The sequence below is a fragment of the Schistocerca nitens genome, chromosome 1 (genome assembly GCF_023898315.1).
Source record: "Schistocerca nitens isolate TAMUIC-IGC-003100 chromosome 1, iqSchNite1.1, whole genome shotgun sequence".
NCBI lineage: Eukaryota > Metazoa > Arthropoda > Insecta > Orthoptera > Acrididae > Schistocerca > Schistocerca nitens.
In genome coordinates this window covers 946,486,667-946,558,755 of record NC_064614.1, presented here as the reverse complement: position 1 = coordinate 946,558,755, position 72,089 = coordinate 946,486,667, and the positions used below count along the sequence as shown (strand labels likewise).

Here is a 72,089-nt window from a genome sequence, read left to right as displayed (position 1 = left end):
CTTCTAAAAGGCACAGAGTACTGAACGACGATGACCATATTTACGTTAGGAACTGTGTCTTACTCTGTGTCGCCGGCCGCGGTGGCCGTGCGGTTCTAGGCGCTTCAGTTCGGAACCGCGGGCATAAATGTGTGTGATGCCCTTAGGTTAGTTAGGTTTAAGTAGTTCTAAGTTCTAGGGGACTGATGACCTAAGATGTTAAGTCCCATAGTGCTCAGAGCCATTTGAACCATTTACTCTGTGTCATTCTCGCACGTTTATCAGCCTGCATTGCTGGAACACGTTGTCTAATTTGGATAATGCCACTCTCTCAGAACTTACTATGGATAGCACAAGTTCCACTTAGGCTACCACACGGACAGGCATATGGTAGAGCACCAGTAGTTTGCTAAACTTAAGGGTTTTGGAGGCAACGAGGTATTGTGTAAGGTAATAAGTAACGAGTTTGTCTCTGTCAGGATTTGTACTTAACTTCTGCATCGGAAAACATGTTTTGATTTGCTCTGGTTTTTTAGTAAGTAAACTGAACTGAGACATCAAACCAAAGTACTTTTACGTTTAATTTTACATGGTTCTGTAAGATTCAATCATTGTAATACGTCAGTACAGGATTGTCATGAGCTAGAGTAATGCTGCGCACAGTTGTAGACTTTGCTAATTGGGCCATATAACTGTTTCAGGTGCAGACTCGCAGCAGTAAATCGCGAGCAGTCGCCCGGACAGCAGGTATAGCGGAGGGCCGCCCTCCTCACCTTGGAAACCGCTGAGGTCGGTGTCAAGCCTCAGAGGGACCGCCTGCACGCACTTATTGTTAACGACATATCAGCCAGCGCATTACAGTTGCTGGCAGACACCAAGGCTTGGAAAACACTTAAGCGCGCATCCAAAGCCGACCAGCCCGCCTCAACCTCCGCCCCCCGCCTCCCTGCGACTGTGTGGCAGACCCTACTAGCGCCCAGTCACGTGGCAGTTTTCACCCTGCCAAAACAGATGGGAAAAGGGGGGAGTGTGAGTTGTGGTTAGCGGTCGGATCTAGCACGTAGCAGTGTGCTGATCGAGCCAATGCACCCGAACCGTGGACCCGACTGTTGTAAAATCGCCGACAGCAAAGGTGAGCAAGTCAGGGCAGACTCATTGTGTGGGGAGGGGAAATATTAGCGGACTGGTCGTCCTGCGAATGGACGGCTTCAGCCACAGAAACAGCTGTCCCCTCAAAGAAGTGCAGCTACACACAACAGCACTATGAAACTTAGTTGCATCTCAGATAAAAACTTTTACTGTTTATCGACTTTTTGTGAAGGACAGTTTTACGTAAAACCACAAATAACTAAGTAATTTTTCACACTCATTTACTTCGCCTTGCATGCACTGGGTACACGCCCTCTTTCTTCAAAGCAACATATTTTAACTTAATACTTCATAATCAACAGATCTCATTTTAAAAATATTTAATTCATTTTCTGTCATTTTTCAGTCAGATCAAAACACTACATACCTGTAAAAGGTAAAATTAAATCAACAGATTTTCTCTACTGTAGGGCACATTGGATGTTATATTAGTTAATCTTACTTTTTGGATTCTCATGAACCGTCATGTCCGTAAAAACTGCTTCTGACAAAAATTTGCTAGACACAAGCCTTCCCACTGTCGCTTTACACAAACAATCTATTTTACTGCTGTAATTTTCAGATTCCATTTTGGGATAACATAATTGTGTGATATCTGACGGTCATTTCGTTGTGGTAATCATGTAGCGTAGGTCTGAGAATTGTGGGGCACTGGTCAACGGAATATGCAAGTCACAAACAGATCTTACATTATGTAAGACAAAAATTTTTTGATTAATCAAGACAATTCGGACTATCCTTCTAGTATCAAGTCTCGACTGTGAAACCGAGTTAAAAGACAATTTTATGCTTAATTTTATATGAAACAAAGATTCCTAGTATTGTTCAAGGCAACCCAAAAATCTGTTAACATTTGAAACTGATCTGATTCACGGAATAACATAGACAGAGAGGTAAAAATTCATATACATGCCTGAAATGGCATGGGGTTTTATTGAAACATAAAACGAGTGCAAAAACTGGCCAACAGATGGCGCTGGACAGCAAAATATTAGTGGCGCCACATGAAAATCGTGTATAAAAGAGCTGTAGTGAGAAGGGGAGTCAGATCATCCCTAATAAACAACTGCTACTATGTACAATTGTTATGTAGGATGATGCTCCACCCATATTGCTACACATGTGAAAGATACCTTGTGCACATCGTTTCGTGAGGGTCATGTGATGAGCCGCCACATCCATCAAGTTTGACTGCCAGGTGCCCAGACCTCATCTATGTGGTTATTGGTCGTGGGGTTTCCTGAAGCTGTAAGTCTACCGCGATCTTTCAATCTCATTATGGATGCTAAAAGACAACATCCGACAGCAATTTCTCACCATACCCACATATTTGCTGTGCAGAGTTCCTCACACCGTCGTCCCTCGACTACAAGCACTGAGGATAAATCACAGCCGAAATGTTGAGCATTTGTTTTAAAGAACATCGTTTTTGCTAAAAATCAATTGTTATGCTAATTATTGCTTTCGTATCACATCAAGCGCCATCTGTTGGTCATTTTGTGCACTTATTTTTAGTTTCAATAAAACCACATTTCATTTCAAGCATGCGTGACAATTTTTATCTCTCTGCCTGCATTGTTCCAAGATGTATTGCATTTTTAAATGCTAACGGATTATGAGTCACCCTGTATGTTGTTTCTGTTAATACGTTCTGCCCATGCACAAGTCTGAGGTACCACATTTTTTCTCACTTGATAATGTTACAAGTAATAAAACAGGCCATATAATGCCTTGCCACATTCTGTATCATGATGGAAGACGGTACAGTGTCATTTTCTAATTCCAGACGGTGTGTAAATTAATTTATTTGTGGGATGGCTAAACCACGTGGCAAACGAGTATTGCGATCTGGGGAGTCCTTTGTTCTTTTTGAAAGAGGTATGAAGGGGTGTATGACATTACCATTACATATCACTAGGTGATATTGTTTCATTCTCAGCTAGCGTTTCACGGCCATTACTTTATCTGTATTGGATCTGTGTGCTTGGGAGATACGCTTTGCTTCTTCGCGCTGAGACAGTGCACTACTGGTGTGGTCTCAGGTTCCTTTTGTTGTCAGAAGGTAGTCAGTAAATCTCATTAGGAGAGGCGAGAATTTCCATAGAAGTGAATTTGCTGACTGCTTCGTACTATCGTGACCTATTGGGTCGAATGGGATACCATGCTGTCACAGCCATCCCTAGAGAATAACTTAGTTCCACATTTTTGCCTTTCCTGAATGAACATCAAAAGCAAGGTGCCCTGGCAGCACCTGCCCAGTGTGAGAACGATCGTTGTTTTCCCTCCAAAATTTTGGCTATCCAATCAAATTGAGTCGCCTCACAATTTTGCATGGCGCGAAAGCCTAACCAATCGAGGAAATAATGCTCCAGGTTGGTACCAACCTTGTGTTTGTTACTGTGAGTATTGTACACCAAGAGTGGGAAGCTTCTGCTGTGTTACCCGGTTTTTCCGTGCAATAAGTGATATTCCCATCTGTCACACTGACAACAGCTTTGAGTCTTCCTCTCCATGTAGAGTGTCTTGAAAGTAGACGTTACAGCGCTGTGAATTGAGATTCTGGACATTCTTCTCTGGGTCGTCCTCGAGAGGTGCTGACTGGTGCACACTGGCTGATTTGCAGCGATGTAAGTGTTGAAAACTGCGGTAGTGTGGTCTATATTCTGAGCTGAGTACTCGTTACTTATTTACTTCTCCACGCATCTAGTGTTTCTTGATCTCGTTATAATCTGTATCATTATGTTTTATTTCACTATCTGCTCACATGAGCTTTCTTCGTACAGTCTACCACGTCTTTTGGCATTTCCCCACGGAGTTAGAGTCATTTTGTAATCTGATTACCTCGAAGAGAACGGTCTATTAATACAGTCAGTGAGGATTTAGAAAATATCATTTTTGTGAAACACAACTACCTCTTTACTCACACGAAGTGTTGAGTCATATCGACAAGAAATTTCAAATTGATCCCGTATTTCTAGATTTCCAGAAGGCTTTTCATACCGTACCTCACAAGCGGCTTGTAATCAGATTAAGTGGTTACCAGTAATCCTACTGGATTCGGCATTTCCTGCCAGAGATGTCACAGTTCTTAGTATCTGAAGGCAAGTCATCGAGCAAAACAGAAGTGATTTCTGGCGTTTCCAAAGGTAGTGTTATAGGCCCTCCACTGTTCCTTATCTATAGAAACGTTTTTGGAGACACTTAGAGCAGCCGTCTGATTGTTTGGAAATGACGCTATCGTTTATCGTATAGTAAGCTATCAGAAGAGCAAAGAAAACTGCAAAACGAAATAGAAAAGATATCTGTATGGTGCGAAAATTGGAATTGAACCTAAATAATGAAAAGCATGAGGTCATCTTTATGACTGCTAAACGGATCGGTTTAACTTTGGTTAAGCGATAAATCAATCAAATCTAAAGACCATAAATTCAACTAAATACCTAGGAATTACAATTATGAACAGCTTAAACTGGAAAGAACACATTTCCGAACGCCAAAATATTTTGTTGACGCCGACCTACATAGCGAGAAACGACCATCATAATAAAATAAGGGAAATCAAAGCTCACACAGAAAGATATAGGTGTTCGTTTTTTCCGCCCGCTGTTCGAGAGTGGAATAATAGAGAATTATAGTTTAGGTGATTCGATGAACCCTCTGCCAGGCACTTAAGTGTGATTTGCAGAGTATCATTGTAGATGTAGATCATTTGAGTTTTAGACTACTTTGCTCTCTCTTGACGTTATTGTGGTTGGTGTCAATCTTTAGAGCAAATAAATAACTATTAATCTCAGCTTTGAGTTACATTTCAGAGTCCCTCACTGTCCTATGACTGTTCCATGGTTGGGTGACCTACCAGTAACAAATATAACTTATTGTGCAACCATTTTCTTGTTTGCGTAGTATACAACGGCAAAACTCCAAGATCAATTGAAGCGTTGAGAACCAAAGGGTCCAAAGCACACAGTCATCAATTTTGAGTTTGTAGCATATATGATTGCATGCTCCTGAAATCTGTCGATCTTTCTTGTGAACAAGATTTATCTATGTCTGTAGTTGCACAGTAGATACATGAAGAATCACGAAAAGCTGTCTCACCGATTTCTCGTATATTCATTTCCATATGGGTCCAAAGCACAAATAATTACTTTGCTGCTCATTTGTTTTGAATGGTTGACAACGTAATTTAGTGTCTAGATTGTGAACATAGTAGTAATACTTCATTAGCGGACGTATTTCAGCAGTTTTATCTGAATCTGAACTCACGGCATGTACTTAACTCTGTGGTGCGGTTGTCCACTGCAGTGGACAGCTGTTAATGTGGCTTGTTGGTTATTTTTAGTCGGTTCTGAGGCTGCAGATGCACGTAGTCCAATCCCGTGGATAGTCCCTACTGGTTTTGTGTTCTGCATGCATTTGCAGCCTCGGGACTAATTAAAAACTCAGAAGCGTCATTAACAGCCCACTGCAGTGTACAACTGCGCCACACGGTAAATGAAAATTATGATAACGAGGACCATGAGATGTTGGAATAAGTCATAACTGTGTGTGTGTGTTGCATTTTGTATCTCTTCTTAATGCTCTGATTCTAGTTTCACATTGATTACGAACTTTACAGCAGTCAAAACACGCTATTGTCACTAGCCTATATATGGACATTTAATGAATTAACTTTAATAATAAATATAATAATATATACGAAGACAGTAACTTGTTCTCAAAAGAACAGTTACTGTTGATGACCGTGCAGCTTTTCCCTGGAAAATATAATAATAAATATAAAGAACTCAGCTAGCTGCAGCAAATTTTGGTGGAGCAGATACTCGCAAATTCTTTTACAGCCACTCCAGCAAATAACTTAGAAACGAGATGAGTATCTGTTGTTATCTGTTGTGGTGGACGCTCCTGGGATTCAAGTTGTCCTGCTAATGAGGTTTTTCTAAAAGAATTTTGAGTTTCAGGTTTGATTTATGTAATAATGGACTCTGACGCAATGGAAAATTTAAAACAAAGCACCGGCATGTAAACCTGAGATGCACCATAGGTAATGGCGCAAAAGGAGGTTACAGAAACAATAACTAGAAAATGGACGCAGAAAAAGAAAAAAAATTGATGTTTGTGATATGGAAATACGTCGTTGCTGACAACTGAGACATGTACTTTGACTATTTATTTCTTTTTTCTGTGTGGTAGAAATTTCGTGTGATGGCTTGAATTTTATCGTGAAGAGTGAAATGTTCATTCAGAGTGTTTAGAATTGTTTTTGTTTATGAATACCGCGAGCAATGATAACAAAGACAATGTACCAGTAGATAATCAGGATTAGGGAGCAGGAAATTTAAACAGCTGCACTACAGGTAATGAAAATGAAACCAAAGTAAACAGTTAAGTAGTACAGGACCAGATTTATGACAATGAAGCATTAGGAAGTGTTAATGTGAGTGCTTGGTTTTGGCGAAACTGAAGCTGTAGGCTATAACAGTGGAACTGTAGGATTATTATCAAGCATACTGTCTGTAACAGCTAATACTTTAACTAATACTTGTGGTGGCAGAATTACCGAAACAGCTAATACTTTAACTAGTATCCTGTACGGAAAAATTACTGAAACAAACAGTACTTTGAAGGACCTTAAAACACAACTGTAACATAGTAATAGAAGAATAACGAAAAACGAAGAGGAGATATCAAAGCTTAGAAATGTAGAAACAGGTGGAAAACTGGTTGATGCTCAATCTGGGTCTGTGGCAACGTAAATTGGTACTCTCGAAACAAAAATCAATCAGAAACCGCTCGTACCAAACAAAATTTCAAGGTTGATCGCAAAAATGTACCAGATGGTTATGATGTATTGAAAAAAGTGATAAATAACAAGTAAGATTTTGGATTTAAATTTAAAAAATCAGAAAATCATTTTAATAACAGAGTATCGGAGACAGACTCGAATTTCACTCATTTTAACTACCAGCACAGATGAGTGTAGTAGCGAAATGAATAATATGAACAAAAAACGTACTCAGTTTCAGGAAAATTTTGTAGCTAAAAACTTTAGCAATAACTGTGTTGGCTTGTGGGGTAACGTTTCAGTTAACCAAATTTCCAGGCGACTCTAAAATTCACCCTGTTGATTTTTTGCATCAATTCAGGGACGTCTTTGTAAGTGGTATGACTGAAAAAATAAAAATCACATTTGTAAAGAAGCTTTCCTTGGGAGGCACTATCACGGGCAAACCAAAATATTAATACTGAAATGTCTTATGATGAATTTGAGAGGAGTTTTTTAAATAATTTTTTGTCATAAACAGAGCAAGTGAGTGTGGTGTCACCGCCAGACACCACACTTGCCAGGTGGTAGTTTTAAATCGGCCGCGGTCCATTAGTACATGTCGGACCCGCGTGTCGCCACTGTCAGTGATCGTAGACCGAGCGTCACCACACGGCAGGTCTAGAGAGACTTACTAGCACTCGCCCCAGTTGTACGGACGACTTAGCTAGCGATGCACACTGACGAAGCCTCGCTCATTTGCAGAGCAGATAGTTAGAATAGCCTTCAGCTAAGTCAATGGCTACGACCTAGCAAGGCGCCATAGCAATTGATAGTTATCGTATGAAGCATGTCTCATCAAGAACGATGTATACAAATGATGGATTAAAGTTAAGTATTCCAGAAGCTACGTACTTTTCTTTATAGCATTCATTACGTATCCTGTTTGAGACCTCACGCCATCCTGCGTGAGCTTATAGCGTGCATATCGGTCTCCTCAAACCACACTGTGTCGGCACTTCTGTCGACACATCAGTGAGAATAAAGAGCCAATTTTTGTTGGACTCATTCATAGAGAAAGGCAAATAAACATGAAAGCATTTGCGAAAAACAACTCAAGAGACTAAAAATTCATCTGAACAAAGCACTTGAAAAAACTCAGTGTGACTGAAGCTCGTAAAAGAGACTAGAGTGCAAGGGGGCTTATATTTGGACCGGATGAATCTGTAGAGGAAGTCGTAAAATACGTGGACAGACTAGACAGAGCCTTAGAACAAAACGGAAATGAAGACAGTACCTTCAGGAAGAATAACAGATATCAACCAAATGGATGGAATCAGATTAATAATTGGGATAACTACATGAGAAGAGACGGGAATAACTTCATACATGATTATCATGGGAGACAAAAAAGAAGAGATAACAATGTAGTAATAGGAGCAGGAATAGAAAAAGAGAAATAGAGAACAGGAATAGACGATGGAAGAGAGAGAGAGAGAGAGTAGGGAATATTATAACTTGAGATAAAGCAATAGAGATAATGGTCACGAAAACTGAAGGTCGCCTTAACAGGTGCCTGTCACTTTGGGGTGAGAGCAAATCATTGGAATCACCCAAAACACCATAGGACTGGATAAGGTAATGTGAAATCCCACAGATTCAGTAGTACATGGACTTGCCAGGTGGGCAGATTATGTTTCAATAGAAAATTTTGGAGAGCAGCGAAGTTCGATGAACCCAATAGGAGAGAATTAGAAATTGAGGAAAGATACAAATGTAGACCGGATACAGGAACTTTTCATAATCTATATAGTCAAGAGAATAGTAAGAACGTGAGGGTGAATGCGCTAATTATGACAACAAATTTGACCTTTATGGTATAAATGATCTGATAAGCAAGGATGGTACTGGATGTACGAGTGAATGTTTGTTCTGATGCTGAAACTAGTGAGTCTGGTGATCTTGTACCAAAGGGGGAAACAGAAAGTGTTAATTGTAGTACTGAGGCTGAGAATAATGAGCCTATGATTTCTTGTTTTTGTTAATCTGGTAACAGGTGCGGCATGTGATAGTAAACGGTGTGAGATGGGGATTAAAATTTCGACACTCAACAGCTATATAGGAGATGTTTTGGTGGATAATGTGGTTTTCGGTATCTGCACCATAAAGGTCTTTGTCCTGCCCTTCGAGGCACCAGAAACGATGGTGACAGACGCGTCATAACAATGTGGTACAGTGATCAGTCACACCGCAAAAAATAGGAAAATTTCACAACTTGTCCAGTACTTAATGGTGTGCAACATGTTCATATTTCTCGTGGTCGTGCGGTAGCGTTCTCGCTTCCCACGCTCGGGTTCCCGGGTTCGATTCCCGGCGGGGTCAGAGATTTTCTCTGCCTCGTGATGGCTGGGTGTTGTGTGCTGTCCTTAGGTTAGTTAGGTTTAAGTAGTTCTAAGTTCTAGGGGACTGATGACCATGGATGTTAAGTCCCATAGTGCTCAGAGCCATTTTTTGCCATGTTCATATTGAGTTGCAAAACATGTGCCCTCACAGCCGGCCGCTGTGGCCGAGCGGTTTTAGACGCTTCAGTCCGGAACCGCGCTGCTGCTACCGTCGCAGGTTCGAATCCTGCCTCGGGCATGGATGTGTGTGATGTCCTTCGGTTAGTTAGGTAAGTAGTTCTAAGTCTAGGGGACTGATGACATCAGAAGTCCCATAGTGCTCAGAGCCATTTGAACCATTTTTGTGCCCTCACATATATGCATTGAGGACTGCAGAGAAGCCATAACGATATGTGACGGACAGCCAAGGATCTGTCCCAGAGGCGGCTGAGAGAATCATGTTCGATCGGAATGCCTCCAGAGGAGATTGACGCAATTGACTTCAAGCGATCAGTTTACAGATGTGACTACTTCTCATCTGCTGTCATATGTGGCGGCACTTCAGTACACACTGACGCCGACGCCAAAGCCTTTTATAGATCCACCGACGCAGGAGTTGTTGACAATGCCACGGCATACATTCAAGGAGACACCGATCACAACTACGCCCGACACAACACGGCCTGTGTCAGTAGCGACCGAAGGAAGACTGGAACAGGATATGGACGCAGGAACGCATGAAGTGATACGCGACGAAGTGGAGGATGCACACCGTCGTGAACCTCACACTAAAAGGACGGCAATACACATACGTGTAAGCAGCGTTGGCCAAAGCCGACTTAATCAAGACGATGTCCATTCTCTGCCATCTGGTATCAGTGATAATTATAACACCTCGGAACATTCGTCACGAGATCTGCAACGCTATAATGACGCCGACCATGCGCTCTCAGATGATGAGAGGCTTCATGCTTTTATGATTACTCTTCCCCTAACGATCCCGTACATTTTTTTTAGATACCAAAAGGATGTGACAGAGGCGTTGCGGTCACTACCCAGCAAAATGGATCACGGAAGGTTTGTGGCTCCTGGTACCTTCTATTGGGGTGACCAAGAAGACGACACCGAAGAGGCTAACACACAGAGTGTCAGGGACGAGATGGTGCACCCACCCATTCAGCCGAATGATTGTGTTGGAATACTATAGGAAAGTAGGTCCGCCATGGAAACCGTGTGAGTTCACACTGTGAGAGCACCACATACTACACCTGTAAATCCTATGATGGACACATGCCGCAAGCCTATAAAATAGGGATTGTCAACATCAAAAACACTAGTACGACAGTGCAGTTGCAACTCTTTCGTGGTATGTTATACGTCATTGACATTGATATCCTTTGGAGCAAGAAGTACAGCTTCCATCTCTCTTTTATACCATCAGCATGTGGTATGGCAGCTACAGTTTATGGGACCTGCTTCATCAGCATCTACATTTCGCCCGGCACAGATCAGTGAAAGGAAAGGACAAAGTTTACTCTGCAGATATTTGCCCGAAGGTATGACCACTTTCTCCTCAGCGGCGGCATAACTAAATTCTGGCTCTAAAGCTGAAACTTCCAATTTCAGTACCTGCAAGAAATTGCAAGTGATATGTTGGAACACGAACCTGTGTGACACATGGGAACGGATCCATGTGAACAGGGAAGGTTACACATATTTCACCGGACACTCGGCGAACCGTATTGACTGTTTTTCTGTATCCGGAGCACTACAGGAAGGGACGATTGCAGCTGAAACATGGCGCACGGCTTTTGCTGATCACTTAGCATACATTGGCGCCATCAACATAACACGACAGTGTGTAGCTCAGTCTAAGAAATAAAACGTCTCGCTATTGTTGGAACGAGGGTGTTATGAGCGAACTGAGAATCCGAGGGCCACACGTGGGTGGTGACTCGCAGCGTATGCAGTGGTAGTACAGTGGTAACTGGAATGTACGAACTCAGCTTTACATCGCGCCCTTATTACTTACAGCTGAGACAAAATGCAGTGGTACCAGGACACCATGAATTATTATTACAAGCTGCTTCGTGAGTTGTCATTGCAAGCGCCTTCTTCTTCCCGTCAGGCTGAAGTCAACCGTGTTAAGACTCGTATTATTACGCTCATGCGACGCAGCGTGAAAGGCCTAGTTATAACGACCAGGTGTCTGGATGGTGTTGGCGGATACCTCCCATCAGTGCATCATGTGATACGCGAATAACGACGATTTCGCCGAACGTTGATCGAAACACTCCACTATGGACAGATTTCATCGAGTGTCCATTGGTGCTTAGACAGAACCCTTGCTTGGGGAGCAGATCTTGCGTCCAACGCAAGCGAGACAGATGGGTGAGGAACTATCCCGGGAAGCAATCATGGAAAATGAAATAATGGGGGCACTCAAAAAAGGGGTAGTAAATAAATTGAGCCATCATTTTATAGGACTCTTACAGACTTTATAATACCCCGATGGATAATAATGTACAGTGAGCTCATGTAGCCTGATACGTAAGTGCCGCCAGTCTTCGTTGAAGGCTACCTTGTACCAATACCGGAAAAGGCTGGAGGTCACAGTGTGGACCAATACTCACCGTTTATCATGTTTGATAGTGACTGCTCAAGACAGTGTTGTCACACAATATTTCCCAGCATCAGAAATGTCTTGGAATAAATAGCAACACACAGTCGGGGCTCAGAGTCTATAAAGTTGTGTTTGCACTGGCCACTACCTGTCAACTTAGAGCGGCCCTGGTCTATGTCGACTTTGATCAAACTTTGGACCTGATTAATCATAACTTCCTAACACCGTTCTTACACCGAATGGCATTTTGTAAGTAGGCTGTTTATGTTTTCTTATTGGCAACGTTACATAGCGCTCTATATGAAAATCACTGGGTGTGCTGTGTGCAGTCTGTGGCTAGTTTGCATTGTTGTCTGCCATTGTAGTGTTGGGCAGCGGCAGCTGGATGTGAACAGCGCGTAGCGTTGCGCAGTTGGAGGTGAGCCGCCAGCAGTGGTGGATGTGGGGAGAGAAATGGCGGAGTTTTGATATTTGTAAGAATGGATGTTATGAACTCCTATATATATTATGATTTTTGATGACTATTAAGGTAAATACATTGTTTGTTCTCTATCAAAATCTTTCATTTGCTAACTATGCCTATCAGTAGTTAGTGCCTTCCGTAGTTTGAATCTTTTATTTAGCTGGCAGTAGTGGCGCTCGCTGTATTGCAGTAGTTCGAGTAACGAAGATTTTTGGTGAGGTAAGTGATTTGTGAAAGGTATAGGTTAATGTTAGTCAGGGGTTTGTGAAAGTCAGATTGCGTTGCGCTAAAAATATTGTGTGTCAGTTTAAGCACAGTCTTGTATAATTTTTCTAAGGGAACGTTTCAGTTTCCACCCATTTTTATTCAGATCAACTTGCGGCTGCTACAGGGAGCGGTTTCCAGAGACGTACTGAAAGGCTGAGATGCTACGCCGATAATGAGCACCGAAAGGCAAGGTGGCCCTCTATCAATGGTGGTCTTCGCAGTAGCACTTTGAACTGTTCATGAATCGACTGTGATTGACGGTCACTGGCATGAACTTGAGGGGTAATACCTTCATTTGTCGCCCACATGCATAGAAAATGCTGTTCCCTGTGCAGAGAGGAGGTGCGAATGTCCCTCGATTGGATTACATAGTATTTAGTAGAGGAGGGCAGTGTTCTGAATACGGCGAAATCGGGGATAATCCCCATTGGATGAGACCTGGATTGGATCACGCAGTATTTAGTCGAGGAGGGCAGTGTTCTGAATACAGCGAAATCGGCGATAATCCCCATTGGATGAGACCTGAATGGGGATCTTGGCCTAGTACAAGTGGTGGAAATGTTGAGATGCCCGGGGATCCCTTTCACAAGTGACCTATGAAGGACGGTGATGGCGGCTCCAGATGATTCGCGGTTGGGTACGAGATAATTCCTTAACAGTTCTGGACATGACACAACACGTGCAATATATCACGTATATCTTGCATTGCGCATGCCACATATTGCACAGACATTTGTACTGGTGCCGGGAATTGCAGATCTCCTGTTGGCGGCCTACGAATATTTCGTCAGAAACCGGATGATGCTCAAGATTCGGCATGTGCAGCTGTGGACTCGGCCTTACGAATGTCAACATTAGAGCTTTGGCCCTGTTCATGTGGGCAATGCTTAGAAAATGCATCGTCGGACGCATACAATAGCGTTGGCACTGACTGACAAGGTAATGCCACTGTTCCAGTTGGCAACATTTCGCCGATACTTGCTCACATTGCAACGTTTCTTGTAGACTACAGCTACGTCATGGTATGTTCTAGTCAATCACAAGTACATGAGACAGGCCAGACTGCACGTGCTAAACATGGCTGATTCGCCTGTGTTGATTCACAGGTATTGTGGTCTGATGGACAGGGATGAACACCGTTTAGTGTGGAAAGGCGATGGAGATGTGGACTCTGACATGTCATATCATAGCCTTCCTCAACCATACCACTTACACAAAGATCAAACTGCAGATAACTTTTTAACCGGATGTGACACTTGGTCAGCTGGATTGCAGGGATGGCAGTCAGTTGCACATATGATGACAACAGAATGAAAATGCTGTGATTTTCGATGCACTGTTACGATCAAGACGAGAAGATACAGCGGCAGTACGGGAAACAGTGTGCCAGTTTCTTAGGCAGAATATTCACGAATCCTCCCAACGGTCGTGGGTCGCAGTTCTGAGAAGTTTTACTGCATAGTTAGTTTCGGACTGTAGATTCTGAGAAGCTGACTGGTCCTCGTCTGTTCGAGGGTTGGAGACTCGCTTGTTCAAATGGTTCAAATGGCTCTCAGCACTATGGGACTTAACTGCTGTGGTCATCAGTCCCCTAGAACAGAACTACTTAAACCTAACTAACCTAAGGACATCACACACAGCCATGCACGAGGCAGGACTCGAACCTGCGACCGTAGCGGTCGCGCGGTTCCAGACTGTAGGGCCGAGAACCGCTCGGCCACTCCGGTCGGCGAGACTCTCTTGTAGTTTCTGTTCACCCCATAATGTAGAAAGTCAATTAATTTGATTTATTGCGTAAATGCATACCTGATCATTTTGCTACAATTTTCTGATTTTATGGCATTTTATGATGTTTTTTATGTGGTTCATTGTGAAATGTGTGGGATACACTTCAAATATGTTCTGTTTACTTCTATACCCAAAATAATTTAATGTTTACGGGCGCTGCATCAAGCAACAATGCGGTGTCTGCCCCGTCTGATATGTCCGACAAGACAGACACCACACACTTATATACACTGTTCAAAAGAATTAGGGGAACACGGATATCTATTTTAATACCGGCGGTACCCGTGGTCTTATTGTATCGCTTGAGATCTTCCCTGTCAGTGTAGGAAACAAATCATTCGCCATCTATTGGCTGCGTTGTGCATTACACTGTCAGCTGTCGCTTTAGTGTTCCCTGGTGAAGTATGCAGATGCAGTCATCCTTTGTGGAGGTTGTATACAGTCAAGCACGTACAATGCGACATCTTAATGCAGTGAAAGATGCAAGGGAGGTCCATTCGATCCAAAACTAATGCAATTTTGGTCGTGTTGCTGTATATGCTAATGGCTCTCCACGTGTCTTTGTGTACACTCTACAGGAAGACAGTTCACTACACGAGGCGAGTTGGACAAGATAGCCGACGCAGGAGAAGACCGATATCTGGCCATCTCTGCGTTGTGGCGTCTTATAGATACCTGAGAACACTGCAAGACTATCTCATAAAGTTCTCTGGAGGCGCGGTGTGTGATCAGACTATAATGAACATGTTACGAGGAAGGATCTTACAAGGCGGAGGTTCTGTTCCAGTGCTCCGCTTGACACGACAACATCTTGCAGGTTACAATTGAAAGAAAACAGCCCTCGGTCACTAATTTTAACGAATTAACTGGGTTTCAACACTGCTAGGACTGTCTTCCTTAGAATTTAAATCAAAGAATGGTCTATAACATGATCACAGGCAATGATGTTTTGCTTTGTATTTAATTTGTGGTAGATGAAGATATAATGTGGTAATACACCCAGTCCTCAACTATTGCTCAGTCACGTATGAGTGACACCCAGAGTCGTGTTCACGTAATACACAACTGTCCATTAAAATTGCTACACCACGGAGATGACGTGCTACAGACGCGAAATTTAACCGATAGGAAGTAAATGCTGTGATATGCAAATGATTAGCTTTTCATAACATTCACACAACGTGGTGACATGAGAAAAGTTTCCAACCTATTTCTCATACGCAAACGGCAGCTGACCGGCGTTGCCTGGTGAAACGTTGTTGTGATGCCTCGTGTGAGGAGGAGAAATGCGTACCATCACGTTTCCCACTCTGATAAAGGTCGGGTTGTAGCCTATCGCGATTGCAGTTTATCGTATCGCGACATTGCTGAAAACGTTGGTCGAGATACAATGACTGTTAGCAGAATATGGAATCGGTGGATACAGGAGGGTAATACGGAACGCCGTGCTGGATCCCAACGGCCTCGTATCACTAGCAGTCGAGATGACAGCCATCTTATCCACATGGCTGTAACGCATCGTGCAGCCACGTCTCGATCGCTGAGTCAACAGATGGGGACGTTTGCAAGACAACAACTATCTGCACGAACAGTTCGACGACGTTTGCAGCAGCATGGACTATCAGCTCGGAGACCATGGCTGCGGTTACCCTTGACGCTGCATCACAGACAGGAGCGCCTGCGAGGTGTACTCACCGACGAACGTGGGTGCACGAATGGCAAAACGTCGCTTTTTCGGATGAATCGAGGTTCTGTTTACAGCATCATGGTGGTCGCATCCGTGTTTGGCGACATCGCGGTGAACGCACATTGGAAGCGTGTATTCGTCATCGCCATACTGGCGTATCACCCAGCGTGATGGTATGGGGTGCCATTCGTCACATGTCTCGGTCACCTCTTGTTCGCACTGACGACGCTTTGAACAGTGGACTTTACATTTCAGATGTGTTACGACCCGTGGCTCTACCCTTCATTCCATCCCTGGGAAACCCTAATTTCAGCAGGATAATGCGCGACCGCATGTTGCAGGTCCTGTACGGGCCTTTCTAGATACAGAAAATGTTCGACTGTTTCCCTGGCCAGCACATTCTCCAGATCTCTCACCAACTGAAAATGTCTGGTCAATGGTGGCCGAGCAACTCGCTCGTCACAATACACCAATCACTACTCTTGATGAACTGTGGTATCGTATTGAAGCTGCATGGGCAGCTGTACCTGTACACGCCATCCAAGCTCTGTTTGACTCAATGCCCAGGCATATCAAGGCCGTTATTACGGCCAGAGGTGGTTGTTCTGGGTACTGATTTCTCAGGATCTATGCACCGAAATTGCGTGAAAACGTAATCACGTGTCAGTTCTAGTATAATATATTTGTCCAATGAATACCCGTTTATCATCTGCATTTCTTATTGGTGTAGCAATTTTAATGGTCAGTAGTGTACTTTTGAGCCCGCATCTCGTGGTCGTGCGGTAGCGTTCTCGCTTCCCACGCCCGGGTTCCCGGGTTCGATTCCCGGCGGGGTCGGGGGTTTTCTCTGCCTCGTGATGGCTGGGTGTTGTGTGATGTCCTTAGGTTAGTTAGGTTTAAGTAGTTCTAAGTTCTAGGGGACTGATGACCACAGATGTTAAGTCCCATAGTGCTCAGAGCCGTGTACTTTTGAGCGGTGTTCTGTATAGGGACAAACGACCCTCGTAATAAAATGAGAGAAATCAGAGCTCACAAGGAAAGATTTAGGTGCTACTAGAGACTGGAGTGCTCGAGAAATAGTTTGAAAGTAGTTTTACGAACCATTTGCCAAACACCAAAGTGTGATTCGCAGAATAATCATGTGGGTGCAGTTAATGTAAAGAAAAGTTCAAGTCTGAGAAAAGTTGTGTGTGTTTGCAGCCGAATGACGTGTATGGTGCAGGCCCTCTGGCTCCTTAACCTTGGGCTGAGGACAGCCCGGTGGGAGGGAGCGGCCAGTGATCTGAGCGAGGCGTCAGCGTGCTGAGTGTTGACTGTGGTGGCCGGTATATAGGAGAGGCGGAGGAAGCGGCCGCCAGTCCACCGGCGAAAGCGCGCCATGGCGTTCACCGGCCACAGGCTGCTGGAGGCAGCCTCACCAGTACTGCTGCTGCTGCTGCTCGCTGCCGCCACGGCGCGCCCACAGGGTGAGTCGGACGAACGCAGCGTTTCTCATCCGTAGCATTATCGCAGTTCCATACTGCGTGATGTCAGGATTACGTTCCGCTCTTGTTCGAAGTGTTACGAACATCGGAGATGGATGTAACTGTCTTCACAAGACCTCAGTTCGAAAGAAACGTAGATAAAGAAAGACACGGTGTCTCTTTCCTAGTAGGCACAGATGAAAGCCTGGAAGCCATCACTGTTACAATGGCTCCAATGCATAACACGTTCTCAAAATTCAAATGGCCCTGAGCACAATGGGACTTAACTTCTGAGGTCATTAGTCCCCTAGAACTTAGAACTACTGAAACCGAAAAAACCTAAGGACATCACAGACACCCATGCCCGAGACAGGATTCGAACCTGCGACCGTAGCGGTCGCGCGGTTCCAGACTGTAGCGCTTGTTAGAACCGCTCGGCCACCCCGGATGGCTAACACGTTCTCAGTAGTTCGTTTATTTATTGATATATTTTAAACTTCCTTCAAGAAAAATAATATACCTTATAATTATAATTATATAATTATAACAGGCAGACAAACGAGACTGATGGAAAAAAGTAAGTAAACTGTTTTACTATCTCAAAAGTCATCTCCATCAACTCAGGCGTCGCTTGTTTCGCTCGTGGGTTCTCCTAGCGAGGCACTTTGCAGTTTTCCCAACACAGGCAATCCGCACTCAACACGGAGTGACTGGCGGGTAGTAAAGCGTTAGTGTCGCTCAGCGCACAGAGTCAACGTCAGGACTGGCCGTCTGACCCCACCGTTTCACTCTCTATGTGGACAACTGCCTGACTGTCGGCGTCCGAGTAGGCACACGAGGAAAGAGGCTTGCTAATTAACGTGATCTCCAATCTTAGGAGCTTTATAGAGCCCCCTAAGGAAATAGCATCCTGGGCTGGATAGAAGTCCAATCTATACGTGGTACATCAGCCAGAGGAGGGCGACAGTCTCATCTAATACATTTATCCCACTGTGAGACAAGACAGTTAATGGCTTCAAGGAAAAGTGTTTGTGTTTGCCTCTGCAATCATGATTGTACTCAGTCGTGTACCCCTTCGTCCGAAGGAAATCGACGGCCACTGATGTCTTCAAAAATGGTTCAAATGGCTGTGAGCACTATGGGACTTAACATCTGAGGTCATCAGTCCCCTAGAACTTAGAACGACTTAAACCTATCTAACCTAAGGACATCAAACACATCCATGCCCGACGCAGGTTCAAATCAAATGGCTCTGAGCACTATGGGACTTAACATCTTAGGTCACCAGTCCCCTAGAACTTAGAACTACTTAAACCTAACTAACCTAAGGACATCACACACATCCATTCCCGAGGCAGGATTCGAACCTGCGACCGTAGCAGTCCCGCGGTTCCGGACTGCAGCGCCTAGAACCGCAAGACCACCGCGGCCGGCCCCGACGCAGGATTCGAACCTGCGACTGTAGCTTTTACGCAGTTCCAGACTGAAGCGCCTAGAACCGCACGGCCACTCCGGCCGGCTCACTAATGTCTTCCTTCGGGGTTCCAAAAACATAAAAATTGCATGGGAAGAGATCGGGACTGTACGGAGGATATGTAGGTCTTTAAATGCGAACATTTTACGTTAGGCTTTACCGTGACTGTTATTGACAGTAAATGAAACAACAAGTTTACTGTTACCAGTCACCGTTATGAGGAAAGGTGTGTAGAATGTGTGTTTCTTTCGGCTGTTTTGGTTCAGTTTACGAGGTAATTGTTGATTTATAAGATTGGCTAGTTTTTTTTTTTTTCTGTGTAGATTTCGTTTTCTATACGATGAACTCCGTGCACTCTTTGACTTTTTTGGTTATAGAATCATATTCTAATCTATGCAGCAACCTTCCCAACTGTAATTCTGCATTATAAAGCTGTGTGTTGAACATTTGTTTTTTAATATAAAGTTCTTTCAGTTCATTTTTCACCCAGAGTTTTCGTGCGTTTTCCAGTGTTTTCTTTGCAGATGTCGTGTTTGTTTTGATGTCAATCTTGGTTATGGAATCATATTCTAATCTATGAAGCAACTTTCCACTAACGGATATGTAGGTGCTTTCCATCGAAACTTCTGCAGTATTATCGAAACAATCTAAGATCAAAATGATCGCCCATATGTTGCCAAAGTCGTTTAGAGTAGGAGTGCGCTGAAGGAAGACATCCGCCGTCGCCGATTTGCTTCAGACGAAGAGGTGCACGCTTGATTCCTTAGGCAACCGCAAATATCTTTCCATGAAGGCACTGATTGTCTTATTATACAGTGGGATAATTGTATTAACAATTATAGCGATTATTTCTTAGATGATAAACAGTTTACTTACTTTTTCCCATCCATTTCGTTTTCATTTGAGTGACCCTTACAGATGGCTCTGAGCACTATGGGACTCAACTGCTGTGGTCATAAGTCCCCTAGAACTTAGAACTACTTAAACCTAACTAACCTAAGGACATCACACACATCCATGCCCGAGGCAGGATTCGAACCTGCGACCGTAGTGGTCGTGCGGTTCCAAACTGTAGCGCCTTTAACCGCTCGGCCACTCCGGCCGGCTAGTGACCCTTACACAAAGCCGTGCGAAACGTAGTAGAGAAACAGCACGGAAAAGATGTAAACACAAAGTTTGAATCTATCAAGACTAATAATCAATGATATTGATTCTCACCAAAGTACTTACAGTATATATGCTTACTACTAATCCATGTAACGAAGAAACTGAAAGAAAGGCACGATGGAATTAAAAATATAAATGTAACTCTGGTTGCGGACTGGAATGTGATAAAAGCAAACGAAAGAAAACGAAAAATACCAAGAGAACACGGCTTGACGGAAAGGAAAATTATGGGAAGTTAGGCTCAAAGCAGAATGTAACTTATAAAACTTAACATATCATGCAAGTCGTCTTTGTACGTGGAAGATAGCGAAGGGTTTCGAATTGCTTACATAGTGGTAAGACAGAGACTGGAAAAACAGATCAAAAACAGATCAAAAGTGTGGTGTCACCGCCAGACACCACACTTGCTAGGTGGTAGCTTTTAAAATCGGCCGCGGTCCATTAGTATACGTCGGACCCGCGTGTCGCCACTGTCAGTAATTGCAGACCGAGCGCCGCCACACGGCAGGTCTCGAGAGACTTACTAGTACTCGCCCCAGTTGTACAGCCGACGTTGCTAGGAAAGGTTCACTGAGAATTACGCTCTCATTAGCTGAGACGATAGTTAGCATAGCCTTCAGCTTAGTCAATTGCTACGACCTAGCAAGGCGCCATTTATCCTTTGCTATGTATCTAATGAAGCATGTACAGTAACAAGATCAATGTTCACCAATTGTGGATTAAAGTTAAGTATTCCAGCAGCTACGTACTTTTCTTTATAGCATTCATTAAGTATCCTGTTTCAGACCTCACGCCATCCTGCGTGAGCTTATAGCGTGCATTTCGGCTTCCTCAAACAACACGGTGTTGGCACTTCTGCCGACACATCAAAAAGATTTCCAGGAGCAAATGAGTCAGTTATGAACCACCTCACAACTTCCCTAACAACGCCTTGTGCCCTGTAATAATATTAAAAACTACCAGTCGTTAATCAGCACAGTTTCTAACATATACACTACTGGCCATTAAAATTGCTACACGAAGAATAAATGCTGATGATAAACGGGTATTCATTAGACAAATATATTATACTAGAACTGACATGTGATTGCATTTTCACGCAATTTGGGTGCATAGATCCTGAGAAATCAGTACCCAGAACAACCAACTACGGCCGTAATAACGGCCTTGATACGCCTGGGCATTGAATCAAACAGAGCTTGGATGGCGTGTACAGGTACAGCTGGCCATGCAGCTTCAACACGATACCACAATTCATCAAGAACAGTGATTGGCGTATTGTGACAAGCCAGTTGCTCGGCCACCATTGGCCACACGTTTTCAATTGGTGGGAGATCTGGAGACCTTGCTGGGCAGGGCAGCAGTCGGACATTTTCTGTATCCAGAAAGGCCCGTACACGACCTGCAACATGCGGTCGTGCATTGTCCTGCTGAAATGTAGGGTTTCGCAGGGATCGAATGAATGGTTGAGCCACGGGTCGTAACACATCTGAAATGTAACATCCACTGTTCAAAGTGCCGTTAATGCCAACAAGAGGTGACCGCGACGTTTAACCAATGGCACCCCATACCATCACGCCGGGTGATACGCCAGTATGGCGATGACGAATACACGCCTCCAATGTGCGTTCACCGCGAAGTCGCCAAACACGGATGTGACCATCATGATGCTGTAAAAGAACCTGGATTCATACGAAAAAATGACGTTTTACCATTCGTGCACCGAGGTTCGTCGTCGAGTACACCATCGCAGGCGCTCCTGTCTGTGATGCAGCGTCAAGGGTAACCGCAGCCATGGTGTCCGAGCTGATAGTCCATGCTGCTGCAAACGTCGTCGATGTGTTCGTGCAGATGATTGTTGTCTTGCAAACGTCCCCATCTGCTGACTCAGGAATCGAGACGTGGCTGCACGATCCGTTACAGCCATGCGGATAAGATGCCTGTCATCTCGACTGCTAGTGATACGAGGCCGTTGGGATGCAGCACGGCGTTCCGTATTACCTTCCTGAACCCACCGATTCCATATTCTGCTAACAGTCATTGGATCTCGACCAACGCGAGCAGAAATGTCGCGATACGATAAACCGCAATCGCGATAGGCTACAATCTGATCTTTATCAAAGTCGGAAACGTGATGGTACGCATTTGTCCTCCTTACACGAGGCATCACAAGAACGTTTCACCAGGCAGCGCTGGTCAACTGCTGTTTGTGTGTGAAATATCGGTTGGAAACTTTCCTCATGTCACCACGTTGTAGGTGTCGCCACCGGCGCCAACCTTGTGTGAATGCTCTGAAAAGCTAATCATTTGCATATCACAGCATCTTCTTCCTGTCGGTTAAAATTTGCGTCTGTAGAACGTCATCTTCGTGGTGTATCAATTTTAATGGCCAGTAGTGTATTTAGTGCCAGTGCAATGTCGTGGAAATGAATATTCAGATACCTGTCTCCAATACGATCCACCAAAAGAAGCCCGTCTTGAATCGCACGATATTTTAACCAGTTATTCTAGTTTTCCACCAGCTTTGTTCGTCGCAGTAATTGACATGTTCCGCCGAAGCGACTAAAATGTTATATAAACCACTGTTATTTGGAAAACTTCTGTCGTTTATATTAGAGCTCCTTTTAGGCGATCGTTTAATATGATTATATGAGATGTCTCTACATATCTCACTCTGAAACTATGGCTACTGGCCCATTTTCGTTATGTTTTGGTTCGAGTCATCGAACTATCGATTATTCAGACAGACACGTCTCCAGTCGGACATTACTTACAGACAGCTCCTGTACTTCAGTAAATTCTACTTCTGAAGTTACCCTAAGAGATGTAGCATATTCCATGTGTTATATGTTATCGAAAAAGTTCTACCAGAGTATCTGAGCGATTGCATGAGGTGCAGCATCACCTACCAGATGAATTCAAAGTGTTGCGTGTGGTCGAATATCAGTTTCAATTATTGCGTTTCTGTAAGTTTATTATTAAGTACTGGTAAATTCACATTACGGGAATGACTGCGGTGAACGTCATAGTTTCAAGGAAATACCATGACTTACGAAATATTTTTCGAGAGTTAGATACTCAAGTTTTTTATGTGCGTTCTTCACAAGTCACGCCTCTTTCATGCGGCTCGATTTGTGGGAGGCATTATTAGCATTTTAAAGAGCCTGATGACATCAGCTCATCTTCAGACTTGTCGCAAACAAAGTTCTGCGAGTCATACGGAATGATAGAGCAATTCGGTTGCGAGAAGGCAGCCCACATCAGTATCACTGGCAAAAGGAAGACATGTGGCGTAGACGAAAAGTGTTCTTCACTGTACACACCAGTTACGAAGAAGACGTACCAACCACTCAAAACCAACAACACACAGTTTTTCTTCTCTGCCAGCAACTTCTTTCATTGGAAGATTAATTAAACGCGGCTTGTGACTGCAAATGAGATTTACAGCACTGCAATCTGTATTACTTGCATTTCTCAAAACTTTCGATGGTTTCCCATTCATTGACTGCCCCACCTATACTCGTTTGTGATTTATACAAGGGGTACAGATCCTCCACGGAAAGATGCAAGCCTAGTTTACGACAGCGCCTCCATGTAAATTTACAGCACCGTATTAGTGTTTAACACTACTGTCAGATGCTGCTTCTTCCTTTCAGAGACGTAATTTATACACTGTTTGGAGCACCACGTATGTTGTTACATAGTATCTTTCGGAAAGAAATGTAAATCAGTACTTCATTAGACTCCGTGGTGGAAGGTCCATTCCGGAATTAGAGGTTGCAAAATACTATTAGGTTAATTACATTCCGGTCTTATCTCAGAATTAAAAACTAATTATTAATTAAGGCGGTGACATCCAATGATCCCTTCAATGCAGATGCACACCAAGGTCGAAATCTGACAGGAATCAGTGAGATGCTGCGAGTAAGGAGGATAATGAGCGGTGGCACTACAACACTAGTGTGTGCTGTAAGTTGAGAATTGTATCTGACGGGAGGCGTACTGGGGTTGTTCGTGTGGTTGTGGTGACCACTGCGTCGGGATGGCCTAGTTTCGAATATCGCTCTGGAACAAATTTTCAACTCACCCCATTGATAGAAATCAATGCCCACTGGCAGCTAACGTCTTTAATTTCTTTGTGTCAGAACTGAAAACAGTTTTTCAGTGCAGAAAATTTTTCTCATTGTCTTAACTGATGTCCTATCATCCTATCCCTTCTCCTTTCAGTGTTTTCCACACATCCCTTTCCTCTCCGATTCTGAGCAGAACTTGCTCAGTCCTTACCTTATCAGTCCACCTAATTTTCAACATTTGTCTGTAGCACCACATCTCAAATGCTTCGATTCTCTTGTGTTTCGGTTTTCCCACAGTCCATGCTTCACTACCATACAATGCTGTGCTCCGAACGTACATTCTCAGAAATTTCTTCCTCAAATTAAAGCAAGAATTTGATACCAGTAGACTTCTCTTGGCCAGCAATGCCCTTTTCCCCATTGCTATTCTGCTTTTGATGTCGTCCTTGCTCCGCCTGTCATTGGTTATTTTCCTGCATAGGTAGTAGACTTCCTTAACTTCATCTACTTCGTGGACATCAATCCTGATGTTAAGTTTCTCACTGTTCTATTTCTGCTACTTCTCATTACTTTCGTCTTTATTTGATTTTCTCTCAGTCCATATTCTGCACTCATTAGACCTGTTTATCCCATTTAGTAGATCATGCAATTCTTCATCACTTTCACTCAGGATAGCAATGTCATCAGCGAATCATATCATTGTCATCTTTTTGCCTTGAATTTTTCATGCACCCATTTCACTCCTGAATCTTTCTTTTATTTCCATCATTGCTTCTTCGATATACAGATTGACCAGTAGGGGCGAAAGAATACTTCCATGTCTTACACTCTTTTTAATCCGAACACATATTTTGTAGTTGTTCACTCTTATTATTCCCTATTGGCTCTTGTGCATATTATATATTACCAGTCTCTCCCTATAGCTTACCCCTATTTTTCTCTGAATTTTGAACATATTACGCCATGTAACGTTGTCGAACGCTTTTTCCAGGTCGATAAATCCTATGAATGTGTCTTAATTTTTCTATAGTCTTCCTTCCATTATCAACCGCGTCAGAATTGCCTTTCTGGTGCCTTTACCTTTCGTAAAGCCAAACTGATCGTCATCAAACACATCCTCAGTTTCCTTTTCCATTCTTCTGTATATTATTCTTGTCATCAACGTAGATGCATGAACTGTTAAACTGATTGTGCGATAATTCTCGCACTTTTCAGTTCTTGCAGTCTTCGGAATTGTGTAGATGATATTTTTTCGAAAAAAATGGTATATCGCCAGATTTATACATTCTACACACCAATATGAATAGTCAGTTTGTTGCCAATTCTCCCAATGAATTTAGAAATTCCGATGGAATGTTATCTGTCCCTTGTGCCTTATTTGATTTTAAGTCCTCCAAAGCTCTCTTAAATACCAATTCTAATACTGGAACCCCTATCTCTTCTAAATCGACTCCTGTTTCTTCTTCTATCACATCAGACAAATGTTCCCCCCATAGAGGCTTCCAATATACTGTTTCCACCTACCCGATCTCTCCTCTGCATTTAACAAAATGGTTCAAATGGCTCTGAGCACTATGGGACTTAACATCTGTGGTCATCAGTCCCCTAGAACTTAGAAGTACTTAAACCTAACTAACCTAAGGACATCACACACATCCATGCCCGAGGTAGGATTCGAACCTGCGACCGTAGCAGTCGCGCGGTTCCGGATTGAGCGCCTAGAACCGCTAGACCACCGCGGCCGGCTGCATTTAATAGCGGAATTCATGTTGCTCTCTTAATGTTACCACCCTTGCTTTTAATTTCATCTAAGGTTGTTTTGACTTTCTTGTATGCTGAGTCGGTCCTTTCGACAGTCATTTATTTCTCGATTTCTTCACATTTTTCATTCAGCCTTTCGTCTTAGCCTCTGATTCCTCAGCGACTTGTATTTCTGTATTCCTGAATTTCCCTGAACATTTTTGCACTTCTTTCTTTCATCGATCAACTGAAGTATTTCTTCTGTTACCCATGGTTTCTTCGCAGTTATCTTCTTTGTACCTATGTTTTTCTTCTCACCTTCTGTGATTGCTCTTTTTAGAGATGTTCCTTCCTCTTCAACTGAACTGCCATCTGAGATATTCCTTATTGCTGTGTTTATAGCCTTAGAGAACTTCAAGCGTATCTCGTCATTTCTTAGCACTTCTGTATCTCAATTCTTCACGTATTGATTCTTGCTGACTTATATCTTAAACTTCAGCCTACTCTTCATTACCAGTACATTGTGATCTCAGTCTATATCCGCTCCTGGGTAAATCTTACAATCCAGTATCTGATTTCGGAATCTCTGTCTGACCATGATGTAATCTAACCGAAATCTTCCCATATCACCCGGCCTTTTCCAAGTATACCTCCTCTTCCTGTGATTCTTAAACAGAGTATTCGCTATTACACGCTGAAATTTGTTTCACAACTCAATTAGTCTTTCTTCTCCCTCATTCCTTGTCCTAAGGTCATATTCCTCTATCACTTTTTCTTCTACTTCTTCCCCTACAACTGCATTCTAGTCCTCCGTGAATATTAGATTTTCACCTCTCTTTATGTACTGTATTACCCATTCAATATCCCATCCAATATACTTTCTCTGTCTCCTATTTTCAGCTTGCGACGTCGGCATATATACCTGAACTAGCTCTTTCGGTGTTGGTTTTCTGTTGATTCTGATAAGGACAGCCCTGTCACTGAACTGTTCACAGAAATACGCTCTCCGCCCTATCTCCCTATTCATAACAAATCCTACTCCCGTTGCACAATTTTCTGCAGCTGTTGATATTACCCTACATTTATCTGACCAGAAATCCATGCCTTCTTTCCATTTCACTTCAGTGACCCCTACTGTATCTAGGTTGAGCCTTTGCATTTCCCTTTTCAGATCTTCTAGCTCCCCTACCACGTTCAAGCTTCTGACATTCCACGCCCGACTCGTAGAACGTTATCCTTTCATTGGTTATTAACTCTTTTTCTCTTGGTCACCTCCATCTTGGCAGTCTCCTCCCAGAGATCCGAACGGGTAACGACACCGTAATCTTTTGCCAATGGAGAGATCATCATAACACTTTTTCAGTTACAAGCCACGTGTCCTGTGGATACACGTTATGTGTCTTTAATGCAGTGGTTTTCATTGCCTTCTATATCCTCATGCTGTTGATCATTGCTAAGTTTCCCACCCCAAGGACAAGAGAGTGCCCTGAAGCTCTGTTCACTCCTCCACCCTCTGCAAAGGCCGTCGGCAGAATGAGGGATACTTCTTACGCTGGAAGCCTTCGGCCGCGAATGCTGATTATTAATCAATATTTAAGCGAGTGCGGGTTTCGAACCCAGGACCGATACCGTTCTGGTTACTAATCAAACACGCTACCTCTTTTTTTGTGGATCTCATTTTGTTCTACATTGTTCGTTGAATTTGTTCGTGGCGAACGTCCGATGACACCCGTTCAGGTTGTTCGTTGATCCGTTCACTCGGTTTTTTTACTACAGAAGGTAGCTAAACCCTCTGACCGACCACGCTGATCTACCGTGCCGACTCTCTAGACGAGGGTGTCACCCAGAGCAGCACAATATGTCCATATCAGAGGCAGAGAACAAAGAGTTTGTCCACACAGGCGATGACAGTTGAATGGCTGCACAGCCCCAGTCTCAAATTAAGGAGCTCCAGGTGTCCCGCCGATTGGACAGCACTACGTCGACAGCATCGAACTTAGCGCCAGCAGCAAAGCCGCAGCTAGCAGTGGCAGAGTTCAGAGAGGGCGACTGTTTGTGCCATATAGAGTTGTAGATTCATAGACTGATGCATAGGTGCCTCCTCAGGACTAATGACCGGGAGACTGTGATACCTTTGGCTAAAAATGATATTTATACAGTCTTGGCACGTCCTTGCTTTGCTACAGCATTTGTGTTTACCATGTAAGTCACAAGTACGTGTCTCTGATGTGAAGTAACCACGACATCCTGACTGTGGGGTCTTTCCGTTTCTGCTGTATCGATGTTGTTTACGCTTGTGGTCCCTCTGCTTGAAGACAACATGAGGTAACCGCCCCGACGCTTCATAAGCCTACTCACACTGTCAGCAAGTAGCCCTGGTTTAACTCTGCTCTGCCATCTGGTTTGGCCAACTTCCCTGCCTTCTTGCATTAACCCGGAAAGGCGTCTTAGTTCTAACCAGGAGCAACAAGTAAATTATTAGCAGCAAACATGCCTCTCTCTTTCAGAAAATTCGGCCTCCGGATTCTGCTCATGGGTCCTCAGCAAAATCTTGACATATATTTACAAGTTGGCAATATATACAGTGACATATTTTTCCACTCAAACTACCTCATCTTAAACCACAAGGTTCACTGTCTGTACTCCTGATTCTAAACATTATTTTCCAGATTTAGTTCACTGGACTGCCTTGCTACACTACAGGAACATGATCCCACTGAATCATTAGTTGCAGAATAGTACAGTGCATTCTCAAATGCTATCATCTTTACAAATTCCTCAGCCAACGTTTGACAGTAAACAATCTGTCTCAACTCCTCATTATGCTTTGCACTACTTTTTGTTTACCAAGTAATTCTCTAGTTACTTCTTCCATAACTAATCTGCAACTTCATACAATTTACCAGGAAGTCATCAGGGTGTGAGGTTTTCTGCTTCAGGCAGATGTAGGTTACACAAAGCAAAATCAGAACCACTACAGTACTAGAAACTGGGATATGCTTATCGCAATACCCTCTTATATATTGGAATATTCGCTTAGCGGTGATTCGACCCATTAGTGAGCTGATAAACTCATTCAATAAGTGAATGAGTTCTCTGTTTATGGTGTGATTTAAACTAGTTAGCTTCTTGGTTAGTAGCATACCTAGTAGCTTCTCCAGCTAATACAACAAAGGCCGTGTCAGATTCGTTATGGCTGTTTCAGTGGCAGTAGCAGGGATAGAGAACATCGGACCAGCTTTGTTATAAGTCGTACGATCAATTAACATCCCACTATCTCTTCATTAGAATCTCATCATTGCCTTGGGCTTTCCGCATTTGTAGCAGTTTACTATCACTACCTCTGGAGTAAACATAGAGTAAAATCAAATGCATACCCACCTTCTAACACTTCCCCATGACGTCCTGCTGCTTTCGCCTTATCTAAGAATAACAGAATTTCACAGGCTCGTGTGTCAGTCTGAACCAACCTAGTCAGACATATAGTAATTCCCTCTGTCTCTCTCTGGCACATGTGTAGCTCATCCATTGACATTACAATGAGTAACATTTGTCCTTGGAGACTGACAACACTGCTTGTGTTTTCACTTGTACATATTGTAAGTAGGCTGTTTAGGTTTTTTTATTGGTAACGCCACCTCTGTATGAAAATCACTGGCTGTGCTGTGTGCAGTCTGTGGCTGCTTTGCATTGTTGTAATACTCGCGATTGTAGTGTTAGGCAGCTGGCTGTGAACAGCGCGTAGCGTTGCGCAGTTGGAGGTGAGCCGCCAGCAGTGGTGGATGTGGGGAGAGAGATGGCGGAGTTTTAAAATTTGTCATGAACTGCTATATATATTATGACTATTGAGGTAAATACATTGTTTGTTCTCTATCAAAATCTTTCATTTGCTAACTATGCCTATCAGTAGTTAGTTCCTTCAGTACTTTGAATCTTTTATTTAGCTGGCAGTAGTGGCGCTCGCTGTATTGCAGTAGCTTGAGTAGCGAAGATTTTTGTGAGGTAAGTGATTTGTGAAAGGTATAGTTTAATGTTAGTCAGGGCCCATTCTTTTGTAGGGATTATTGAAAGTCAGATTGCGTTGTGCTAACAAAATATTGTGTGTCAGTTTAAGCACAGTCACGTATAAATTGTTCAAAGGGGACGTTTCATATGGCGACCCTGCCAGGATATCTCACTGGAATCTTCTGATTTTTTTTCTTGTAGTTTGTGTATTTAGTGTAGCTTTTGTTTATTGCTAGCACGTAATTGTAGAGAAAATCTCCTTTGTAGTTGCAGTCTTTCATTGTTGTACAGTAAAACAGTTGTGGCATGCATGTAGATTTGCACCAAGTATTTCGGAGCTGCAATTAACTAGATATTATTTTTAGTGTTATGTTAATGTGTTCTCTTATTTTTGCTCTTCAAATTGTGTTTTTCTGTGTTGTCGTGTGAAATACTGTGACAATAATGGCGTGTGAAAAACGTAATACTAGGCTCCAAAGTAAACTGAGAAATGACAGTGAAAACGAAAGCAGTGTGTTAGCGCCACCGAGTAATGAATTAACTGATGTTCAAAGTAGTAATTTGGTAATTGTGCATAGGGAAATGGAGCGGGCGGCAAACAATGGCGTGGACAGTGAAACAATTAGTGAAGAGGGAAGCATTATCGATCGATCGGTCGGCAACAGCTCGCCTCAGGAATCGGGAATGACAGGACACAATTTTGCAAATATTGTAGACTCAGGTTTTGGGTTCTCACCGTTTTCTCAAATGAGTCAAGACACATTTTCCACTTGTCAAAATGCGAATGTTGCCGGTGCAAATTCACTGCCGAAAAGCACTGAGGAACATGTTTCAGACACCAGTGCATTGTTATTACAATTAATGCAACAAATGGGACAAAAGCTTGAAAAATTAGACACAATGGAACAAAATCTTAAAAAGTTAGACACAATGGAACAACACCAGAGACAAACACAGCAACAGTTAGACGCAATGGAACAAAATCTTCAAAAGTTAGACACCACGCTTGAACAAACACGTGAAGATTTAACTACTGAGCTACATAACATTGAATCGAAATGTCAAAAGGTCTGTAATGACGTAAAAACACAACTTTGTGAGCATTTTCAGCCTATTTTTTCGCGGCATGAAAATGCATTACAGAATCACGAAGCAGCCATAAAAGAACTGCAAATTATTGTTCATGAAAATCATGAGACCTTGCAAGCTAAATTTGACTCAGTTGCAACTACCGATTCGGTTACGGAACTTGCAAAAACTCAGAAAAACTTAAAGGACACAGTAGATACTCTGAAACTTGGTTCAGAAAAACTCACTGAGGAAATAAGTACACTATCGGAGAAAGTAGCCGAACTTTCGGATCAGTTCACTAACTTATCTACGAAGGTAGATGATAATCTGAATGACACAAAACCGGTAGTCTTTAATGAGACAGAAGAGTGCGAACAAATTAGGAAACTGAAACAAAATCTGAATCAAATTAATACGCAACACAAAAGAGAAATTTGGGAAGTACAAGATCAGTTGGCACAAGTAATACAAAAATTACAAATTTCAGAGGACACTCGCGCTCCAACACGGGAAGAGGAACTTAGAAATACGGAAAAGCCGCAAAATAATAACACAGGGCATTTCGGAAGTTATGAAAGAAATTGGCAATGTGCACCGAATTTTGAGATGGAACGGCCGACACGACCTAACAATGACCGATATGCGACTCGCCGACATGATGATTTTGACTATAAGCTGTTCATTACTACACGTAAATTCAAAACATTTAAGAATTCTGGCAACGACATTCATCCACAAGCGTGGCTCCATCAATTCTCTCATTGTTTTCCTCCCAACTGGTCATTGGAGCACAGGTTAGAATTTATGTGTGGCTACTTGGAGAATGAACCAGCTGTAAGAATGCGATCAGTCATTCACGATTGTCACAGTGAAGGAGATTTTTATCATGCCTTCCTCTCAGCATATTGGTCTCAAGCTACACAAGACCGAGTAAAACATAGCATCATAATTAGGAAACATTTCGAACAATCTGAATTCTCCAGTCTTGTCAAATATTTTGAAGACATGTTGCACAAGAATCAGTACCTGTCAAACCCATACAGCCCCTCAGAACTCATCCGCATTTGCTTACTCAAATTACCTGAACATTTACGACACATTATTTTGGCAGGACGTTGCAAAGACGACATTGAAGCTTTTCAGGGACTGTTACAAGAACTAGAAATTGACACTGACAATAGCGGAACGCGGAAACAGGAACACAACAATTACAGGTCATATCCGTCGCAATTCCACGATGAAAGAAATAATAACTGGACGCGACAAGGCTATTCACACAACACAAATCGTGACCAAAAAAGACACCACCCATATTGGCAGAATAATAGGTACAAAGAAAGATCGCACTTCCATAGTAATGAATATGACAGAGATTACCATAGAAACAGAAAATATGGGAACAAAAACAATTATTATCAAGTGAGACAGAATAACTTCAGACGCAACAGTTCGGCGCGCAGTTACGATTCAGGGAGAAATTCTCCGCCATGTGACGGACAAGGAAGAAACTACAGAATCTACCGACATGACGACAGACGATATATTCGTAACGACAGGCCTGAATTGCATCAGAACTGGCGGGATTCTAACAGAGCTGGGCCCACTCGGCAAGGCGAATTTGTAGAAGTAAGGTCTCCTAATCCCAATAACGGCGCGCGCCAACAGAGAGACAGACAATGACTCGCACAGCAGGCAGCCGTGTGCGCCGGCTGGCTCAGAGAAAAATAACATTGACGCTAACCTTGAGAAAAATTTTAGCATTCCTCACCGACGTATACCGCATGATAATTCCGTTCAAGTTGAACCTCTGCGTACTAGGAAGAGTAAAGGTTTACACCACATTTCACATGTAAAACCGTTTATTGAAAGATAATCTGCTTTTTAACTTTGCCTTTGCCATAAAACTTTTCACTTTCACATTTCTAGTATGCTTTGTCAGACTTAAGAAACTGTTAACATGCAACAATGTTTGAAGTTAAATATCCAGTCTAGAACCTAGGGAACATTTTTAAACAGAAATTACGAATGCATTGTTATAGTGAACAGACGACACAGTGTTGTTATTTGTACATTCTTGCTTGTTAGTTGCACGATTACGTAACGACTATAAGGCTCACATACTTAGAACATTTACCAGTACTGCTAATGAGATTTTGATGCAACATTTTGGTTTACTTAAAAATACATTCTGGATTTAAAGTACTTTCTGTGAGATACCAGAGGACACAGTGGTTAGTTTATGTGACAGCTACACGATTTTATCACGACGCTACTAATGAGTGTCAATTTACAATGTTGCTTTTGCGGTGTATCTGTTTTATATCTGTACAGTTTTTCTGAATTCTTCTGGAAAGTAAAACATGTTTTAGTAGCAACTTTTGTGGTATCGCTACAATGAGACAGCCTTTTCCGTAGCACAACAATACGTTACAGCACAGTAGTTTCTTCTTCACGGCAATAAGCGTAATAACTAAAGATATCTATACGCAAAGCATTTCACTTTTGTTTATCATGAGGTAAGTACATTGACTTCTACAGAACTTGGCTTTCGGAGGACGATAACTACGTCACTTCCACAGAGATTATGTTGCAACAAGACGCACAGTTTGGCGCTACGGTACACGTATTTGAGTGATTAATTTTGTACTTAAAACATTTATTTTTTAAAGATATTTGGAGTACAATGATACAAAGGTTTTCCGTGATACATTTCATTCCATTGCTGTAATCTGTAACACCTGAGGGTATAATTACATTAATCCTCAGGGGGGTACACGCTTACTTTGTGTACCATGTGTGTGCCAAGCACAAGAAGCCCTAGCTAATATGGTATTTGCTTATACAACTTTACACATGGGTACCATATTTCTCTAACACAGAATTACACAGCTATCTGATCATTTAACTGAGAGAGACAAACATTTTTTTTTCTACGTCAGTGACAGATGTTTACGCAATTACACAGCTGGATAACTTCACACTTATGAAATTTTATTTTGTGTGTACTGTGTGAACCCTTCATAATTTTCAGAACCATTGTGATACTATGAGAGCTTTGAATGATGTATTTGATATGGGATCATGATTTTTAAGGTACGTTTCAGGCAGATGACACTATTGACATGAGCAGAGAATTTTTTTTTAGGTTTTGAAATTATTGGAGGAAGCTACGACGATTTTGAGAGTTGACTGAGGTGTTATGATATTATTACGATGACTATATGTATTATGCTGTTGTGGTATGTTTATGAGCAATAAGCTGATGCTATATGAGTTATTTGAGTATGCTACATATCTGTTATCATAAAATATTGAAGAAGTGTCGACGAATAAGGTAAGGAATAATGAGTAGTGGTTAGGGACCTACTCTGATTTGTGAAACAGGTTGTTGGAAACCAAGAATCGTACTTTAAGAGTTATGAAATGTATGTAAATGCGTGAATGTATTACAATGCCGACGAAAACTTTTTGGACACTGTTATATCAATAGGATTTTGTTTCTACAGATTTGTAACGCAGATTCTTGACCTGTGAAATATTTTTATACGAGACTGCCACTGTAGCGGAAACTGTTGTCGTAAATATTTCGGTAAGAAAGGTAAGTGACCTTGACGTAATGCGTGTTGAGCGGCCACCTGTGCCTGGAGAAACAGCCACTAGGTGAAAAAAAAGAGGCCATTAACCTCGCTATTGACGTTCCTTTGTAGAAAGCATCGCAAAAACGACATGGTCGAACTTGAAAACATATGATTATACTGTGGAGCTCTTAATTTATGATATTTACTAAAATGCCTAATGAAACGATGAGAAACATTTCACGGCTATTGTCGTGCTAGTTGAGAGAAATGCCATATGGCTGGCTTTATGTATTTATTAACTCATTTTGTTTAATATCTAGTTTCTAGCTGCACTTCAGCGTTGGTTAAAATAAAATTTTATAGATGCACTAATACAAATATTTTCTGTCTAAAGATCGAGTAAATAATAATTTTTTTCAAAAAATGAGGGAGCACAAAAAGACATTTACCTTCACAGGAACTGCATACATAATTTTCTTTTCAACTACTTGGTAATTTTTTTTGGTAGAGTAAGTTATCGTGATGCATCACTCTGGTGTTAAGATGTGACATAGGTATTAGACATGGCCATTTTTAGTGTAATATTTTTTTTCTGCTTGAGCTATGTCATGTTTAGATATCTGCTGTTTGCCAGGCATAGTGTTACTGAATTTGACTTTGTATTATTCTGTTAAGCCAGTTTTACTAATGATTTATTTTTATTGTTTGCTGCACATTGCCTTATATTAGTTGTAATATTGCTGCTTGCTTTGCGAATTTGAATATTTTGTCATTGCTGTTTGTGTTAATTGTTTTGTGCTGCTGCATTGCCTCGTCCCTTAGTTTAGCATCTGAGCTCAGTACATTTAAGTTAGCTTAAGAGAGGGTAGACTATATAAGAAACTGATTATGGACAATAGGGAAAATATGCATTGAGAAGTTATATGAAAAAGATTTGGGCCAAAATGAGTATTGTACACTGAGAAATAATTATTTTGTAAGAAATATGAATAGAATACAGAAAGCAGGTATAGATAGGACTTTTTGGGAATAATGACGAATGAAGGGAGATCTCCGAGAAGTAAAGAAAGTTTTGTTTGCAAAATACTGCAGTAAAAGAAACCCTGTCCTTTCCTCGTGTTATCCCACTATGTGTTTGTGTTCCCTTGTGTATTTGTCATTTTCCTGTCTTTATGTGTTTAGCTAATAAGATTTATGTTGTAGAATTTTTCAAATACTATGTTATTTTCTTCATAAAGGTGTTTAGACATTATTTATTCTGTTTTGTTTTAATGCTCATGTGTGAAGTTGATGTTTCAAAAGTTATTCTGATCTTTTATGTATTTACTTATGTCATAATTCCTGTAACACTAATGTATATGTTAGTTCGATTCTTTTGTAAAGCCTGTACTACAAATGTTATCTGTATTGTTATGTTCTTTAATGATGTATTTTGTACCTTTGTTATTGTATTCTTATGTTATAAAATTGAAATTGACACCAGTTCATCAAATTAAGTAACTTGTAAGTTGCATTTCATTGCACACGTTTCTGTTGGTAATAATATATGCACAGTATGTGAGAAATTGGGACTGTTAGTGTTTGCACGTGTGTTGATAATTCAGCAAGGGACTGGATAGCAGCATTGCTGGTTCTAAGGACAGTTCCAAAAACTTTGTGAGTGCACAAGTGGTGGTTTATGGACTTGCTATATTATCCGCAAGACTCTTCGATGGTGATTGTGCACCTGCACAGTCACAACAGATGGCTGCTGGCCATCTCTACAAGGACTACAGTGGGTCTGCGTCTTTGATGACCCACCAGTACCATTATATCTACAAGGACTACAGTGGGTCTGCTCTGTGATGACCTACCTACCAATATTCTTCAACACTTCGACTGATTCTGCTGTGGGTTTGCTCTGTTGTGGCCCATTATCTGTCTGCATGTTGAGAGTCAGCACTGTCTTTCCGTTGGAAGTACAACACTACTTCTTCAAGACTGCATGTAAATCCACTACTTTCGTGTGCATTTTCTTCTACTGCTCAGACTTTGAGAAAAACACTACTATTTTACTGTGATGAACGATTAGGACTGTCTTTATGGACTGTGAGAAAGTTTAGCTTTTGACCAACATTGTATCAATAAGTGTGTGCATTTGATTTCTTTGTTATTGTAATTACGATTATGAAAAATTTTAACAAATATGTATTGGCCAGTGCACAAAAAGATTTGTAAAATTTTTTGTGGGTAGCATGGGGGCTATGTAAGTAGGCTGTTTAGATTTTTTTATTGGTAACGCCACCTCTGTATGAAAATCACTGGCTGTGCTGTGTGCAGTCTGTGGCTGCTTTGCATTGTTGTAATACTCGCGATTGTAGTGTTAGGCAGCTGGCTGTGAACAGCGCGTAGCGTTGCGCAGTTGGAGGTGAGCCGCCAGCAGTGGTGGATGTGGGGAGAGAGATGGCGGAGTTTTAAAATTTGTCATGAACTGCTATATATATTATGACTATTGAGGTAAATACATTGTTTGTTCTCTATCAAAATCTTTCATTTGCTAACTATGCCTATCAGTAGTTAGTTCCTTCAGTACTTTGAATCTTTTATTTAGCTGGCAGTAGTGGCGCTCGCTGTATTGCAGTAGCTTGAGTAGCGATGATTTTTGTGAGGTAAGTGATTTGTGAAAGGTATAGTTTAATGTTAGTCAGGGCCCATTCTTTTGTAGGGATTATTGAAAGTCAGATTGCGTTGCGCTAACAAAATATTGTGTGTCAGTTTAAGCACAGTCACGTATAAATTGTTCAAAGGGGACGTTTCAATATTTGCTGATCGTTTACGATTTCTAGACTTCCTTGATGGTAACGCAACCTGAGGGAATGGAATTTGCACCATTCTCATTAACACAAAGAGGCATAACAACTACATTAAGATATTAACATAATCTCCCTGTTTTCCCCAATTTAACGAAAATCCAACACTGGTATGTACATTAAAATCATATGTAGCTATGATGTGAATGGGTAAATGTCCCATTTATTGTGACAACTGTTTAGATAATAACTTAAAATCTTGCCAAACATACAATGTACGCATTTCGTACTCCCCTTTGCCTGAGGATGGAAGGGCTCTGGGCTTCCAGATCCGCAATAGATAGCATATCTGCATAACAACATTGGACATAATGTTAGTAATCTGATTTGTAATTATAGCCGGCCGGAGTGGCCGTGCAGTTCTAGGCGCTACAGTCTGGAGCCGAGCGACCGCTACGGTCGCAGGTTCGAATCCTGCCTCGGGCATGGATGTGTGTGATGTCCTTAGGTTAGTTAGGTTTAATTAGTTCTAAGTTCTAGGCGAATGATGACCTCAGAAGTTAAGTCGCATAGTGCTCAGAGTCATTTGAACCATTTTTTTTTTGTTTTGTAATTTTAGTGCTGCAAATGCCAGACTTTAATGACCAGCTGTTTACCATGGCATGTGCCACTGTACTCGCTTGTGAGTCTGTATTGCAACCATCGTGACGTAATGTGTAGAGTGTTCTGTGATGTTTAGCATGTAGAGCTACCTACCAATGCTAAACTGAATGGACACAAAATGTCCATTCCCACCACTTCAAATGGCTTGAATGCCTCCATAATCTTTGCAGCAGACTCATTGATGACTGAGATCAGCATGTTGTATGCACGGCATACAGTTCCTCACATTCTGGTTGACGTGTTACCTCCTTGTCCTCCATCAGTACTGCTCAGCTATTAGACAATCAGTTGTTCGTTTGCCTCTGTGACCTGCTGATACATGGTCATGCATTTCCCTCATCAGTTCATCCTTTAAAGTTGTAGATACCACAATACATGTTGCGTACTTCATCATCCTATAAATGAGTCCCTCATGTAGTGAAAACTGCGACTGTGTCCGAAATAAATGGCAGTCATTGTCAGCAGTCTGTGTTTCTTGACAGGGAGCAAGGTTTCTGCCAAGCAATCGCATGACCCTAATCTTACTGCTGTAGCCATCGGCAATGCTATGTTTCTTGCTGTGTTCACGTACTGTCTCATAGTCGAATTCACTGAACTTTAATGCCTGATGGGTTAACCTACTCAAACAATCTTCCAGTCCTAGTAAACATTTTGACACCATGTCAATAGCAACTGATCTTCCTACCATATACCGAGCGAGGTGGCGCAGTGGTTAGACACTGGACTCGCATTCGGGAGGACGACGGTTCAATCCCGCGTCCGGCCATCCTGATTGAGGTTTTCCGTGATTTCCCTAAATCACTCCAGGCAAATGCCGGGATGGTTCCTCTGAAAGGGCACGGCCGACTTCCTTCCCTAATCCGATGAGACCGATGACCACGCTGTCTGGTTTCCTTCCCCAAACAACCAACCAACCAACCATCCTACCATATATTTAATATATGTAATACCATATATCACACTTCACCTCTTTCTCCATGGTTGAGTATTTCCCTGCTTTATTCAACTGTCTTAGTCCGTACACTATTGGGTGTTTCTTGCTCTCTATATCCTGACTTAAAATTATTCAGTCACCTGATTGCCTCCACCACAGAATAGGATAAATTATTTTTGTAATTAGGTAATATGATATCAGACTTGAAATTACAATGAAATGAATAGCCCTAGCTGAATAAAGGCGTTGATATAAGTCAACAGGGACAGTTGGAAATGTGTGCCCCGACCGGGACTCCAACCTGGGATCTCCTGCTTACATGGCAGACGCTCTATCCATCTGACCCGCTGAGGACACAGAGGATAGTGCGACTGCAGGGAATTATCTCTGGCACGCCTCCTGTGAGACCCACATTCGCAACTTATTGTCCCGCACTATTTTCATAGTGCCTCTGCCCATTATTACTCGCGGCTTTACTGCTTGTTCCCGTAAGAGCTCGGGCACTCTTTGTGCATCCGCACAGAAGAAGATGGTTAAATGACAGGTGAGACCTAACTATTTATACATGAAGATGGTATCTGTTCTTTTGGACATGTCCGAAAGAACAGATACCATCTTGATATAAATATTACACTTGTTGTTAACACCTCTTTCAATTTCTCAGACGTGGTCTGACAGTCGGTTGACTACTGGAATATCATAGCTTTTTTCAACAAATGAGTTAATGGTCTAGCAATTTCAGCGAGTTTTCGATAAGAATTACACATAACTAAAAATGATGAAATTAATTTGGTTGTTTGTGGCAGTAAGAAATCTGAGACAACATATTTCAACCCTGGACCAGTCTTCACGCCATTCTGGCTGATCACAAGACCTGTATAGTTTACCTTTGCACATGTACAGTAACATTTTTCAATAAATGTCTTGAATATCACAGCTATGTCCTCCTTCCCTAGCTGTGTAACAACTTTAATGGTAGCAGAGAAATCCTTTGTATTTTCCGTCCATACTCTCGTCGACAAATCGACTGGAAGCCCCCTTAAAAATGTCTCTAGTAGCCTGTGCCCCTCCTCCTGCAGGATAATTTTATCAGCCTCTTCGTTTTGTGTCAGCTCATAGGTTGATTTTTCTGATCCTACACAAAAAGTAGACACTCATTTTCCTGGCGCAATAGGACTCAGACCACAGTCGTCGTGTTAGATGGCCTATGCATGGGGTGGGTGGCGTCTGGGGGAGACCCATTAACTGAAGAATTGGAGTAGGTGGTATCGGGATGGACGTTTCGTTCATGAAACTTATTTAATTACTTCAAAATAATGGGCATTTTGTTCAGCTGTGTCGTCAGACAGGTATTTCACTGCGGGCAGTTGTAACAATACAGCTTTCTCTAATGCGGCTACCGCATGGGAAGAGGAACAATCCAGAAATCGGGGAGCGAAACAATTTATCCAACAGTGTGTACTCGATATGTTGGGGATATTGTTACTGTGACAAAACCATTATTTTCTGTGGAACATGTTGAAGATAAATTTCGAGAAGTTGACTCATTGGGAAAAATCCACAACGGACTGCTACTGGTTAAAGCCGTCACTGATGCATAGTTTGCAGCTCTGCTGGTACGTGAATCTCTGGGTTACATACTAGTGTCCACTGCCCCACATAACAGTTTGAATATGGCTAAAGGAATCATCTTCCACCAAGACGTTACGCTTCAAACAGACGAGGAGCTACAGGCTAATCTTGAGTGACGAGGCGTACATTTTGCGTGATGCATTCAAAATTGTCCCAAATATAACAGAATAGATACAGAATGTCCGAAAGAACAGAGACAGGCCAGCCGGTGTTGTCGAGAGGTTCTAGGCGCTTCAGTCTGGAACCGCGCTGCTGCCACTGTCGCAGGTTCGAATCCTGCCTCGGGCATGGAAGTGTGCAATGTCCTTAGGTTAGTTAGATTGGATTGGATTGTTTGGGGAAGAAGACCAGACAGCGAGGTCATCGGTCTCATCGGATTAGGAAAGGACGGGGATGGGTCTCTCGTAAGAATCGGAGAGATGTCGCGAGTAAAGTGGCTAATGAGGAGGGACACAATACCAGCAGTGTGTGGTATAAGTTGAGAATTTGGGTCTGGCGGGTTTAGTGGTCAGTGCATCTGCCTAGTAAGCAGGAGGCCATGGTTCGAATCCCAGCCCGCCACATATCTTCAAATTTGCCCATTTATATGAATCAGTGCCCACTGGCAGCTGATGTCTTTAATTCCTTTGTGTCTTACGGAAGAAAGTTAAAAATCCTCTGAGCGGCCTAAAGTCGTGGGAGCAAATTGGGACATGAATCGATGGTTCGGTTGCTGAAGCTATGCGTTATATTTACCTCCGTACAATTCTGGTGGAGACGGTTCCTTGACGCCTTACATTCAAGTCGGCGGCAGCCTAACGCACACTACACCGCAGGCGACGTGACGTTGCGCCGGTTTTCGCGTGTGTAAACACTGTCTCTGCGATGTTCAAGACACACCCGAGACGCCGTTGATATTGGAATCGGGAATTCTTGTGCAATATCCAATGTGCTGCGACACATCCGCCTTGCACCCATTACATCTACATCTACATCTACATACATACTCCGCAATCCACCATACGGTGCGCGGCGGAGAGTACGTCGTACCACAACTAGCATCTTCTCTCCCTGTTCCACTCCCAAACAGAACGAGGGAAAAATCACTGCCTATATGCCTCTGTACGAGCCCTAATCTCTCTTATCTTATCTTTGTGGTCTTTCCGCGAAATTTAAGTTGGCGGCAGTAAAACTGTACTGCAGTCAGCCTCAAATGCTGGTTCTCTAAATTTCCTCAGTAGCGATTCACGAAAAGAACGCCTCCTTTCCTCTAGAGACTCCCACCCGAGTTCCTGAAGCATTTCCGTAACACTCGCGTGATGATCAAACCTACCAGTAACAAATCTAGCAGCCCGCCTCTGAATTGCTTCTATGTCCTCCCTCAATCCGACCTGATAGGGATCCCAAACGCTCCAGCAGTACTCAAGAATAGGTCGTATTAGTGTTTTATAAGCGGTCTCCTTTACAGATGAACCACATCTTCCCAAAATTCTACCAATGAACCGAAGACGACTATCCGCCTTCTCCACAACTGCCATTACATGCTTGTCCCACTTTATATCGGTCTGCAATGTTACACCCAAATATTTAATCGACGTGACTGTGTCAAGCGCTATACTACTAATGGAGTATTCAAACATTACAGGATTCTTTTTCCTATTCATCTGCATTAATTTACATTCATCTATATTTAGAGTTAGCTGCCATTCTTTACACCAATCAGAAATCCTGTCCAAGTCATCTTGTATCCTCCTACAGTCACTCAACGACGACACCTTCCCGTACACTACAGCATCATCAGCAAACAGCCGCACATTGCTATCCACCCTATCTAAAAGATCATTTATGTAGATAGAAAACAACAGCGGACCTACCACACTTCCCTGGGGCACACCAGATGATACCCCCACCTCCGATGAACACTCACCATAGAGGACAACATACTGGGTTCTATTACTTAATAAATACCGCCACGTTCACTACACAGCTGCCTGTAACGGACTGATCAGCCATCATGTCTACACTCAAGCCATACGCAGCATGTAGTCGCAACGTTTGGGCCTAACTCATGGCACATCTCCAAGTCGGACAATCCTCTCTGTGACTTTTGGCTATTCGGTTTATATAACTCGAGACGAGAGTTGCAGACACGCATCGAAGATGCCGCACTGCATATACGAGGTATGTTCAATAAGTAATGCAACACTTTATTTCTTAAAGCAATTTTGTTTTTATTCGCGTTCCAATACATCATATATTTCTCACTTTTCTGGCTACAAAATCCTATTTTTCAACATAATCTACATTCATTGCGACGGCATTACTGCACCTGACTGGGAACGCCTGTAGGCCAGCATGCTACCCCTCTACTGGTCGACGTCGGAGCCAACATCTTGCTGCAGCAGTAAGCCCCCCATCATCCACATACTGCTTTCCACGGAGAGCCTCCTCCATTGGCCAAACATATGTAAGTCGGAACGTGCGAGATGTGGGCTGTAAGGTGGATGAGGAAGAATAGTCCAATGAAGTTTTGTGAGCTCCTCTCAGGTGTGCAGAACTGTGCTGTGTACATAGTTCCACGTTCAGCACGTACACAACTTTCCCACTAGAGCGCGCCCCGCTAAGCACAACAGCGCACGCGCAGCGCTCGTCCGTCTCCGCACTACGAGATGGCGCTGCCTTAGAGATGGACCAAATTCTGCTTCCGCCGATCCGCATGTTAATATGTAATGCAGCCAATGAGATTGCTGCTAACGTAGAACCTTTTCTCCTCGCGGATCACACTCGCGCAGTGATACCTGAACGCGCGAGGTATTATAACGAGTGTACAGACCTCCGATTACTCAGTCTGCATTTGTCTGCACTAGTCTGCACCAGTCTGCATTTGTATGTACCAGTCTACATTAGTCTGTACCAGTCTATAGTCAAGTTTCAGTCTGCGCCTAATAAGATTACCATATTCCTGTACATAGCCATGAAGAGAAATGTATAGACACTTTGTCAAGTATCAGAGATATGTGAGAATAAGATTAACGTACCAAGAACAAAGGAACTTCAGATTGTCAATTGTAAATAGCATCCAGAATCAAGTTACGTAAGGTTTATGCTTGTTACTATTTTAATAAACGTGTGTGAAAATTAATCAGGTTCTGTTTAAAATTGGTCACCGTCAATCTGCTACTCTAAGCATGCAAGTGGCATTTCTATCGTCTGACCTAACAGCAGAAGATAAACACGCCACGATAAGACCACAAGGCATGTTGCTGACACTCGCCTACTTCGTTAGAGCCACAAGTCAAATAATCTGATGGTGTGTGTACCGAAGGTCTTACAGTACGCACCCAACAAATTGTGTGCGGCCTTGCGTTTTCATGGACAAGGAGAAGTTAGTTTGTATTTTTGTGACAAATTATTGTTCAAGTCGATTTTCAATTTCCTGAGGGTAGCGCAATACACTTTAGAGTTGATCATCGCACTACGAGGGGGACGAGTGTGTCACCACTGCCAACGGAGACGTCCAGTCGTGCAGCGAGCTGTTTGATTGAGATACGTCGGTCACATCGAATGAGACTGACCGCATGTTACAACACTGCAGGAGTCGCAACTGTGTGCAGCTGGTCGGCACGCGGGAGATCGGACAGGTTTGCACCACCTCAACCACTCACTGTGCTTTTGTTCACAGCCAGGTTTCTGTAGACATTCTGCAAGTGCCTGTGAATATCTGTGATGCTCTGGTTTCTCGACAAAAGAAACTCAATGACTCTTCTCTAATCAGGACACACCTTCGTTACAGACGTCATTTTAGAGGCTGCATATGGCGCCACCACCTATCGGAACTCATGAAACCATAGCGGCTGAAGTGGCAATGTTCCACGACATCCCACAACAAATTTCTCATTTTTTCAACCGAAATTGGCCGAGAAGAAATATGCTGCATTGTTTATTGACCTCCTCGTACGGATGGAATCTGCAGTTGGAAGTCAGCAGAAAAGATGTGCAAAGACCATTTAGTGGTCAATGAATATGTTAATAACGTTCCATGCATCTAGCAAATTATTCGCCTCCGTAGCTCTGTAGTCGATGTTGTTAACGCCTGATTGTGTGGAAGCGGAGAAGTCCAAATTTTCATTGCCAGTATTTGGCAAGCAAGGGGAAGTGAGGAAGATAGCGTAACGTTCCTTATTATTGTCTTTGTTCCAATGTCTTACGATAAATTTCAATCTTCTACTCACTGTCTCTTGAAGGTTTTTGTTAGTTATCCGTTTGTCAAAAGGAAACGGTAAGCACGGTGCCCTTTTGCTGCTATTTTAGAAGAGTATACTATGAGTCAACACAGATTTCTTTCTCTCCCTCTTTTCTCTCCCGCATCAAATCAATCAGAAGACTGATAACTAAAAAAATAATTCTTACGTATTTCTCGACAAGTAGATCAATTACTTTTAATAAGCCAGATATGTAACTCGCACACTGGACGGAGTGCTTGTTTGCTACTGGAATATTATAGTTACTTCCCAAATCTGCTACAATGTGTGGCCGAGCGGTTCTAGGCGCTACAGTCTCGAACCCCGTGACCGCTACGGTCGCAGGTTCGAATCCTGCCTCGGGTGTGGACGAGTGTGATGTCCTTAGGTTAGTAGGTTTAAGTAGTTTTAAGTTCTAGGGGACTGATGACCTCAGAAGTTAAGTCCAATAGTGCTCAGAGCCATTTGAACCATTTTTGCTACAATGCATCCGTTTCACTCCAACTGCAATCCTCATGTACCAAATACGTAATTCTGACTGCTTGTGTACAAGGTGTAACCAAATTTCCTTTACAGACTCTGAGGACTTGTAGTAGATATCAAGACAGTTAAATTTAGTAAAAGTTCTCGTGTCCAGGAAAGTACCGTTTGCCACAACACGCAAAACAGCGCAACATACGTTGCTCTCTGTCTTCTGCAGCTTGTCGTCTGGGTCCACTAACAAGTAGGCCTCTATGTAGCGGTCACCGTCATCATCGCGGATACTTCCGTATCATGTTCCAGCACTCAAGATCACCAATTCCTGGTCCACCATGCTCCGCCGCCGTAATGATACGCACCAGTACGTCTTCCTCGGTTGCCACAGGGATCTCGTAAATCAAGGATTTGATGTGACTCCACGGTTTTAATCTAGTGGATTCAAATCGGAAGGATGTGCAAGCCAAGCAATAGGGTCATCACGACCTGCTGCCCAGACGATCAGGGACAGCACGTGAGAACTGAAGTGGTGCGCTATCCTGTTGGAACCACATGTTTCGACGCACATGCAATGCCACATCTTCCAAGAGCCCATGCAGTAAGCCGTCAAGGAATCGCAAATACGTGGCACCTTCTGATGTGGTGGAAGAAGGTACGGCGCAGTCACACATCTATCCAGGATCCCTGCCCAAATGTTCAGACAATATCGTCCTGAAACCCATGGGGCGTGCGGCAAGCCGGTTTTGTCAGCCTGGACAGGACTATTGTAGGAATCGAGAACACATTTCCTGGTGAACTTGTCCCCATCCGTGAAAACTATTGGCCATAGCACCATGGGCTCGTCTACACAACAGTGTAAAAATTGGCTCCAAATGAAAAATCCTGTGGCTGCATTGCCAGTACCTTCCAGAGGGGAGAGGGGGTTGGTACCGGTATAGCTGCTGCCATCCAGAACACCCCAGACAGTTGGTCGATCCACATTCAGTCTACTTGCTATGTTTCTGGTACTCGTCGTCCCTACAGGTGGTGAATGTACCCGTCTCCGAGACCTGCTGTTATACCGTAGTAAAGAGGGAGTGTGCATGTGTCCAGCGGAGTGGAAAACACTCCGTGCACAACTGACGAGCAACCCTCCCACTGCACCGAATTTCCTCGTACTGTAGCATAATGTCGGTTTTCCAAAAACGTGTAGTTCACCATGGTCACCAGCAACACACTACAAATGAAATGTGGGTGTAGCTTGCTTTCTGTACTGCAATGAATGATTACTACCGTACAGTACTAACAAACATCACAAGCACAACAGCAGGTAGAAACCTCCATGAGCAGATCGCAAGCTCAGTTGAACGGCGTGCAAATAAATCTGTGGTGGGTATGGGGCATCAGGTGATCGGTAAAGGATGTAGTAATATCCTTGTCAGTGGAGCCGAAAACGCGGGAGATAAGAACGTGTGTTGTGGTGGGGAAACGGTTCGTTTCCAAATATGAGTTCCTACGCTAGGCTTAATCATCTTGCTCCACAATACAAGTCCTTCACGTTAGTGAAGCAAATTTAGCTACACCCTGCACTGAGAAAAGAAGTGCTGCACCGCTTCCAGTACACTTTCTCGTAAGAACAAATGACTGATCCGTTCTAGGTCTTCGCGTCCATAATCGAAGACTAAAATTTAACAACTGAACAATGTGAGTCGTCCACTTTCTCACAGTAAACATCGCTGTCGGTGTAATACGTGAGTTAATTGCAAATCGAAGCGGCCTTATTATGTGGAAATGAGAATGCAGCTAACACGTAGTTGCTATTGAGAGATAAAATTCATCGCAAAATGCAAAATTTAACAACTGTACTGAACTATTCGAGTGCAGAATACGTCTGTAAATGCTTACTCTAGAAGCACTGCATGTTTCCTGTACCGATGAACGAAACGTGATGCATCTAGTTACGATCAGTTCTCTTCTGCAAAGCGCTGTGCTGGTATTCGACGAATGAAGTCATGAAGTGTGACGTCATGCGGTGGTCTTACAGCAAGACCGAGTTCGCAGAGGGAGCGCCGGTGCTTGTGCATGATGACGCAAAGGACAATTGTTGACGTTGTTGTTATGTTGTTCTAGGTGGCGTCAAGGCCTGGGACGTATTGGGAGAGCGCTTTGGAGCTGTGCCCTTCGCTTCCGATAGTAAGTAATTCTATTTTTCAAATGTTCAAATGTGTGTGAATTTCTAAGGGACCAAACTGCTGAAGTCATCGGTCCCTAGTCTTACACACTACTTAAACTAACTTACGCTAAGAACAACATACACACCCATGCCCGAGGAAGGACTCGAACCTCCGGCGGGAGGGTTCTATTTTTCCATCCACAGCTGCAGAAAGGAACTGTGAACGGCACATAGGACCTATTTTTTCCTTTAACTTTGTACCACCGTAGCACTAGCATAACTTCCTAGACTCCCGTTAGAGTAGGACATGATACTTTTCGTCCTTTTCTCCAACTGGAACGATACGATGCTAATCATACATCACGATTTATTTGTGTACTTCTCGAGCATTTAATGGTACACAGTACTGAGGTTTTATATCCCTAATTGCTTTGCTGATGAATGTACGTACCATCCAGAAATCGACCTTCATTTGAGTCTCATTAATTCAACTCATTTCACTTCCTCTTCTAAGATTTTAAATAATTTGTGCGGTCTGGTAAGTGAGAATTAATGATTAACTGAAACTTTGTAATGGTCAGTGAGACGTTTCCAGACAACTGAAGTGATAAGTGCACAGTACAAAAGAGAGTTCCCGAGTTAACCTGAGATACAATGTCAGTTTCTATCAGATTCGAAAGATCGGCGAGTAATCATACATATCCATATCGTGGACTTCACACCTTTAACTCAAAAGTGATCAATCGAATTAATCAGCTTAATTCGATATGACTTCCCTTTCTTCTGGTTCTGTACTACCTCGATGCCCGCTAAAGAAGAAATGTGACTATGGCCTGTAAAGGAGGATTTAAGAATGGATGGAGAACAATTCAAGGCACACAGCTGGCTGTCCCAGTCGGGAGTCATTATCAGACTGAGAACGTACTGTCGATATGGTCACAGAAAGATGCTGCCGCAGCTTCACAAATAACGTTATTATCTTCAGCAGTGTTAGATAAACACGCTGCATGAGTATTCAATAAATATTAACATTATTTCAATCTCGTTCGATGTTTGCTGAATGGTCTGAACATAGAGAAACATAGCTGTATACCCCTGAGAATCTTAAATATTTATTCATCATTATGCACATTTTATGACATGCGAATAACACACACATCGGAGTAACAGCGTGTGGGGCTACGGAGTGGGTGCCCAAATTGGTTGAATAAGGAATACAGTAAGAGACAGCCTCAGGATTAGTGATAGAGCATTGGGACATAGGAGACTGTCTGTGCAACAAACAGCCTTTGCAATTTATGTACGAGCCACACAGAAATTCTAATCAAGCGCGGGCGTTCCGATCCAGAATGAACTGACACGTGGCTTCATATACCACAAAGGGCCTCGTGAATTTTCTTGCATTTCTACTCCTATAGGTGAGTGAAAAATACCGAAGAATATAAATTGACAAAAGCTCTAAGGAAGATGACAATCATTTGACAAAAATCTACTTATAAAATTTCAAATTTTTTTCGTATTACAGAAGCAAAATGTGCTTTACAATCTCTGCAGTATATTTAAGAGTGAATTAAGTACGACTCGCACTGTGGCACATAAGCAGTTGATCATCTTGATGGTCTGGAGTTCACTATTTCGTTTTGTAATAACAATATACATTTAAAATAATTTCCTAAAATAATTCACCGATAGTACAACATATAGTACATGTGGATGTAAACGTAGATGAAGAAACTATGTTCTACTAGTAACGTTGATCTCAAGAAAGTATTTTGTTTGTAAACAGTCATCATCCCATTTTCCAGTCATGAATAAAGATTAAAATTATAGTGCATAAAGAATGTGCTCTCTGCTGTTCACTTCCAAATCGGTGAGCAGTAAGCTTTGTATTTAATTTACCGTACTAGTCTCTGACTATATGTAATAATACAGTAATTTTCCACAGTGTCGCTAGAACGTTTGCTTTCATTTTCGAGGAGGTGCGTATAACTTGCAGCAGACTCGAATCATTGTTCGAATACTCGTGAAACTGTTTTGATAAAAGCTGCAAAACTCACTTTCATCTGCGAGACGAGTTACAGGTGTCTCACATCACTGGCTTGAGGCCTACTTCTGTCTGAATTGAAAACTGTCCACCACTGATACTCTCACCTTATCTCTCAAATTATTCCTAGGATATAAGAAAAGAAGAGAGTCGCAGAAATACTGAAAACTGTTCAGAGTTAAATAATGAAAGCTCACTTACGTTCTCATGGAACCAATGTAATTTATTCACACTTGTGCAAACTTTACCAAGTCAGTTCCTCAAGTCAAAAACTACTCCAGTTTTCTACGAACTCTACGACCCGTCACATGGTTACCACGGAACAAGCACACTAAAGTAGAACCCTCAATCTAAAAAATCGGAAGGGTCAAAATCATATCCACTTCTTTGTGGCAAGCGCAGGGTCCCAAGCTTCTGCAACACCTTCTTCCTGTCCTGTAATGCTATCTGTCATCTCTGATTATATTTGCTTCTCTTGCTCCTTGTCTCTTGGTGGCAACCTTTGATGTTGACCCAGATATTCTTTGGGTTCTGCCTTCCTTTCTTGGAATTAAACATTTTTCGGCTGCAGTAATATGTGCTCTTCTTCCGAGTCTGATCTACATTTTCCAAATTTTTCTGTAGAGAATCCGGACTGAGGAAGAACATCACAAACAGTCTGTTACCACCCCTCTTTTTTCTGTCAAATTCCATCGACGATGTTGTGCAAGATGTCTCCAACGCTATCATCAACGCTGCTTGAACTGTTATTCCCCTTTCCACAGGTCACCTCTTCCGCCGGCTAATGTCATGGTGAACCAAAGGCACTGCAGTAGCTGTTCAGGGTTGCTGAAGAGCCCTACAATGTTTCAACCGACAACCTTCGCAGACCATCGTTATGATTTTTAAATGATTTCATTGTAAGGCTCGCTATCTAATTAAACATAGTATGAAGAAATGGTATGAGCATTGTGTCTGTTCCCTGCAAACGAACGCATCTTCATCCCAGGTGTGGACCAGGCTCCATAGTCTTCTGGGCTGTCAACGACCAACAACTATTCTGGATCTTGTTCTGGGGGCGGTCTTTGTACTGATGCATCAGTTCTTAGTGAACAACTCCTGACCAACTTTGCGACAGCATCAGCGTCCCATTCTTATCCAGCTGCCTTTCCAGTGCAGAAACGACCAGTTGAAAACACCCTCCTATGTTATATCCCCACAGAACCGAATCATATAATGAAATTTTCTCTGACTGGGAACTGTTTCAGGCTATTGGCTCATCTCGGGATACAACCGCAAGCCCTGATTCATTCATAATCAGACGAACCAACACCTAAAGTTACATCTTGTACGGGATCTTCAACAGCATTTGGCTCGAATGGCGAGATAGTATGGTCATCCCAATCCTTAAATCAGGTAATAATCTAACATATCTCGAAAGCCACCGACTAACTAGCCTGGCCAACATGATCTGCAAACAACTAGAAAGGATGGTTGCCCATAGATTACGCTGGGTTCTCCACCCATCAGTGTGGCTTCTGGGAGCGAGGATCCATAACCAACCATCTGGTGCGTTGAAAACCGCGATCTGACATGCTTCACTTCATTGCCGTTTTTTTTATCTACATAAGCCATAAGAAAATTGAGGATGTGTTAGACGACGATCAGTTTGGCTTTAGGAAAGATAAAGGCACCAGAGAGGCAGTTCTGACGTTTCCGTTGATAATGGAAGCAAGACTAAAGAAAAATCAAGACATCTTCATAGAATTTGCCGACCTGGAAAAAGCGTTGTACAATGCAAAACGATGGAAGATGATCGAAATTCTTAAAAAAATAGGGGTAAGCTATAGGGAGAGAACAGCAATATACGTACAATATGTACACCAGCCAAGAGGGAATAATAAGAGTGGACGACCAAGAACGAGCTGCTCGGATTAAAAAGGGTGTTAGACTGGGATGTAGTCTTTCGCCCCTACTGTTCAATCTGTACATCGAAGAAGCAATGATGGAAATATTGAGGAGCAGAATTAAAACTCACGGTGAAAGGCTATCAAAGATACGATTAGCTGCTGACATTGCTATCCTGAGTGAAGGGGAAGGAGAATTACGTGATCTGCTGAATGGAATGAATAGCATAATGAGAAAAGAATATGGATTGAGAGTAAATCGAAAAAAATGAAACTAATGAGAAGTAGCAGAAATGAGAACAGCGAGAAACTTAACATCCGGATTGATGATGACGAAGTAGATGATGTTGAGGAGTTCTGCTACCTATGCAGCAAAATAAACAATGACTGACGGAGCAAGGAGGACATCAAAAACAGACTAGCAATGGCAAAAAGGGCATTCCTGGCCAAGGAAAGTGTTCTAATATCAAAAAAATGGTTCAAATGGCTCTGAGCACTATGGGACTCAACTGCTGTGGTCATCAGTCCCCGAGAACTTAGAACTACTTAAACCTAACTAACCTAAGGACATCACACACATCCATGCCCGAGGCAGGATTCGAACCTGCGACCGTAGCAGTCGCACGGTTCCGGACTGCGCGCCTAGAACCGCGAGACCACCGCGGCCGGCTTCTAATATCAAATATTAGCCTTAATTTGAGGAAGAAATTTCTGAGAATGTACCTTTGGAGCACAGCACTGTATGGTAGTGAAACCTGGACTGTGGGAAAACCGGAAAGAGAGAGAATAGAAACATTTGAGATGTGGTGCTACAGACGAATGTTGAAAATTGGATGGACTGATAAGGTAAGGAATGAGGAGGTTCTGCGCAGAATTGGAGAGGAAAGGAATATTTGGAAAACACTGACAAGGAGAAGGGACAGGATGGTAGGATCTGTTAAGACGTCAGGGAATGCCTTCCATGGTACTAGAGCGAGCTGTAGAGGGCATAAACTGTAGAGGAAGACAGTGGAATACATCCAGCAGATAACTGAGGACATAGGCTGCACATGCCACATTAAGATGAAGAGGTTGGCACATGAGAGGAATTAGTGGTGGGCCGCATCAGTCAGAAGCCATACAGCACCGCTTGGTGCCACCACATTTTATTTAAGCGCCATGCCTGGGGCTTTGAAGGCTCCTTGCCGGCATTTGTTCGTCAACTTTTATTCCACCAGTTGTTCTGGGTTCAAGTTGATACTTCATACAGCTCTTCATGGATCCAAGAGAACAGCTTTCACAGGGATCCATCCTGAGTGTCCTCATCGCCATCAATCGGCTAGTGACCTCTGTCGGGAATTTGTTCACGTCTGCAGTGTACGTGGACTACTTATGCATTTGGTACAGATCCCACTCAGTAGCCTCAGCTGAACGTCAGCTCCAAAGTGGCATTTAATGGGCCTCTGTGTAGACCATTTCACATGGTCTCCAATTCTCTACTACTAAACGTGGATCATCAATTTCTGTCGTTGCACTAGGGTCCATTCTGACCCTGAAGCCTGCTCAGTACCGAGCTCTCGGAAGTTGTTGCACAGATCCGTCTTTTGGACCCCCTTTTCGATAAAACTGACTTATCTGCCCCACATCCGTCTTATAAAGACTGGTTGTATATAGAAGCTTAACAATTTCTACTTCTTTGCCCACACCTATTGCCGTGCAGATCATGCTACTCTTCTCCATATTTACTGGGCCCTTGACTCATCCATACTGCATTACAATTGCTAGGTTTATGGATCAAGGACACTTTCAGCTTCGAAATTGTTAGACCCAGTCTATCATTGTTGAGTTCGTCTGACCACTGGCGCCTTCTAGACTAGTCGCCTAGACAGTCTCCTTGTCGAAGTGGGGATCTTATCTCTTCAGTTCCGATGGTACCAACTCTTTGTCTCCTATTCATTTGCCCTCCACAATTCCCTCATCATCCAACGTATCCCATTCTTTTTGCACAAAAGGAGCGTCAACCTCCTGAAACTCACATTCAGATAGAATTACCAGTTCGAATATGCCTCACAGCCTTCTATCAGAATCTCCACCTCTTCTAATGTGTTCCCCTCCCCACAATTGGTTGGTACCCAAACGATGAAGTGGGACCGATATATTTCAAGGTCCTAAAGTCTCAGTCATACCTATGACCTTTCAGCGTCCATTATGTTCAGTCTTGAGACAGTGGAGCTGATAGCCGTTAACAGAGTCCTCCATTTTATTAGGCCTCTGTTTACTGTGTTTTAATATGTAGCGGCTCAATTTAGGTCACCGACCGTTGTTGCCTTTACCACACTGTGATCTCTGATATTTATGACCATCTCGATGAGCTTAGTCTTAATAACTGCTTGGTTGTCTTTCTCTGTGTCCCACGTCATATGGGTATCCCAAGGAATGGAGGACCATTTACCAAGAAGAGCGATTACTCACATCCTATTCGCTTTACTCGTCCCACATGCAGATTTGTGTGTGCAAACCACATTACTGCTCATCAGAAATGAAATGACATCTGGTTGGCTACTCCGCACTCTAATGGAGATTATTGCTTCATGGCGCTCTTCCTTCCGTTTCTCCTGAAAGGAATCTACTCTATTATGTCGTTCTCACATAAGTCATACCAAGCTAACCCATAACTTTATTTGATTTAACGAGCCATCCACTCATTGCAGTTGTGAAGGCTCACAGACAGTAGCTAATATCCCAGTGGAAGCCCCATTTTTTCTGGCTCTACATGCCAAGAATGGCCATCCAAATTCTTTGTCGTCACGCAGTACCCAGATGGTTGGGTTTTAGCCGACCTCGCTACCAAACATATTCTAATACCAGATTAGTACCTTTCTTTTGTAATACGGCCATGTGCCGGTTCGGAGACACCTTCGAGCATTGCAGACGTCATCGCTCTGTTAATTATATTTGCTTAGAGGATGCTTGTGTCTCAAAATTTGCAATTGCTGAGGCTATTTAATTGGGTTTGGCAGCCCGGTTATCTTTCAGGCGTTTCGCCGTCGTTGTAGGGGCGATATCTTGCAGTGACTCAGGAACACCGTTTGGCTGGTTATTGTTGCTTTCACGTAATTAACCTTGCTGCGTTAATATTTCTTTTGCCAGTCTATACCCTACGAAAAGGGTCTTGGAAGGCCGGTCCTCTCTTTGTACACTTCCTTGGCCTTCCTATTTGGTAGTCTTGAGCCCCTTGCGTATACGCTTTTTGGTCCACCCCTTGTGAGGAGGCAATTAAACTCTTGGCTACTTAACGGAAGCAGTTATTCATGAAGGTCTGCCTGTTGTCTATTTGGTAACTGTACTTAACTGAGGCTGTTATTATTGAAGGCCTGCCTGTTGCCTTTTAATAAAATTAAGAACTATTTGTAATTTGGCTTAGTTAGAACACTTATTAATTAAAGCCTACCTGTTTTTATTGCCCTATTATTGAGATCTGATATCTTACTCAATCTGTGTTGTAATTAACTGAAACTGTGATTGCCTAAGGCCTACCTATTTCAGAGGTATTTATGTCAATAAGGTAGTAACGGGAAATGACAAATGATGATATGTGGGCCCTAACGTTTCGCCTTACATCCCTTTATCCATAATGGTAAGTTCCAATTGCTACTTCGTGAACTATATTCTGTCGTGTTATTTATGAAAATTAGGTATATAAAAATGACCATTTGTTCCGAAACAGTATCGCTTTTTGGCATGTGTTACAATTCTTGCAATAATACAAAGAGCTGTTTCGTTTTATCTAGTAGACAGTGACGAAATAGACGCAACCAAGTCGAGAAACCACATCAGTCTTGGGTACTATTCGTGCTAACAACTTTTTCAGTATTAGACAACGACATTTTGAGTTTTCATGTAGCAAAACGTTTGACGAACTTTGATAGGTAATAGATTCTTTCGCAGAAAGAAAAGTGCTCCTTGTAAAGCTGTATCAAGATTAGAGAGAAAAAATGCTGGGACCTAATGATTGAAGGAATGCGTACTGGCTTGTCTTTACTGGCTTGATCTTTCTTTATTTAATGTAATGTCACACAAAAGAGAAAGTTATTAATTAACTGGCAATAAAGAGTGCAAATTTTTTGAAAAGTTTCTTTCTCACCCTGTCACAAATGATACCACCCAGCATTAATTCTGAGGTTCTTTTTTTCTTTCTAGGGGTGTAGGATGTCAAACTGACCGATTGCCGACTGATAGCAGGAGAGGAACCACAGGACATTTTAATTTACACTGTGCTGAATGTAGCCTCGATGTCTTCCATTACAATTTACAAAATATATCCGTCTGAATTTCACAGACGGAAATACAGTGACGTGCAGTAGAAGAACGCTGTGTGAAGACGTGTGACACTGTACTTGGGCACACTTAAGACCAAATAATGTCCTACATTCCTTCGTAGATATGTTTTATATATCAAGCACTTCAGAAAGATGTGCGCTGCAAAATGAAGATATTTTTTAAAAATCGACTTTTTTTAAATTTTTGACGTCCTATCTCGAACGCTCCAGGAGTGGGGGTTGGGGGAGGGTGTCAGGCACCACTATAATAACATTCTCTGCCATGTAACTGTCTTTGTCCTAAATCGGGCTGGCGGAGGTTGGCTGCATGGTGGGTCCAGTGGATGAATGAACCCTGGGAGACCCTTCATCTGCTCTCACCTACTTACTGCCCCAATCCAAATACTGCCAATACATATACTTCTCCGTAAATTCCTTTACAGTTCTGGCATCAGTATGGTCTTTAATACCTCGGTCTTACTGCTTCTACATAGTTAAATCATCAGAACACTTCCTTCATGGGCTTCACTAATTCTGGATGAACTATCCCTGGATTGAGGGACTAATGACCTTTCTGTTTAGTCCCTTAATCCCCTCTCAACCATCCAATCATCTCCACTCCACATCATTCAACTAAGCTACAACTCTGTTAAGGTCCATGACTGACTCTCTGATACGTCGAGTTCAATGCAACTCTCAAAAAGTAATTGACATTTGACCTATCAGGCAACTAACACTGCGTTCAAAACTCAAATGCTTCTATCTTAGTGAAGGTGATTCTCATATATTCTGCTCTGGCTGGCGTAACGAAAATCCATACTCCTTCGTAACTGATGTAATCTCAGGAAGCATCCATATGTGCAATTGCGCCCAATCTATCTTAGTCAGATGAACTACAGAAATACTTGCCACGGTTTCAATAACAAAAAATTATGTTTATTCCACAATAATATTTTGCGCCACACCACTCAATGCGAGTAGACTTTTAAAAAAATTATCTACCTCAAAGGGCAGAGGGGGCTGTTTGAGATCCAGTCCATTGAACAGATCAGTTCGTTTCAGACAACTGCCAGGAAGCTGGAACTTCAGTAAAGGGTTCCTAGTTAAGCGTTCTCTGAGGGACGTACCAGCTCCGGCAGCTGCCTTATATTCAAAGACACCACATGAAAATCATGATCAAAACCGGGGGATATGAGCTCTTCATAGAATGTAGAATTTCGGGTCCGACGTCTTCAAACAAAACTTCCGGGCTGTTTGCCATGGTCGAAGTATAAATCTGCTTGTTAAGGTTTCGTCTCCAGCTACGGGAGTCATCTTCTGAGGTAAAACAGATACTGCCACTAAGGCTTGAAGGCCTATCGCGTTTATAGAGCGCATAGAGGGCACAAATGTACTTCACGTGAGCCGCCTGTGTGTAATCTCTGGATGGCATCGTCAATTCAGATTAAAAATAATCGGTTGTCATTCTTTCGGCACGAAGTCAACATTCATATTTTATCTTACTTCAAACCTCCTTCTTCTCTATTAAAATTATGATGGTATTGCTGCTCTACACATACTTGGATGATAATGCGATGTCCTTGCTAAAACGCTCGTCTCACTGAATTTCATTTCGTGGTTTTCATCTCGAAAGACATGCTCTACTGCGTCAGATTTTTCGGTTGTCCCAGACGCTCTATAAATGCTACACCCATTCAAACTTTGGTGGCAATGTCTCCCGTAGCTGGAGACGAAACGTCAGGAATCAGTTTTATACTTCGACCACGGCCTCTCACCCCGGAAGTTTTAACTGAAGGATATGTGCTATGTTTTATATATTTCTAAGATAAAATATACTAATCAAAAATATTATGGTGTAGTGTATTTTCTCGAAAGAGAGATGAATCGATGACTTGTTCGACATGTGCAATGTATGTAGTTTTTTAATACATGTGTTTTACTCCCCATCGCAAAGGTTTATTCTTTTTAGTCAAATTAGAGCAGAGCTTATAGCGGCACAGAAAGAGTTCTAGTTGGGAACATTTGCGGGGGATTTCAAATTTCGGAATTATCCTTAAGACTAAGAGAAACCCACCGTTAACACAGGATGAAATTGCAGAATTTGATCTAGTTTTACTTGTTTCTTGGACAATACGTCCAGACCTAATTGAACCGTGAATTTAATTTCAAAATCTTTTCTTAAAGAATTTACTTTATTTACTAGCGATTCATCAAGAACATTAACACATTTAATCATACTAGGTGTGCGTGGAAGTACTTTTCCAGGAAGTAACTGATGGAAAATGAAATTACTTCTAACAAATGTGAATTTTATTCCTAAAGCTTTTAAAAACAGATTTAAAATTATAAGCAGAAAACCACCCTCGAAATATCAAGTTACAATTTTACTTAGAGGCAGGAAGAACAATATTAACAGTATGAGCCTTCGGGCTGAGAAGCTTGCCTGCTCCCTTTCAACACGGCCGTAGTCATGACCGCTCACAACAACCTCTGAAAGAGTACACTGGTGCAAATCTGTAACACACCACATTACCTTAAACTAAAAAATTTTTAACAACTCACACAAACATGTAAACTATGCAGCCCGTAAGAGGGATGGAAATGGTACAACACTCAAATTATTTGCCACCGAAAGTGCAATTTGATTTTTTTAAGGACTCTTACGGTGGAAGGGTAGCAACCTTATAACCTAAAATGACTATTAAAAAAGAAACATAAAATGCAGACTTACATAAAATGTACAACATGTTCTACATTACACATATACCACCTCGCAAGATGATAGGCAAGATAAAAAAACATATTTCAAGAATTCGGCCTTTAAGCAATAAATACGTTAACACCGAATCCGACAAACATGACAGAGGCAGCTATTAACGTACGGCAGACCGACAGACAGCCAGACAGACACTAACTGCCTAACAAATGCGGACGAGAGACATACGAGCAAGCTGGGGACGAGAGACTGACCAAGAACACAAGTAGAATTTAACAAGTAACTGAAACAACATATCACTAATCACTTAACTTTTAATAACTGCGATTTCTGGCAAAGACCTGACGCAGCATCCCCAAGACGCTTGTAACCTCCCCACAAATATTTGAAAGGACAATATTTCAAAAATGTTAATGGGAATATAACCTAGTGTGACCTCCCAGCAAATAAAATAATTTATTGACAATGACAATTAAATGAAAAATAGCAATCTGACCCAAATGTAAGCTGCCCACAAAAAAAATGTAACACAATTCAATGATAATGAAAACGCAAATAGACCGAAATGTCGATCTTAGGCCCTGTGCAATAATTAAACTCAAATTCTTACCTCAGTAAAACTGCATCTGCTCTTATTTTTCGCCATAGCTTGGAGTAAATGCATCGCAAATATTCTTTGAACTTAAGTAAATTTTTCTTTAAGGAAATGGAAGGCAAATAGTCTTTCAATAAAATGTTTGTTTTGTTAAAGTGCTTGGTTTGAAAGCAAAATTATTATTGGGGCGATTCTTGAACAAATTAGTTACAGTTAATTTACGTTACATTATCAGATGTGCGCAATGCTGCTTTATTACCTTATTTAAAAAATATACCTCGTCCTGAATTCTGACCAGAGACCCATGTCGACGCCCGCCGACTCCTCACACACAACTGCGACTATCTCTCGCGCGCTACTACCACAGACTATGTCATCTCGCATGCGCTACTACTGTCGAACTGCTACTACCGACTGAACTCTCTCGCAACTAGACCGCAACTGCTACTACTGCGACTCGACCGCAACTACACTCTCGCGCGGTCAAGCGCAGACTAGGAACGACAAATAGCTCTCTGGTCAGAGACTCTGCAATGCCTCGCCATCGCCGCCACACAACATACGTGTTTCACGCTCTCCCGAACCGTCCGCTGCCAGCCGCTTCAACGGACGCAGAAAGGAGCGCCAATGTCCCGTCTCACGGCGTCGCAGCTCGCTCCGGCCAGACCGACGTCGTGGGTTGACTCCTGTTGCTCTCGTGTCGGCCGCGAAGCCACTACACCTCGCTATACGGCGCGGCCACTGGACTCACGTGGCGACCTCCCATGCGCCGACGCTCCAGGCAGACAAGTCATCTTGTGTCTCAGTGCTCGACCGACCAACCGATCGATCCAACCACCAATGCCCATTGCCTGAACAAACTCGAGCAGACTGACGGCCTAACACATACTAGCACTCCGGACGACCGACAGACACTAACCGCCTCACCAATGCAGACGAGAGACAGACCCAGGCTAACTTGGCTGACCAACTGACCAGACTCGCCCAGACTGACAGACTGCCTTGGCTGACCAACTGCCTCCGACTGACTCAGACTAACAGATTAACTGGCTTCGACTGTCCTCTACTAGCGAGCTTGTCGCGCCCCTTAAATGCACGTGAAGAGGCAACCTTTCCCCTTTTCCACCAGAGGGAGACACCAAAGGTGCGACTGCGATAGCGGCGCCACCGTCAGAAACGGAGGGCGACTGCTTCACACTACACGCTGCGGCTCGCTCTTCAAAACAGCAAATTTTTACCACGGCACACTGACAACAAAGTCCCGTGTGTGTTCGGATATCTGTGCATGTGTAAGAGAGTTAAGGCGATAACTGACGCGTTTTGTGCAGTCTTTTGTCCTCCAACGTCAACAGAAACTTCCTCAAGGTTAAAACCTGGATCAGACAGTTCGTACGGTGAAGGACTGTTTTCTTGAGGGACAGGAACAATTTTAAAATATCACTAAGTAATACTAGTTTAGCTGCTAATAGTGTACAGGGTGATTCAAAAAGAATACCACAACTTTAGGAATTTAAAACTCTGCAATGACAAAAGGCAGAGCTATGCACTATCTGTCGGCGAATTAAGGGAGCTATAAAGTTTCATTTAGTTGTACATTTGTTCGCTTGAGGCGCTGTTGACTAGGCGTCAGCGTCAGTTGATGCTAAGATGGCGACCGCTCAACAGAAAGCTTTTTGTGTTATTGAGTATGGCAGAAGTGAATCGACGACAGTTGTTCAGCGTGCATTTCGAATGAAGTATGGTGTTAAACCTCCATAGGTGGTGTATTAAACGTTGGTATAAACAGTTTACAGAGAATGGGTGTTTGTGCAAAGGGAAAAGTTCTGGACGGCCGAGAACGAGTGATGAAAATGTAGCACGCATCCAGCAAGCATTTGTTCACAGCCCAGGAAAATCGACTCGCAGAGCTAGCAGAGAGCTGCGAATTCCACAATCAACTGTATGGAGAGTCCTACGAAAAAGGTTAGTTATGAAACCTGAACGTCAACTACCCGAGGCTATGTATCGGCCGCCAGGCAGCCCGTGACAGAGCACTTCATCACTGGCCTCGAAGAAGCCCTGATCTTACCTCCTGCGATTTTTTCTTATGGGGGTATGTTAAGGATATGGTGTTTCGGCCACCTCTCCCAGCCAATTGATGATTTGAAACGAGAAATAACAGCAGCTATCCAAACTGTTACGCCTGATATGCTACAGAGAGTGTGGAACGAGTTGGAGTATCGGGTTGATATTGCTCGTGTGTCTGGAGGGGGCCATATTGAATATCTCTGAACTTGTTTTTGAGTGAAAAAAAACCCTTTTAAATACTCTTTGTAATGATGTATAGCAGAAGGTTATATTATGTTTCTTTCATTAAATACACATTTTTAAAGTTGTGGTATTCTTTTTGAATCACCCTGTATATTTCTTGTCTGCACAGGCTTGAATCCCGTATATGGCAACTTTGGTATGGGCTCGGGCAGCTTCTCCAAATCCTCATCATTCTCGTGGTCGTCGTCCAGCGGCGGCCCTGGGAGCGGCAGCCAGTCGGGCAGCAGCTCCTCCTCGTACGGCGCTGGAGGCTCGGGCTCAGGCTCCAGCAGCCACTCTGCGTCGTCTTCCTCCGCCGGCTCCCTGGGAGGCCCTGGTGGCTCAGCGTCTGGAAGCCACAGCGCCAGCCAGGCAGGATACGGAGCAGGTGAGTGCGCACACCACTACAGTGGCTCGTCGTTATGGCTTTAGGTCGTGTTACGTGGCGAGAATAATAATGATGGATTACTCCACGTGAGGATAGTGTGCCTGGGGTGTAGGCCCTTCTAAGGCTCTGCTTAGCTACTGGCACGTTTTCCCATAAAGTATGCTGCTCTTACTGAGTCTATAATATTGTTCAGGTTTGTTCCTAGGGTAAAGTAAGCTTTACACATTGCTCCAGCTGAAATCAAAACCTGTGCCGACTTTCCATAGTATTTCAAAAGCGTTTTTGGTTACCCTTAACATAAAGAATCCATAGCTCCCACAGTCACAGAGTCGTATGATGTAATGTACCAGATATATCTTCTCGTCTCGAAATGAAATATATTGGTTGCTATAGAGCACATGGGAGATCATGTTGTGATAAGTCAAATTCAGAGGAAACTAACCACAAATTTTTCTGCGTAATTCTACACTGTGTTTAAGAATATTTTGTATCAATCGTCAGGTGAATTAAATTACTGGTTGCTTCTTATCAATCGAAATTTTCAGAAACGAATGACAGTATCACTGTGATGATGGAAGGTTACTTAGGTCATACATACACTACTAGCCGTTAAAATTGCTACACCAAGAAGAAATGCAGATGATAAACGGGTATTCATTTGACAAATATATTATACTAGAACTGACATGTGATTACATTTTCACGCAATTTGGGTGCATAGATTCTGAGAAATCAGTACCCAGAACAACCACCTTTGGCCGTAATAACGGCCTTGTTACGCCTGGGCATTGAGTCAGACAGAGCTTGGATGGCGTGTACAGGTACAGCTGCCGATGCAGCTTCAACACGAAAACACAGTTCATCAAGAGTAGTGACTGGCGTATTGTGACGAGCCAGTTGCTCAGCCACCATTAACCAGACGTTTTCAATTGGTGAGAGATCTGGAGAATGTGCTGGCCAGAGCAGCAGTCGAACATTTTCTGTATCCAGAAAGGCCCGTACAGGACCTACAACATGCGGTCGTGCATTATCCTGCTGAAATGTAGGGTTGCGCAGGGATCGAATGATGGGTAAAGCCACGGGTCGTAAAACATCTGAAATGTAACGTCCACTGTTCAAAGTACCGTCAATGCGAACAGGAGGTGACCGAGACGTGTAACCAATGGCACCCCATACCATCGCGCCGCGTGATACACAAGTACGGCGATGACGAATACTCTCTTCCAATGTGCCTTCACCGCGATGTCGCCAAACACGGATGCGTCCATTATGATGCTGTAAACAGAACCTGGATTCATCCGAAAAAATTACGTTTTGCCATTCGTGCACCCAGGTACGTCGTTGAGTACACCATCGCAGGCGCTCCTGTCTGTGATGCAGCGCCAAGGGTAACCTCAGCCACGGTCTCCGAGCTGATAGTCCATGTTGCTGCAAACATCGTCGAACGGTTCGTGCAGATGGTTGTTGTCTTGCAAACGTCCCCATGTGTTGACTCAGGGATCGAGACGTGGCTGCACGATCCGTTACAGCCATGCGGATAAGATGCCTGTCATCTCGACTGCTAGTGATACGAGGCCGTTGGGATCCAGCACGGCGTGCCGTATTACCCCCCTGAGCCCACCGATTCCATACTCTGCTAACAGTCATTGGATCTCGACCAACGCGAGCAGCAATGTCGCGATACGATAAACCGCAATGGCGATAGGCTACAATCCGACCTTTATCAAAGTCGGAAACGTGATGGTACGCATTTCTCCTCCTTACACGAGGCATCACAACAACGTTTCAGCAGACAACGCCGGTCAACTGTTGTTTGTGTATGAGAAATTGGTTGGAAACTTTCCTCGTGTCAGCACGTTGTAGGTGTCGCCACTGGCTCCAACCTTGTGTGAAAGCTCTGAAAAGCTAATTATTTGCATATCACAGCATGTTCTTCCTGTCGGTTAAATTTCGCGTCTGTAGCACGTCATCTTCATGGTGTAGCAATTTTAATGGTGAGCAGTGTAGTTTTACGAACGATTTGCCAAACACCACAGTGTGAATCGCACAGTAATCATGTGGATGCAGTTAATGTAAAGAAAAGTTCAAGTCTGAGAAAAGTGGTGTGTGTTTGCAGCCGAATGACGTGTATGGTGCAGGCCCCGTGGCTCCTTAACCTGGCTCCAACCTTGTGTGAATGCCCTGAAAAGCATATCACATATTCTTCCTGTCGGTTAAATTTCGCGTCTGTAGCACGTTATCTTCATGGTGTAGCAATTTTAATGGCCAGTAATGTAAAATCGACGTTTATAATGTACCAACAGTAATTCAGTTCACCTTATGATGGAGGCATAAATACTCGAAACGTATTGTCAGTCATATAACACAGTCATTAACACAGTTGGGTCTGGTTTTACGCTCCATACTTAAAAATACTCTATGAGCAGTCAACAAACTCCTAACACAGGAAATTTTTTTGCCTCATGTTCTTCTGTCCTTAGGAACTTCGTAGAAGTATGTGAGCAAAACATCAAGAAAAAAGACCGAAATGTAGAACAACACTTCATTAATTATTGCACACTCTCCAACTTGCAAAAACATTGGTGTAGGTCTCTTGTTGCTACAGCACCATTTAAATGACAGGGCCAACTGGGAAATATACCGTAACTCTTGCGAGGTTGCATAGTAGCTATACCACCAGATATGCATTAAGAATTGTTCATAGTTCATGTCTCTGTGCGCCCTTCCAGATTTAGTTTTCCCCTGTTTCTCATACTAACACACAAATATGGTTCCTTTGAAAGAGGACACAGCCAATTCCCTTCCCTCCCTTGACCCACGTGAGCTAATGATCCCGCTGTTCGCTGGGTGTCAAATACTTATGCTCCTTTATTACGGGTAACTCGAAGATTGGATAAGAAAGTTGTGAAACGATAGTAATTTAGAAAATTCACACAAAACTTCAACAGGAATGTGGAATGGAACTGAAGCTCCTCCTCTCAAAAAAGATTCTAGCGTCTAAAATATGTGTCCACCTCCCTCAATAAACAACTGAAAACGTCTAAACCACGATTATCATATGTCCATATAAGGTAAAGAGCAGTAATGTCATAATTGGTTCTCTAACTGTCCACTATATTTAATGTACCTTTATACACATTTGAAAGTTTTTATAATTTCTAATTTATTTGTTTTTAGTAACGATCACAATCTACATGTCAATCTCCACAACGTAAAACATTTGCTTAACACGTATCTTACAGCAATTGGATTGGTTTCAGCCATTGCTCAATTTACAAATAATATCGCCACATAGGGGAATAGCTTTCTCTTTGACATTTAATTTTATTTTATCCATTCCTTATATTTGGGTGTTGTATTGAATATATATTTTAGCTATGATGCAAAAGATATTGAGTATATCGCTGAACAAATGGCCTATGTGATATTTCAATTATATTTATTCAACTTTCATTTACTTCAACCACAAAACAAAGAAAAAATTAATGCTATGAGAAGGAAGGTAATACATGTTTTCTTGTTTCAATCTTTATTTCGTGTTGAAATCAATTGTCTAACTCTGTGATTGTCCCAACAGGTGGCAGCAGCTCAGGGTCTAGTTCAGAGTCAGCATCAGGGTATTTGGGAGCACCGTTCCCTGGAGCTGGATCTCATGGAATAGGAGCTGGTGAGCATGGTGGATTCATTAGCGAAATTGGAAGAGACGGAACAGGATACAGACACTACACAGATGGTGTGGGAGCCATTGGAGGTGGTCTTGGAGCTGAATCTGGTGGCATAGGACGTGGTGTACTGGGACTAGGTGGTGTAGGAGGCAACCCTGGAACAGGAGGAACTGAATTTGTACAAACTGTTCTTGGAGAAAGTGTATTGGGAGGAAATAGCGGACATGGAGGAATAGCAGGTGAACATGGTGATGTGGCACGTCAATATTGGAGTATAGCTGATGGAGGCTTAAGCGGTGAACCTGGAGGAATAACTGGTGGGCTTGGAGGCTTAGGTGGTGGACTTGAAGGAATAACTGCTGGACATGGAGGCTTAGTTGGTGTACCCACAGTAATAGGTGGTGGACATGAAATTGTATCTGACAGCCGTTTATTTGGCAGTAGACCTTGGGGCTCTCGCCCAGTTGCCACTGGAATTGAAGGCACAGGTTCTCCTGTTGGTATCTCAGGAGGCTATGGAGGAGTTGGCGGTATTGGAGGTGGACCAAAATTTGGCGGAATTGGTCACAGTGGCGCTGGTGGAGTAGGAGGTTTGTTAGACCACAATGGTCCTAGTGGTACAGCACATGGTGTGGGAGCTGGTGAAGCAGGTGATACTGTTGGGACTAAAGGAGGATACTCTGGAGCCTCTCATGGTTTCTCATCTGGATCTGCTGGTATGAGATTTGTTGGAGGATATTTGGGTCATAGTGGATCTGATGGAGGAGGTTTTGGACAAGAAATACATAGACCTATTGGCGGGACAGGAATTAGTGGTATAGCCAGCCCTGGTATTGGTAGCTTCCAACGTCATGACTCTACAAATAGCCATTGGGGACCTGGAAGTGGTGGTGGAACTGGAATAGTGGGAGATGGTTATGGAGTTCCTGGTCCTGGCCTGGTTGGTGGAGCTGGAGGCTACAATGGACTTTACAGAGGTGCTGGACATGCAAGTCGTGGAGGTGGTCCTATTGGACATGTAGGCAGTGCTGACATTGACTCTGGTTCCTTAGTTAACAGTGGAGCAGGATATCCAAGAATTGGCTATTCACCTGGCAGCTCAGTTGATTACACTTTTGGAAGCCATCCTGTGAGTTTTCGTGGTTTTGGAGGCAGCCCTGGCAGCTCCGGCAGCTCTGGGAGCTCTGGCAGCTCTGGCAGCTCTGGTAGTTCTGGTAGTTCTGGTAGCTCCGGTAGCTCCGGTAGCTCCGGTAGCTCTGGTAGCTCTGGTAGCTCCGGTAGCTCTGACAGCTCCGGTTGCTCTGACTGCGATAGTAGCTCTGGTAGTTCTGGTAGTTCTGGTAGCTCTGACAGCTCCGGTTTCTCTGACTGTGATAGTATCTCTGGTAGTTCTGGTAGCTCCGGTAGCTCTGACAGCTCTGATGGTGGGTTTGTCCGGGATATAGCAGAGCTGGTCATCAAGGGCTTTGGCCGTAAAGTTGTCAAGGGTGGCTACCACTAGAGGTTCTCTTTCCCTTTCAGTGCATGCCTCAGAATGCTTTCTATTTTGAGCAACACAGAAACAAATGTGTAAAACTACTCGCTAGAACAGACATGTTCTGATATCACTTTATAAATCCATTCCCCATAGATATGCTTCCAGCCATTACATTTCAAAAAATACTCCAACTGTTTCAACTGTAAAATGCAAAGATTGATATGAGAAACAAAACAAAAAATCGAGGAATTTTTATAGTTACATCACCTGGATTTATTGGTCAGCGAATTCACTGAACCCAAATTACTGTTAGTTAACATTGGTTGTGTACAATACTGATGTATGAATGCCATTTGTGAGAATTTAAACTTGCAGGGCACTGCTGAAAGTATGATTTCGTTCAATAATGTTATTCCAAAATAAATTTTTTACAGTTATGTCTGTTTTTATTTTATGGTCAATACTAAACTTTGAAGACACCTAGTATGGATGACTCCTTTTAACATCACTTTGTTGTAATACTCAATCGTGATTTCAGTTATATAACATAACCTTCCCAAATAATTAGTCTGTGATCAACGTCACATTCTGTTTTTTTTAATGAAATAACATAACATATAATAAAAATGTGATAGAAAACACGTAAAACACATTCGATAAATAAAAGTATAGGACACCTATTCAGTATGAACATACAATATAAGCATTTCATCATGTAAATGATGGATGTCCTGTGCTCAAGAGTTGAAATAGATAGGTATCTGCAGTTTAGGTTCACACAACTAATTATAGGACTCGTACAGCTGAACAATAAACATTCTGAGTAATTTCAACCAGATGTACTTGAAATTGAAAGGACACAAATAGAGTTAAGTCTTAAACCATCGTTGAAATATAGGGGGTTGTTCAGGGATATTTTCTGAGTATTTTGGTATTGGGGACCCGGGTCTCAAATGGTTCTTTACAGAGTAATAATAAAATTATGAGAGCCCACTTTAACAAAAATTTTCTGCGTGTGTGCCTGAGTCATATGTGGTAAAATCGCTCACGTATTGACTGCTATTGTAGGCAACTTTCACCATGGTGTCTACTTGCAGCTTCACATTTATTATTTGAAGATATGGCGTACTATGTTTTGATTGGGTGACAGAATCAAGGGCTAGGGGTTTTAGCTGCTGTTACTGGGAAATTTTATGTGAGTTTTTGTTGATTGTCATTGGCGAATAGGGCGAAAGCTACCGTCGTGCTGTGGTGCTTCTTACGTAATGGTCTGTGGTGCCTGCAATTCTTCAGTGTTCGCAGTTGCCTGTAGTGTAACGTTAACTGGGCGATTCCGCTAGCACAGTCAGCTCACTGGCTTGTAAGTATTGTCAGCCAAGACAGCGAGTATGTGTACACCTTGTCACAGTTCATATCGGATGGCTCCTTAGCTATCTTGAAAGCATCACTCATTTCTCGCTTAGTGTTAGACAGCGGTATATTTAAAACAAGAGCTTGTTTGATTGTATTGGCATATCACACTTGTTCTTCCACAGGCGTTTTAGTATGCCAACCAAGCCATATGCATCTCCTACTCTCTGCAAGATGTGTGTTGATGGAGTGCTCCATCTCACTTATACAAGCCAGTCCATTATTGTAGCTAAGCTCGTGCACTCCTGGAGTGATAGCTTTCCTTACGGTACATTCACTTCTGCCATTTTCCCGAAAATGTTTCATAGCTTTCTTACTTCACCCCCCAGGCTATCAGTGCCATTGATTCAGTGGGGTCTTGTGATTGCTGTATAAAATGCGGAATTCCTTTGTTTTGTCTGATACAATATTGTAATGCCTGTGTTATTCTGAATTATGCATGCATGTGCAAATACTGATGGTTGCCCAAGTTCCCAACTGCCAATACTCCAATATCGTATTTATCTGCCCACACCGGGCAAGCGACATTCAAGTAAAATATCTGACCTGTACGGGAATGTACATAATGAATGTACGAGTACAGATTGTAGATGGATGGTTGACAACATACGGAAGTTTGAGTCAGGCTGTGGCTCTTGCACAGATAGCCAAATGGTAAGGCGACTGCTCGCGATAAGCGAGCCCCAGTCCGGCGCAAATTTTCATTGCTGCCATTCCATTACGCAGCTGATGGTTGTCCATATTCGCAATTGCGAATTCATTTAAGATATCTTTTGTTTTTGAGTGGCGGCAGGACATGGTGTTCAGGTACCTGTCCACTACTTGTCCGCCACATGAACTCTGTGTATGAGTTTCCTTTTATGTTTCGTATAGACCTTAATAGTGAGAAAATGTACAAGTACATTCCTTCCTTTTAGATTTCCACCGTGAACTGTATTTTGTCTTGTTATTGGTTTAAATGCTGGTGGAAACGGCGAAGTTCGATTTCCCCATCTGTCCTGACGACGAATGTGTCATCCACATATGTGGCGTTCAGAGCACAAGGGAATCAAGTACATTTTTGGTCATCTTCTGATTACTGTTTATGAAGCCGTTTTCTTAGTATAAAAGATTCAAATCCAGGTATTTTAAATAACATCAATAGGAGTGACAGCAATGCTGAGCATGGAGGGAAGAAGTCTTTTGTTTAGAGCACAAGGGGGTAACATACCCACTCTAACAGTTTCTATGGCTTGGTTTGTCAGTATGTAAGTTCTAACTGAAGCGGACTGATGATTATGAATGAAGAGCAAATGCATTTACTTTCTTCTAGAAACTGATTACAATTGGAAAAACCTGTATCATCAGTGACTTGTCATATGTCTGATCGTTGTATCTGCACAGTGAGTGTACTAATGTGTGCAAACATAGCTTTCCACTTAGCGCACAAATGGACAAAACGACTGAACTGTATTCTGAAGCCCAGGGTGTCAAACAGACATTCTAAATAAGTATGACCCTGGCCCTGTAAGGTGGCTAATATCAGGTGCGGACCGTAATAAAAATCGTTAGAAATGCTGCTGTCATGTACCTACAATGCATGAATTAATAAAATTGAAAGTTTGTGGTCTATTCTAGAAAAACAACACAGCTATTCCCTTCTTTTTTATTCTACTTATAATTTATCAACTGTTGCTTTCAGGGGTCAATTGATAAACAACAATCAGGTTCAGTTACTTTTGGCAATCGATAACAAAATAATTAATTCTTGGACATATTGAAATGACGATTATTAAAATCGTTATCTCTGCACATGAAAATTTTTTATCACTGGAAAGAAAGATCATTAAAAATCCTGATCAGTTCATTTAAATCTATGTTGTTGTAGCTGGTCATGCACTGAGTTGATGGAGAATAAATTTACTTTTTTAAGCAATGAAAAAAATTCTCATGTATTCATTGTGAGGGTAGGTTAGTATCCTAGCTTTTGATATTCAATGGTCAAAGCGTATGCAAGTTGGAGTGAGCAAAATCTAGACTCAATATTTACTGTGGTCTCATGCATGATGGTACTTTACCTAGTGGCATCTGCAACAGTGTTGTCTCCATGATGGATCTGAAATGCTAATTCCCTACTCTGATCTTGACTGAATTCACTCAGTCGCAACTATCCTGCATTCCGTAGAACATTAATCTTTCCCTAGTCAAAATAATGGTTATTTCATACTCTTTATGGGTCGGAGCGATGTGCACAATTTCTTTGCCCGCAATAATTCCTGCAGGTTTAATTACTAACGCTTTGCTATCTGTTGCCACAATACATGAAGCATATCGTCCTCACTTCGCAGAAAGCAAAGATCTCAACGTCCTCGCTTATTTCGACACACTTGTGTGGTCTGCCATGAGAAGTATGTCTTCAGCCAATCACCTTCTCGCTAGAGGTGAATACAATTTTATTTTTCTTACTGGGTCGCAGCCTAGCCCTGTTAATGACATGCAGCCACTTACACTCAGTTTTGGCCTTATTTACATTAAAAGGAATAATGTATTCTTCTGGCGTTATCCCTTTCTGCGCTGAATCTCGCTGTTATCTTGCTAATAGGGAGTTTTATAATATCATTAACCACCTGCTCAGTTCATCTACAAAATGCGTTTCATTTTAACTTGTTTGTTCATGCCAGTCCATATATGGTAGATATGGTTTTGTTAATTTTCAGTAGATGACATTAACTGCAATTGCTTTTTATGATATAATATAATTATTATTTTCTGATGATCTGACACTGTATAGTCCTGTCGTTATGGATCAAGCTCATGTAAGGTCCATAAAATCCAGACGCCTTACAAACTTGTTATCTCAGGTCCAATTATAAGGCCTCAGAAAAGTGTTGGTTCCGGAAATCCTAAGGACATTAGCTTTATATATCTCTTATGGATTGGAGTGAGATCTGTAAGAGTATTTAACCTCTACAAAAATTAAAATAATCTTACATTTAGACTATTTTACCGGCAAAAACAGGAACATTAAAATTTCGTTGTCTTTCATGAAGTTATATGAAGATCCGAATGTGAAGCCTCAGCCACTGATTACAAATTATTGGTTTCAAGACATTCTCACTTACCCAGCACTTCAGATTTTGGTTTAGTGAAGAATGCTAATGGAAAATAGCATTAGATCAGCAAAGTAAACGTCTCCCAGATATGAGACCATTGAAATGAAATTCTCAGACTTCATGCACACTGGAAACTTGGAGAATTCGGTAACGAACAGAAAAAAATGGTTGTTTATTGCGTCATGAACTGACTGACTATGAGATGGGTACAGTATGAAACAATCTCCTTATACCTTGATATGTAATCTGAGGAAAATTACTTAATGGACAACCCCAGCCATCCCATTACATATTTTTATAGCAAACAGCAGGGCGCTCCTAACGTCGACAGCAACAAACGCGAAGGAAAGGACATGGAGCGTTTATATGTTGCGGCTGTGTGTCACCCTTTTTCAAAATCCTACTGTGTGACATTACCACAAGAGTATCCTCGGTTTTTCAAGAGCAAGCAGACGAAAGCAAATACATTTTTCTTTGAGTCTATATTGTATAACTTGAAGCTTCCCCTTAGAAAAATTAATGAATTATTGTGGTGATAAACCTCTTACGTTATCTGATTTTCAAACAGCTGAGCAAAACTGAACATACTCAGACATTTCTCTCTTTACTTATTCTGATCATCACTAAACTGACACACAATATTTGTTTAGCGCAACGCAATCTGACTTTCAATAATCCCTACAAAAGAAT

At 42.5% G+C, this 72,089-nt stretch overlaps 1 protein-coding gene across 2 annotated transcripts; it reads left to right on the top strand.

The window, feature by feature from the left end:
- Positions 1-17,469: 17,469 nt before the first annotated feature.
- LOC126194242 (uncharacterized) lies at positions 17,470-67,334 on the top strand. 2 transcript variants are annotated; one of them, XM_049932749.1, is made up of 4 exons: positions 17,471-17,567; positions 47,497-47,559; positions 61,498-61,755; positions 65,333-67,334. In XM_049932749.1, the coding sequence occupies exons 1-4, from the start codon at positions 17,480-17,482 to the stop codon at positions 66,919-66,921; spliced, it is 1,998 nt and encodes a 665-aa protein (XP_049788706.1). In that variant the 5' UTR covers positions 17,471-17,479; the 3' UTR covers positions 66,922-67,334. The 2 variants fall into 2 exon arrangements, with proteins under 2 accessions (XP_049788707.1, XP_049788706.1); XM_049932750.1 differs by lacking the exon at positions 47,497-47,559 and having other exon boundaries at positions 17,470-17,567.
- Positions 67,335-72,089: the final 4,755 nt, after the last annotated feature.

What these genes read in the sequence shown, in the direction of transcription:
- LOC126194242 (XM_049932749.1), top strand. Translation starts at nt 17,480, where the DNA reads ATGGCGTTCACCGGCCACAGGCTGCTGGAGGCAGCCTCACCAGTACTG. An exon ending in CGCCACGGCGCGCCCACAGG is followed by an intron (nt 17,568 to 47,496) that starts GTGAGTCGGACG and finishes ATGTTGTTCTAG; the next exon opens with GTGGCGTCAAGGCCTGGGAC. An exon ending in CCAGGCAGGATACGGAGCAG is followed by an intron (nt 61,756 to 65,332) that starts GTGAGTGCGCAC and finishes TTGTCCCAACAG; the next exon opens with GTGGCAGCAGCTCAGGGTCT.